This window comes from Uloborus diversus, unplaced genomic scaffold (assembly GCF_026930045.1).
Source record: "Uloborus diversus isolate 005 unplaced genomic scaffold, Udiv.v.3.1 scaffold_1056, whole genome shotgun sequence".
In the NCBI taxonomy this organism is placed as follows: Eukaryota; Metazoa; Arthropoda; class Arachnida; order Araneae; family Uloboridae; genus Uloborus; species Uloborus diversus.
Window position 1 is genome coordinate 1 of NW_026557717.1, and position 67372 is coordinate 67372.

At 32.4% G+C, this 67372-nt stretch overlaps 3 protein-coding genes across 3 annotated transcripts; 2 read left to right on the forward strand and 1 right to left on the reverse strand.

Annotated features, from left to right (window-relative positions):
• Positions 1 to 847: 847 nt before the first annotated feature.
• LOC129232087 (zinc finger protein 271-like) lies at positions 848 to 4167 on the forward strand. Its single transcript, XM_054866325.1, has 2 exons — positions 848 to 1834; positions 4081 to 4167. Exons 1-2 carry the CDS (start codon positions 848 to 850, stop codon positions 4165 to 4167), a joined length of 1074 nt encoding a protein of 357 aa, XP_054722300.1.
• A 4825-nt stretch (positions 4168 to 8992) lies between these two features.
• On the forward strand, positions 8993 to 10483 carry LOC129232085 (uncharacterized). Its single transcript, XM_054866323.1, has 2 exons — positions 8993 to 9095; positions 9555 to 10483. The coding sequence occupies exons 1-2, from the start codon at positions 8993 to 8995 to the stop codon at positions 10481 to 10483; spliced, it is 1032 nt and encodes a 343-aa protein (XP_054722298.1).
• Positions 10484 to 13019: 2536 nt separating this feature from the next.
• On the reverse strand, positions 13020 to 47393 carry LOC129232086 (zinc finger protein 678-like). Its single transcript, XM_054866324.1, has 4 exons — positions 46749 to 47393; positions 20686 to 20782; positions 15372 to 15559; positions 13020 to 13526 (listed from the first exon to the last, which is right to left on the reverse strand). The coding sequence occupies exons 1-4, from the start codon at positions 47391 to 47393 to the stop codon at positions 13200 to 13202; spliced, it is 1257 nt and encodes a 418-aa protein (XP_054722299.1). The 3' UTR covers positions 13020 to 13199.
• Positions 47394 to 67372: the final 19979 nt, after the last annotated feature.

The window sequence follows — 67372 nt, forward strand, 5'->3', positions numbered from 1 at the left end:
ATTCTGGACTCTCTTTTCGTACTGTCGCCAGTAAATGTCTCAAATTTTATGCATTGAAGTTCTTGTAGTAGTAGTTCCTGCTTAGATAAAGAGCATTCACTTCAAAGTTATTTTACAAAAGCTTGTTATGAATGAATGCGTAAATTTCTAGCGATTGTCGTATGCAAAGTTCAATGTCATAAACTCACAATTTTGCAAGAAATAAAGTGTGCTTGATTAAAACTCAAAGAAGGCATTTAATTATATTAATGTTTCGAAATTGTCAGACACTAGAAATAAGTCCATGAAAGAATGCAGCTACTTTGTTTTTAAAATTTGAAAGAGAACTGTAAAACAGTGAGAAGTGTGATGTAGAAATCTTTGTGTATGCAGGAGATGTTATAGGGGACAGCCAATAGATATGTACTTATAAGACATTGTTATTAAAAATTAGGTTGAATCAATTTTATGAAAAGATCGTTCTCATAATGACGCTCTCATAACAAGGTGTGCTAACCGGGACACAATTAAGCTGAAAAAGAATTAAGAACCATTTCTGACTCTTGGTTGAAAAAACTTGACTTCTGCGACAATATCTAAGAACAATTGCAAGTATAAAAAGCTTGATTTGTTTTATGTCTTTCAAAACCCGTTTTGAAATGGAATTGACGAATAACAGTTGGCAGAACAATGTCCCTTAATTTTTTTCCATCTCAAATTTGGGACTAAAAAAAAACTACTATATTTTGATTTCTGGTAAATACGCTTAGTGACTGAAAAAATTTTGAGCATCCATTGTAGCAAAAATAAAGCGTCTGTATTTTTTTTTCTTTTGTTTCATTCATGAACACTTTCTTACTGTAAGACAATGGAATGCCATACGCAGATCCATAATGCTAAAAAATGTTATAACTGTGAACATTGTTCAAAAGTATTTGCTTTTGCTTCACATTTAAAGGTACATGTGAGAGTCCATACTGGTGAGAAGCCTTTTGCCTGTGAACATTGTTCGAAGAAATTTTCTGTCTCTTCAACTTTAAAACAACATCTGAGATCCCATACTGGCGAGAAGCCATTTGCCTGTGAACATTGCCCAAAAGCATTTTTCTCCGCTTCAGATTTACAGAGACATCTGAGAATCCATACTGGCGAGAGGCCATTTGCCTGTGAACATTGCTCGAAGAAATTTTCTGTCTCTTCCACTTTAAAGCAACATCTGAGAACCCATACTGGCGAGAAGCCGTTTGCATGTGAACATTGCTTAAAGCAATTTTCCACCCCTTCAATTTTAAATCAACATCTGACAACCCATACTGGCAAGAAGCCATTTGCCTGTGAACATTGTTCGAAGCAATTTTCCACCCGTTCAGCCTTAAAGCAACATCTGAGAACCTATATTGGCGAGAAGCCATTTGCCTGTGAACATTGCTCAAAGCAATTTCCCAGGGCTTCAAATTTAGAGATACATCTGAGAACTCATACTGGCAACAAACCGTATTCATGTGAACAATGCTCAAAGACATTTTCCGACGCTTCGAATTTAAAGCAGCATCTGAAAACCCATACTGGAGAGAAACCGTATTCCTGTGTACAATGCTCAAAGGCATTTTCCAACTCTTCAGGTTTAAAGAAACATCTGAGAACCCATACTGGTGAGAAACCGTATTCATGTGAACATTGTTCAAAGGCATTTTCCCACCTTTATTACTTAAAATTGCACCTGAGAACCCATACTGGCGAGAAACCGTATTCATGTGAACATTGTTCAAAGGCATTTTCCCACCTTTATTACTTAAAATCACATCTGAGAACCCATACTGGCGAGAAACCATATTCATGTGAACTTTGTTCAAAGGTATTTTCCTGCCTTGAATACTTAAAATCACATCTGAGAACCCATACTGGCAAGAAACCGTATTCATGTGAACATTGTTCAAAAGCATTTTTCCACCTGCAAAGCTTGAAATCACATTTGAGAACCCACACTGGCGAGAAACCGTAAGTTTTTTTCAAAACGAACAAACTGAAAATTTGTTTTGAAAGGTACAGGGCGGTCATTCCAAGCTCCTCAGTTTGCGAGATCGAGATTCTCGCTCGCGTGATTGGTTGCGATGTAGAAATGTCGCAAAGTAGTATTCTAATCTACTTGAACTTAGCTTGCGGCTAGGTTCGAGTAGATTAGAATACTACTTTGCGACACTTCTAGGTCGCAACCGATCACGTGAACGAGAACCTCGATCTAGGAAGCTGACGAGCTTGGAATCAGGGATGAGATTTTTCCGGCTTTTGCCGGAATTCTGGCTTTTTCTGTTGACTTTTAGAACCTTTCCTCATTTTCCTCCTTTTTTTTGCCTCTTTCAGGCCTTATTTTTCTCAAAAATCGGAAAAATACGATTTCTTCAAATTTTCAGTCCCCGATTTCTTATTTTTTCTATTTTCCTCTCTCGAATCTTAATCCTCCGCGATATCTACCAAAAACGTATGTTTTGGAATCATGCCAACGATGTCAAACACGTGCTGCGCTGAAATTTGCATGCTTCGTTTGAGACTTCAATCTTTTTGCATCCCGCAATTATTTCAATTATTTTTAATGTTGGGTGACTTTTCATTATATGCTACCTTTTATCTGCTTATTTTATTCATCATTTCAATAATATTTTTGTTTCTTTAATTTATTTTAGGAAAAATGCAAAAGTCAATCAAAAAATGTGGCATGGCACCCACAGTCTCGAATTTTATTGAAACTTGGCATGGTTACTTTTTTTGTGTATTTAAGAAAGTAAAAAATATTTATGGTGAATCTCAAACCATTTAGGCTTTACAGCCTGTTAAAAGTTTTGAGATTTCATGATTAAATGAGGCGGCTGCAAGTTGTTCTTTTGATTCCGAAATCCTATTAGGATGTTTTTAAAGACAAATTTTGGGTTCCAATGCAAGGAGAAAGATAACCAATCGTTTATATACATATATATTTATTTTCAATTCTTACTATGAAAAGTATGTTCTATTACATAGAGAAATTTTAGATTTTTCTCTCCGTTGTCAATGTTTACTTTACAAACAGACCTAATTTTAAAATTTATGTTCTCACTCGTTTAACACTATAAACTCAAATGTTTTTAATGAAAAAATATATTTTTCTCTAAAAAATATGAAAAGTTGACACTATTGTGTGATGCAGCCAAGATTGACCTCTGACTCCCCTAACCCTTTGTTCAATAACTCAGGGGTTAGAAATTGTTACCTCTTATTCAAATTTTAGATTTATTTATTAATAAACAGTCTTGCAAGAAATGGTACAATGCAGCAAACTGTACAAAATTATTACTTATACTTAATTAAATACGTATTACCATTAAAACTGGTAAATTAGCCATTTTTTATTGAATTTTTGAGTATCATGGCTTCTAGGTTCTATTTTGATGCGGTTTTGGATATCATCCCTTTTACGAAATGTTTTTGGATTTCCTCCTTTTTGCTCTCTGACCACTCTCATCCCTGTGGAATGACCGCCCAGTACATAAATAAAGAACATATTTTGTAATAAAACTTGCGTTGAAACAGTACTTTTTATTTTTGTCAGTGAATTTGAGTCTTCAAAAAAAAGTGGAAAATTTTTCCTTTTTTTTTTCATGGGGTAAAGTGAAAAATAAAATATTTTTTTAATGAAATATTTTTTATTCGATTATAAAACATATTTTTCATCAAAAGAATTAGTGAATAAAAGTAATGAATAAATGAAAATATAATGAAACAAACAGTAAACGAATAATTAAATTTATAAATCAATGAATGTACAATTTATTTAAAATACATATAAGCTTAATATTAACTAATTTATTACTGTAATTAATATTAGGAGGTCTCAATAACTATTTAAAATGTTAAAACCAAGAACTTTGTCATTTTATAATAACAAAAATAATTTTTTACTTAGAACAAAATATTACAATATGAGTATCAATTTTTTTTAATGCCTGAAGTACCAAATGCTTTAATCTTCGACGGTATTTACTTCCTGACTGGAATCGACTACATATGGTACTATATTTGCCCCGCTATTTCACTGTGCCCCATGTTCCCCTGCTTTTGATATTTCAGGCAAGACAAAAAACCGAGGAGGATTTTAAACAAATGTCTGATGATATACTTTGCAACCGAAGCAATGGAACTGTATTTTATTCCTAATTAGTTGGAAGCATTTCATAAACTCACTAACAAAGTTATATTAGAAATTTCAAAGAAGCTATTAAATTATTCCTGACAAGAAAAATTGTTGTGATATTGGCGAAACTTGTTTTCCCACATACAAATGCTGTTCCTCAGAGTTATAAGGACGTCATATTATGGTCATATAAGTCACATTATGGTCATTTTACAGGAGAGAGGAAAAACTTCTTTTTCTGCGCATGCAAAGGATGAGACGCCGCGCTCTTTTAACCCTGGTAGAAAAATTGAAAAGGATTTTTTTTTTTTTTGAGCTATCATGATTGCTTATTGCTTTCATTTGACCGTCCTTGATGTTGTGGTTCCTTTTTCAGTTTGGACCAGCACCACCGGCCTCTGCAGGCGCGGCTGTCCCCCGGTCCTGAGCTATCCGCTTCTCCTGGTCGGAGGCGTCCATGTCCTTCACACACGCACGCTCACACACACACACACGACTTCACACACGCCTAAGTGCATACACACAGGTCCACGCAGACACACAAGCCTACACACACACACACAACTATGCACACGTAACCGCCCAAGGAGGAGGTGCAGGCTTGGGGGGACAGGAGCCATTTCTAGAAACAATAACTCCAATGAGTAGAATCCTGTTGCAGTTCGTGATTTCGAAAAACATAAGTTGAATTCAAAATTTCAGAATTCAAATTAATTTTCTTTTTTTTAAATTTTATTTTTAAGAATTACGTTTACATGGCTCGATGCGGAACAGGCTTCTACACATAATGCACTACTAAACGGAAAATCGCAATTTCAGGACTTACGTCACTCTGGCTCCAAGGTACAGTCATGAGCTAGATACAGAAGTGGCTTATTTAAACCTTTCTCATTCATTGTCTTATAGTCAAGTATGAAGAGCAGAGAAATTATTCATAAAACGTCTTATTCCTCAAGTTGGATTCCATATAAAATCACTGATCATCTTTTTTTTTTCACTTAATCTGCCTTTAAAAGCAAAAATGTGAATGTTGAGGAGTGTATTCTGGGGAAATCTTATTTTCCTTACAAACACTTGACCATGGCCCCACTCAAGGCCGTATCCGGAAATTTTTCCGGAGAAGCCTAGATTCGCACATTGCCTTATCACACACACACACGTATATATATATATTGCGACGCGTTCGGTGCAACTTCTAACTTTCTTTGAATAACAACACAGTTCTTGAGAAAAAACAGGAGATTTATTTACAACTATGTACAAGAAATATCGTTAGCAACTGCTCAATTAACCATAACAATTAGGCAAATATCAATTAACACCATAAACTCAACGGTCACACACGTTGTTACATCGAAATACACAAAAACAGAGTGCAGAGGCAAATACACACTTTCCAGCCCATGGCTCAGACCAGTCTGACTTTGAACTATGGCTATTTATAAACCTCGAAAGAGATATTCTTTTAAATATTCCACGAGATTCCCGAAGTTTCCTTTCATTTTCTTTTTTATTCCTTCACAAATCTTATCATAAAAAAAACTGCACTCGTTCAGCCCTCGACGAAAGGTTTCAAGTCATCAAAGATCACCAGAACAGAACAAGTTGTAATAGCCCGTCTTCGTATTGGTCACACAAGATTCACTCACAAACATCTATTTTGCCGCGAATCTGTTCCAATATGCAACACATGCAATGTCAATCAGACAGTGTTGCATATCCTCTCCGATTGTCCTAAAGGGGATATCACACGATAGAAATTTAAGAGCAATCGTATCGACCATCTCGCTCTATCGTCAACTGTAAGCGCAAATCTCAGTCAGAAGATTGCCTACAGGGTTGCTGCCGTTTGCCAGGAAGGTTTCTGAAACGGGGGTTGCAATATCATTTTGCTTATCCATGTGTGTGCGCTTTTTCATCATCACACTGCTAACTGCTGATTTCACTGATCACTGCAGCTATGGATGAAACCAACAAGCGACGTGCAAATGCGGCTCTCGCAGCCTTAATAGTTGGTAGATTAATTAAAAGAAGACAAAAAAAGAAGATATGGTACAGGAAATGGCTCCTCAGAAGAGTTCAACTGGGGTGTTATGACAATTTAATGCAAGAACTAGCGCTAGAAGTAAGTTTTAATTACTTCTTGTAATAATGACATTTTAAAATTTATTCTGTTAATATTGCATTGTAGTACAAAAATAGAAATAACGTATCCTTATGAAGGCAGTTAAACAATACTTTTATGAATATTTCATTCAGAATATTTTATTATGAAACTGTTTACATGTCAATATTATTAGAGCTTTGCATGGTAGCTCAGCACCTGTACTTTTCAATTTTGTATGAATGTTTACATAATTCAAATAGGTTCTGGTAACTATAGGGCTCTTGTTTTGCTAGACATTAATTCCTAATTATAGTCCTTGGGTTTTTTTTATTTTTTACTATGGACAAATTATGCAGTTTGTTGAACACATTAATTATTAGCTTTTTTAATGCATTTTAGTAACTGAATATATGCCATGAATTGAACCATAACAGGATCCTTAAAACTTCATTAAAAAAGTGTTGTGTAGAGTTAAATACAAAACACAATAATTAAAACAATATAATATGGCAAGCTAGTAAAATAAGTAGTTGTAAAGATAAAGTTCCAACGATACACAATTTATGTATGAAAGATGAAATGAATGTTACTCATAATAATTGAACAAGGAAGTAATTTTGTTCATTAATCAAGGTAGCCCTGAACTTAATTTTTGCTGAGGAGGAAAGTTCTCAATTTCCTGAACAGAACTATAAATTTTCCCAAATGATAAAATAAGACTATGCACTGCACACATATGTGTATATAATAGAAATGGACATTCAGGCATAAAACATTGCAATATTACAATTATCTAAATTTTCCAAATTAAGCTATTTTTGGCAGGTCCAAGTGACTTCCCATGCAGGCGTAATGAAGTGAAAAATATAATACGTTTATAGATACTAGACGAAGATAATGAAATAAAAAAGTAGCTTTAAAAATTTTTTAAAACTAGGTGGATTCCATTGTAAAATGAAAAAAGACTTTACCATAGTGAGAAAACTTTAACTCAATGACTTTACCATAATGAAAACTTTCAATTGGAAGCACTAGTTCAAGCAGCAAGTTGTGGAAGACAATCATGGGGTATGCCAAGGCCCATCTCGGGCTGTTGCACTAAATAAGTAGCAAGACGCAGTCCCTAATAACTCAACTACATAACTGTATTTTATAAAACTAAGTATTTCTGTTCAAATAATGGGTAAATAAAAAGTTTCAATTTCTGAATTTTTTGTACGGATATACACATTAAACTGAAATAGTATTTTAACATTTCCTTGTGCACTAAAATATTTAAAACTCTAGTGTAGATATTAATTTCACCAGAACTAATTTAATGAGTATGTCATGTATACCAAACAATATATTTAATATTATATGAGTAATTTAGTTTTAATTTTTCTTTTGTCATAGGATCATGAAGGTTATCGTAGGTTCTTGAGAATGGACACGGATACCTTCCAGTTTTTACTCCAGAAGATAGAACCCTTGATTTCAAAGCAAGACACGGTGATGCGAAGAGCCATCCCTGCAGGAGAACGCTTAGCGATCACCCTATGTTATTTAGCAACAGGTAAGATAAAATTGTTGCTCTGAATATAACAAGAAAATAGTTTTATTTCCTGTCGGTGTAAGTCGACTGTATCAAAACTGAAGAATTTCTTAGAGTAATTTATATTTAAGTTTATGTAATCAGCTTAAATGATCTGAATTCTTTTAAAACACAGTTATGTTTATAGTAAAACCTAAGCACAGTATTACTGCTCGACTTGGCAGGCATATTTTGAACGTCTACACTATAACGTTACACATTATAATGAAACTTAATTTTTATGAAATGTAAACTGAGGTCTGTCGTCCAACACATTAGGGGAGAGTGTTGTACCTTGGGACCAGTGCGGATTTACTAGCGGGCGGTGGGAGTGACACTCCCCACCATGACTGTCATTTTCTAAAACCAATAATATAGAATTGAAGGAATTACTGGCTATCGCTTCTAATTTCAATCAAGTACATTAAACAAATTTGCTTAAAATTAAGTTTAGTCAGTTAGTGTAGTCGAGAATGTACAGGGTTACCCGCTTTTTCATGTAAACATAAGCTTGCCCCTCTCTCCTTTTTTGAACTTTAATAATTTTTATATTTCTATATGTGTCTTCCAACCTTTTTCTTCCATGGACTACACTGTACTGGTATGATAATACATTTTGCTATGACTTAGTGTGGTTTCTAACCCTGGAGGTGAAGCCCCCAAAGGGGAAATTTAACACTTCAGGAAAGCGATAAGTTTGAAAGGGGCCACAGGGGGAGATTAGTATTTAAAATACAGGATAAAAGGGGGCAATTACCCCCCCCCCACCCTACATGACGGGTTTGAGGGGAGGAATATGGCTTTTATGATTTTCAGCCACCACCCCCTTAACTGTAAATCCGCTAATTTCTCAGAATCTATTTTTAGCAACCTTCCCCATGTTTTTGTAATCTTTAATAGTAACCTTCACCACTAAATGGTGCTGTAGTAAAAATCAACATCAAATGAGTAAAATTGACAATTTTGTGAAAGAAATAAAATTTCATGGCTCCAAAGTAAATATTTTCTTCATTTTTATTTCATTTTCTGTCTTTGTATTTGTAAAACTAATCAATGGAATTTTATTTTGATATAAAAGAGAAGTACTTTAAATGTATATTTTTTTTGTTATGAGAAAATAAAGATAGTGCATCTAGATTAGCCGCTATTTTGGTTTTTTCTAAACCAAATGGCAATTGTACCTTGGGACAGCCAAACATATTGTACCTTAAGACACGTTCCAAGCTACAACATATGCTTGGTTCGTAATACTGTCAGCACCCCTTATTCAGGTAATGGATAAATGAATACCCCGCTTATACGAATAAAACCTCCAGAAACCGAATATTTCCCCATAGACGCAATGTTAAAGATCCCCGCTTGATCGAATAAATTCCCTGGGTTATCGAATAATATTTATCAGCTGTAGCAAATATTTTTGTTGAGAAAAAGTTTGAATAAATTAGAAATAAGTTACCTAAGAGCAATTATTAACGTAAAAATGTTAAACAGTACTTCTTGCCATCAACGGGCAAGAAAAAACATGCATATTCCGTCAAAACTGCAGCTGTAAAACAAATGTAGGTTTTTCTTCAAATTGTACGAATTTCATGTTTACATAGAATATTAAAAGGGTCCACCAAAAGGGATACCATTGAAAATTCTTAACTTTAGTAAGTGCACTCAAGGAATTCAGGAAAACACTGGTTTGTTTCATTATCTCTTTTTAATAATTTTTTTTTCTTCCCCAGGAGAGACCCAATCTTCGATGTCATTTAACTTCCGTGTGGCACTGAACACCATTTCGTTGATAATTCCGGCTGTGTGCACTGCAATGTATGCTGTTCTGCAAGAATACTTACGTGTTCCACAATGCCCAGAAGACTGGAAAGACATTGCAGCTGGGTTCCAGGAGCTATGGAATTTCCCTAATTGCATAGGTGCTTTGGGCGGGAAACATATTAATATAGAACCTCCACCAAACTCAGGTTCTGCATATTGGAACTACAAACATTTCTACAGCATAGTTTTAATGGCATTGGTAGATGCCAATCTCATGTTTGTGTATGTCGATGTGGGGACAAATGGGAGAGTCAGTGATGGTGGCGTGTGGGATAAGTCCAAGTTGAATGCAGCAATGGAAGCTGGTGAGCTTTTCATACCGAAAGCTCAACCATTGCCTAACTCAAATGTACTTGTTCCACAAGTCATTGTAGCGGATGATGCCTTCCCACTTGGCATACACTTAATGAAGCCATTCACTGGAGATTATCTGGAAGAGGACCAGATTATCTTTAATTACAGGTTGTCAAGAGCTCGAAGAGTGTCTGAAAATGCTTTCGGCATCATGGCTTCCCGTTTCCGCATTTTCCAAACCAAAATGCTTACGACACCATCAAATGCCTTCCAAATTGTGATGGCAGCCTGTGCTTTGCACAATTTTCTAAGAGCAAGGTGCACAAATCTTTACACACCTCCATCAAGTATCGATAGAGAAGATACAGAAAAGCACCAACTGTATCCAGGTAGTTGGAGGGAAACTCGCAATAAGTTTATTAATCTACATAAAAACTCTGCACATGGAACAGCGCTGGCAAAGCAAGTTCGCAGTAAATTTAAGGAATATTTTAATGGTCCTGGAGCTGTTCCATGGCAGTGGAAAATGTGTAACCTTCATTAGCCTGCTGGTTTTCTCTCGAAAAAAAGTCATTCTCATAAAGTCATTTTGAACTTCCAAAGTTCAGAAAACTAATATGTATTATGGAGATATATTGTGGCTCTCAAAAGTGTTTGTACACTTGCCATTTTCAATCAAATTGGATGTTATTAATTAAAATTTACATTCAAGATCTATTCTCTATTTTTAATAATAATAAATAAAATATTTTCCAAATATAAAAAATTTGATTTTTAAGAATTTAACAGGATATCAAAAAAGTCTTTATACTCTTAAAAAACTTCCTACGCATAGATAATCTAATTTGTCTTTGATTCTTAAAACAAAGAAAGTAACACATGATCATCAAGTTTTCAAGCATATTTTTATTTTGTTTATTTCTAAAAACGTGTGAGGGAATGACAGATGTAAATAACCTGATTAGGTTTTATGCTTTCAAATTGATTCTAAGAATATATTCTTGTGTTGCCAACTGCAAATTACAAAACTTTCTGTTCAAAAAAGTAATTTATTGTGATTCAGAGAAGGTAATTTACTGTTGAGAGGGAATGTTCTACCCCGATAGAGACAAACTAAATACTTACGTGAACCAATTTTTAAAATATATTTTTTTAATTTATTAAAAGTATTGAGTGACCCACACTCAATGATTGTGATTATACCCACACTAAAATTATTCATATTCTTTGCATGTTATATTCATGCATATTATCTTCATATTCATGCAGTTATCATAGCTTGACATTTACATTATTAGAAATAAAGTTCAAATCAGTTTTTATGAGAATGACTATGTATTGCAAAAAATTGTGCATTTCATTTTGTAAGACTTTTTGTAAACATCTTTGTTCATGCAAGAAAAATAATAAATCTTATTTACTTTTATTCAAAGTCTTATTTAAAGTGGTTACTCTTGTTAAAGAAGATATACAGATTTTATGACTTCTATAAAATTATTCTTTTCTATCATAACTAAAAGATATAGAGCCCACCGATAAGTCTTTCTTAATTATTTTTTCTAATTAATATATTGGACATGTTCTAACACTTTAAATAAAACAACTAGATACATATTGCACACAGGAAAGATGAATGGTTTTGAGTTTATTAAAATAGTACCAGAAATTTAATAAAATGAGATTTTAAAAAAGAATAGGCAAACATATACTTCTGTATACTACTCTATATCGTTACGCAAATTACATTTCTTTTATGATACGAAATAAATATCATTATGTAATTAAAGATAACTAATCCATATACTTTAAAATAGTAAATACTGCATGTGCCTTTGAATTTAAAAAGTTTTTAAAATTAAATTTCACTAAAATTTTATGAGGAAAGGACTCCTGCAATTGTTTAAAAAAAAAATCATATTTTAGTGTTTTTTCTTCTTTTTTGTAATCACTCAATTGGGAAAAAAATTTAGGAGTGAGTAAAAGATGCACTTCTGTTAACTAAGATCCACTAAAGTAAAATAAATAATTTAAATTAAAAATAAATCAATAAATTTTAAAAATCCGCCGCAAAAATTTTGGTGGTGCAATTTGCTCCATAATCCCCCCTTGTGGACAACCCTGAACTCATACCTTCATAAAAGAGATATGTTTTCATATAACAAATGCACTTTTTCTTAAAAAATAAAAGAGTGAACACTTGACACACAAAAGTAATGTTTCCAAAAATGAAATTTGTGTAGTCTGTTTAAGAAAGACTCGATTTTCAAGATATGGTATTGAAAAATAACTACATATTTTAGAAGAATTACTGCCAAAACTACAATTATTATTTTAATGAGCCCATCTCTCATGAGTGTTTCTGCAGCTAAAAAAACTTAGCATTTCTATTAATAAACTTTATCTTGAAATTGGTTGCAATATATAAATTTTTTTATCTGTTCGTGGTAATTGCAATGAAAACATTTGTTTAATGTAATATGTTTTTATCGCAAAAATTACCCTTTATTTAGGAAATAAAGTAACACTCATGAGAAAAGGCTTTTTACAAATACTTAAAAAGTTTCATAAATAATTAAATATTAATACCATTTTTAGTTAAAACTGAGTATTTAATATAGTTTAATCAAGACTTATCAGATTATTTATTTTTAGAAAAAAAATTACATAAGGTAACACTCATGAGTAAAATGGTAACTTGCCAAGATGGTTTTTTTTTTTTTTCTTGACTTTAAAATATTAGCAAATTAACTCACAAATGATCACATTGTTAGAAAGCTGTAAATTGTAAGGAATTTATGCCAAGGCAAGTTTTTACGTCTATAACAATAAAAAATTTTAATTGTGTCGAACCTAATGTGCCGATGCATTTGAAAATGACCCAAGTAGCAAATAAAACTCAAAATCAAATGAAAAAGCTGAGCACAAATTCGTCTGTTATTTATCTTTTAAAGTGTAACTGAAAGTTTTGAACCATAAAATGTAATAAAATCTTCAGAGAAAAACATTTTATTTTTGAAGAATACAGAAAAATTTTTTATGATCAAGCAATTGGGACAGAATTTTCCTCTACTTCTAAATGTTGCATTAACAACCTAATTAGTTCTCTCTCACACCTATTTCTTGCAGTGGGGTGCTTAAACTGCCCCATAGCAGATGCAATGTATTTTCCTAAAGCCTCATCAGCTGGTGGCAAGGTAAAATTTGCCGATGAGCAGGAGGAATTGATGGAGGCGAGTGTTTTGCACGCCTCTGTCAACAGCTTATCCTCCTCCCCATTGTTGGCTGTGCTTTTGGGCTGTTTTCTTTGTTTTTGCGAAGTTAGAGGGGTAGTTGCCACCCTTTTTTTTTGAAGGTGGTGGGGTATTCAGGTTTGATGCCTGCACAGAACACGCAGCACTGGCAGAGGACTCTGCTGCTGGAGCCATGCTGATGTTCGGCAGTGGGTCCAGGTAAACATCTACTACTTCTGCTTCCGGTGCTGGATCGCTCTCATTTTGACTCACTTCCTGCAGAAGCTCATCTATTGCAGGATCCTGCGAATATCCCAGCGAGATATCATCCTCTGCGGTAACAGGTTGACTGCAAACCTAGGAAAAATTCGTAGCATATGAGCTGGGTTAAAAACAGTGTAACTGTTAGTTTTTATTAACTGGTACCTCCTCAACAGCCACATGCTCACATAAATGTTGGTGTACTACACATAAATTCAAATCTCTACAAAAACTTAAAATCTATCTCCTAAAAGCTAACTCAAAGTCAATTCTAAAATGGCATGCTTTGAATTAGCTCATAGTTGGCCAGTTAACAGGTTAATCAGACAAAAAATAAAATTGAAAACTTTATAGCTGAATCAACAATCATTTTAATATAAATTTGTGGTAATCTGTATATATAAAGTAGCTTGTCCTGACTGACAATCAATGCACAGCCAAACCTACTGAGGCTAGAATGCTGAAATTTGGAACATAGGTGATTTTATAACGTAAGCGTGTGCTAACAAAGGATTTTTCGAAATTTCGATTTTAAGGGGGTGAAACAGGATGAGGAATGTTCTATACTCATATGCAAATGATATTTTAATCTGTTGTCAGTTTCTATTCAATAGCAAACAAAATACTTGACATTGATTTTTAATAATATGAGGCTTTTAATTTACGGTATTTATTGTTTTGTAGAATAAATTAATATCTCGCTTTGGCTCTAAAGAACTGTTTTGTCCTTTGCACTTACAACTATTTTAGTTTCACGGGCAGGTACTGAGCCCGATTTGTGAATACGTCAGTGCGATATGTTTTGAGTTATTTCTATTGAGAAAAAAAATTTAAATAGCTATTGTTTCTCATATTTGTAACTGGCCCAGGCAACGCCGGGTATGATTGTTAATTGATAAATGTAATACTTACTTATTTTATAATCAATATTTGGTTTCGAATTTTTATAGATTTAATTTGAATTGCTTCAGCATCAACAGTTATACTCATTTTTTAATTTTTAGCTACATTTACACTATTATATAATTCAGAAGTTAAAAAATATGCATTAGTCGGTGCACGTTTGCCTCTTGTTTTTTACCAACGCTTACTACTGAACTAGGTTCTTTTATCTATAGTAAAATCCTTACATTAATAATAATTTTAAGAACATAAAATAAAAAAGGAATATTACATTACTTCATTATATAAATGATGAATTAAATCATATAAATATAGTATCTTGCTTTTTGGTTATTTTTAATAACAAAAACACAATATGAGCAATATAACTTTTATACTGCAAATATCATCGTCCATAAAATAAATATTGAAAACATTAAATATGATATTTTCAAAATAAATATTGGATGATATATATTGTGATTTTTTTATATCATTGTACATATTGGCAAATCCTGATGTACAGCACATAACATTCAATAACAATTCACTAATAACTCTTTAAAATAAAAAATAAAACACCCATCTCTTTGTTAGGAATTTAAAATTAGGATTTAGTTTTTCTCTTGAGTAGAATCAATAATGTAATAAATTTCACGGAGAAAGTATTTCATAGAACGAATTACAGCAACTAGGGGACGAGGAAGGTACTTAAGCTTCCTATGTTGGTGACTCATGTTTTAATTAACACGACAAAATTATTCAAAAGAAAAATTATGGTTTCAACTTTTTCTCTCTCCTTTTATTTGGCACTACAGTCCCTCTCTAGCCTTGTCTGAACCATATCAAAATTGTGGAGGCCTTAATCCACAACTTTAAGCCTGATGAACTCATAAAATTGGTAGGTGCAGTAGTTGCTAGGGCGACAAGTACTAAAACCAGTTACGAAATGCACTTTTTGGACAGTGGATTGTTTGTATAACTTATTTTTAATGCAATATACCTGAAATGTATTTGAGTATAATAAAGACAATAATGAAAAAGAAAAGAGCTATGTACCACTGTTTGATCCAGATTTGACACACTTTCCGCAGCTGCTTCTGCCCCTTCCAGGAATTCCAGGCTGGAAAAATATGCCCAGGGCACAGAGAAATCATCACAACCAGCCCCACTCTTTACTTTCTTTAATTTTTTCAGGTTTGCCCTGAAAATGGTCCACAGGGATTTAAACTTATTTGCTATAGTCTCTAAAAAGGAATAAGAAACAAACACAGCAATTAAAAGTTTGGAACTTTACTAAATAATCAAACATTAACACTAACATTCACCAATATTTACTATTATGTTGTGGTACAAAATTTACTGCCTTTATTGTATCATTGCTTTGATAGTCTTGACAATACATTAAGTATCATGAGTGCATACATTTTCATATGATAGTAGTAATATATATGTATTGTTAGAACTGTCAAGAAGACATCAAATGTCTTGACAACCAAAATTACATTTTATGACTACTAGTTCGGCATAATTAGTCTAGGTGGTAGTTAAAATAGAAGAAAGGGAGCTGAACCATACTAAGTACAATAGCAGTCAGCTAAGCAAGAAAAATATCTGAGAGTGCCACTTAAAGTTGGAAAGATTGCCTCCAGAAACCAAAATAGAATTAGCATTTTATATCACTGAGGTCCGTCTAGATATCACTTAAAATACAATTACTTCTTGGGATGGTTAATATATGGGTAGAATGAATTACACAATTTTTATTTCTCACGCCCAATCCAAAGTTGCGGGTGTGACATTTACACTAACTAAATTAGTCATCAGCAAAAATATTTTAGAGTATAGGTTTCAATTGTTATATTTTTCAATAAAGATTACTTGCAGGTACATTGATGCCAATTTGCAAGTTGATTGATATTTTATTTATTTTTTAAAAAATTAATTTCTACCCGTTGCGGGTGTGACATAAAAAGGACATGCATTTTCACCTTGCGATCAAAACATTCAAAACTCTGTGAATTATATCAACTGATCGAACTGGTTTTTTTTTATGTTAGATAGTAATACTTAACTAATTATTCTATACAAAAATTTAGATACTCACTCAATTAGTTTCACTGTAAAAAATATTCAAAGTTGACGTTGCGGGTGTGACACCCCGTTGCGGGTGTGACTTGTGTGGCCAATAAAATAACAACATACACAAATAGTTATCAATCAGACATTTTATGATTAGCACAGTAATAAATAAGAGAAATTGCAAATAACTAAGGAAATTTTTTTTACATAAATCTCATTTCCAATCTAGAATTGATGATTTCAGGGGGTGTTAGTTTTCTTATTACAATGTTCTGTTTCTCCCATGATATGTCTGACTGATTGGGCCAGATGTATACATGTTCTGAAGGGGTTTTTTTTTTCAAGTATTCTACTTGTATGTCTTCTCCATCTATTTGCTTGAATTGACTTTTTTTTTTTTTTTTTTGAGGTAGAAAACAAAACTAATTCTACAAAATCTCCAATAGCATTTATATTACCAAGGGAGATCGTTTCCGACTGAGGCAGCAATGAAACTATCTTCAGTGCACTTTCTGCAGTTAGTGCCTGCCACTTGAATTGTACCCATATCGATCGGTACAACATGGTGTACCGATTGTAAGTTTGGTATAGCTTTGTACAAGGCAGCAGCGTGTGTGAAGCATTTTTGCAACATCTTTTTTGATGTCGCTCTCCGCAGAATAAAGTACTCTGATTTTTTTAAGAGCCTTTTCTGCTCAAATGGCAAAATCCGATGCAGAATTGACTGTTGCTCTAAGCTGTAGAACGGCAAGTGACACCATTTTTTTTTTGTTACCGCACCAACACCATCCACAGCTCCTTATCTATGAGTCCTTGCAAAGTATGACCATGCAATTTTAATGTTGTAGTCTTTATGGTTGTATGACATTAACAGAAGATTGTACCTGTCTATGGATTGCAATACCAAAGGTTTGAGCTCTTCAAAAAATTGCCATCGACTCCGTTTCTACAGCTGGAGATGGTGTGGCCCCTTTTGTCGAAGATTTCTTTCTCTCTCTACACTTTCTCTGCCTCTCATTCTGGTTTTGCCTCTACATTTTCTATTTTTTCATGGCCACAGATATAATTTTTTAAAGTAGTTTCTTCGTAATTTCTATTCTTGCTTTGTTTCTTTCCCTTTCTTTTCAAAAATATTCCGAGTATTTAGCCGAGTTTTCTTTCATCTTTTTATGATGATTTCGGAATCTTTCAGTGCTGTTCATTCTTCTGCAAAAACAAAAAAAAGTGTAAAGTGAATAAATATAGCACTACAAGTCCCAGAATATATTGTTGAACATGTTTTTTTTTTTTTTTTTGAAGTTCTTTTAATTTTTTAACCCCAAATGAAATTAAAAACATTAAGTTTTGATTCATTTAAAACTTTAACTGACAGAATTTTATACAAAGTTTTTTTTTAATAAATATTTTAATAAAAGTTTCATTACTATTTTTATTATTTCTCTATATTTATTTTGAATTTGAAGTAAAAAATAATCTGTCCCTAATATTACATTATTTGTTTTAAAAAGTAAAGGGGGAAAAAGTCAAATGCTGAAAGCAAAATCATACACTTTTATGCATATTAAAAAAGATAAAATATTGTTTTGGTTTTTTAAAAATTTATTTAAAAAAAAAACAAATCTTACCTTATTGAATAGTTGCCTTAATTATAAATCAAGAAATACAAAAATGTTTCTTAGGAGAACCAATAATATAGAATACCAAACTAAATAAATCAACTGCACATGCTCTAAAGATACTAATTTTGAATTAACTGGGGTCTAGACAAATAAGTCAAAGGCCAAAGGTTAGGCCAAAGGTTAAAACATTAGTGCTGTCATCTACATGCATTCCAGAATTACATTTGTGTTCAATTTAAAAAGATGTTGCGGGTGTGACTTTAACTAAATGTCACACCCGCAACAGGAACACGTCACACCCGCAACGCTAAATAACTCCAATTAAAACATTAATTAATTTTTTTTCTGTTTGTTATTCAAAGTACTTTAGTAAACTATTTTAGAATAAAGTTTCAAAACTTTTAGGCAAATAAATTTTTCTGTGGAAATATAAATGCATTTTTTTGTTGCGGGTGTGACACAATAATTAAGAATAATTAAATATGCTTACCTTTTGTAGTGAAGATTAGTAGACATTTCTCTTCAGGAAAAAACTGTTGCTAATGAATGTCAGATTATGTGTGAAACTTTATAGATTTCTAGAATTATTTGTTCAGCTGTAATAGACCATGCAACATAAGCAGTTTTGGTGCAGTCTAGTTCGTACTGATATAGTTCCACTTTAGTAATTAAAATAAGAATGTTAATGACATAAATGAAATTTTTTTTCAATAAAATATGAAATAGTATACTTTTAACAGTGTGTATGCAAAATTTCAACCATATTGAATGAAATTTGAATTTTCATCCTCATGTCCACTTTTTTTTGGATTGGGCGCTCAATCTGTATGACTCTTTGAATTAACCAGTTTTGAAATGCATCGAAAATTGAAAATCAAGAACACAAATATAAAATGGAACAGTAATTTTTTTTCCTTGAATCATACAATACAATTTGGCAAGATATTTTGTTAAAAAATATTCTCAAATCGTTTAAAACTCTACACAGAATATGTATGTACTCAACACGAAAAGCAAAAAACACAGCCAACAAAGTAGTAAAATCAAAATTTACATGAAATGAGAATGAAATTAGGCTGCTGAGAAAGGCTCTGCCTCATACTGTTCTATAAGTTTAGTTAAATAAAATTTCCTTGAATAAGCCCCTGGTAAAAAGATATGCTTGACCTTGGTTGTGCAAAAATGACCTATTCAGAACACTGAAGGGGCCGAACAAAAGTGTTCAGATTATGGAGGTGTTCATTATAGACTGGATAATGCATATGTATTCACCGATCCATCAAAATGTGTTCAGAATATTGGGGTGTTCACATTAGAGTGTTCAGATAGAGGGAGTTTACTTTATATACCAAAATGACAACGTTCAAAACAATTGCTGGCCCTCTGGTCCCAGACCAGTAAAACTAATCACATTGGACCACAATTTAAAAAATGTAGTTAGTTACTTAGCGTTAAATTTAATGCGAACAGTGGCTCTCAATGGCCCTGAAGATGGGGTATGATGGTCTGCTTTTTCAACTTTTCATTTTTTGTCTCATCCTAAAAACTTAATGAGACGTTTCTTTTTTCCCTTCCATTTCATGTAATATTTCTCATCACCTCAGATTTTTTTGAAAATGCTCAATTGATTTGCTTTATTTTTTTAACAGGGCTCTGTGAAGCATACCAATATGCACAGAGCACAGGGTACATTGGTCCGCATTGCGAAAACAACTGCTAAACAATTTTAATGACACATATTTTCCAATATTGTTACTAATTTAAGCTCTTTTGTGTTGAGCGCAAAAAAAAAAATTTTAAAGATCAATATAACATAGCAAAATATTAAGTTGACAAACTTCTACTTTTGCACCATTTATGCCATAACCATCTACACTGTTTCAAGAATCCACAGCTTGGGGTCTTCATCAACCTCACAGTTGCTATTAATAGAAACAGTGCTTTTCTAATATTTTTCAGTCTTTGGGTTATTCAAGAGTGGATTTTGCTGTTGTATATTTTTTTTCTTCATAATGAAAATTAAAAGAATCAGCAAATAATTATGAACTAAAAGAACTTACTTTAGAGGAAGAGTTTAATTTATGACTCGATTCTTAAAAACCGATGAAAAATAAAAGTGAAGACTTATAAAAGTTATTCAGAACCGAAAATATAGAAATCAAAACTTGTTTCTGAGATAAAAGTAGTTCAATATAACTGTACCATGTGATTTTGTAAAGGGTTTGTACGACTGTTGGGGATAACTGTTGGACACATACTGAAATAAAAATATTCATAGTATTAAAATTATTGAATCCGGTCCAACGACCCCTGACAAACATGCCAAATATCAATTTAGAATTAAAATCTGACTAGCTTCACTTCCATTTTTTATTCAAGTCGAGTTCTAAGAAGTAGTATGAAATGTAAAAATGTATTTAAAAAAAAACAGAAACACATGAAGCTGAATTTTTGGAACATCAAAAAAAAAAAACCTAGAACAATACGAAATTTGGCGAGTTTCTTGGTATTCTAGGCTTCATTCCGATATTAAAAATTGATGAAAATTTGAAACAATGACAGAATTACAAAATAAATGGCTGCAAAAGCTACTAGTTATAAAGTTACAACAGTAATTGCGTTAAAATAATATAAGACAATTTCAAAACAAAATTTTTTAAAAGTTTACTTACTTCCGGTGAACAGGGATGCATGTGCCGGGAATTCCACTTTCATTTTCCCGGCTATTTCCTCGAACGAAATACGCTTTAGCGTATGGATTTTGTACGCCTGGGAATTTATGTTCCATAGATGATTTTTTTCTCTAATTTCACTAATTAAAAATTCGATTATTTCCGAACTCCAATTGCCGCCATCCATGGTGGTGCTGGTCACCATGTTTGAAATGAGCTTCAGTGTTGGCGCGTGACGTCAGGAAATCCCAGGACCCTGATTGGTTCCTTGGTAACTTGAATTTAAGGCAATTTTTTTCTAGCGGAGGAAAAAATTTGCCCCTATACGAGCAACTGCGAATTTCAATAGCACACGAGTATTTTGGAGCAATCGTTTGTGGAAGTGAGTGGAAAAACCAGTTCCGGATAGCGTTACGGTTGCTATTGCGGTTACGATGTCCCGTAATTTCTCTCGTGTGATATCCCCTTTAGGAAAATGCCTTTAGACAGTACGTACTTGATTACTGCTTTTTGTGGGTATTGTTTCTTCATAATTTGTAAGTTCTGAAGAACTTTCTGATTTTACTGACTCGCATTTTAAATTTGAAGCCAGATAAAATACTTTTAAACAACATTGACACGATACGGATTTCTTGCCATAATGGACTTTCATATGCGACTCCAAAATTAAAGCTTGAGAAAATGTCTTTGAGCAGAGCTCACATCTTTTCGCCAGTATGGGTTTTATTATGTTTTTTCAAATGTGAACGGTCCGAAAATGTACTCGGACAGTATTTGCACGGAAATGGTCTCTCACCAGTATGGATTCGCAAATGATTCCTTAAGTTAGAAGAATCGGCGAATGCTTTTGAACAATGTTCACACAAATAGGGTTTTTCCCCAGTATGGGTTCGAAGATGATTCTTCAAAATTGAAGTAGTGGAAAAAGACTTTAAACAAGTTACACACGAATAGGGTTTTTCGCCAGTGTGGACTCCCATATGTATCTTCAATTCTGCAGTTCTAGGAAAAGCTTTCAAACAATACGGACAAGAGCAAGGCTTATCATCCCCATGGACTTTCGCATGCTCTGCCAGATCTGATGCTTCAGAAAAAAGCATTGGGCAATCATCACACGCATACTGTTTTATAAAGTTTCGGATCTCATTAGAATGTGCCATTTTTGAAGAATTTTAACGTGTGTTTACAAAATTCTCAAGATTATGGAGTTCAGTAAAAATAGATTTTGTTTTAATCAAATTCTTCGGATGACTACATATTGACAGGGTAAAATGACTAAGATTGTACTTGTTAAAATCGTCATCATGAAGTCCAGATTTAGTTCTGTAAAGATACAATAAAATTATTAGTATGACTTTAATGAGGGATAGAATGTGTGTGTGTATATATATATATATATATATATATATATATATATATATATATATATATATATATATATATATATATACGGACAAGATTTGTAAAACTTAAAATGCGAAATGCTCACGTCTTTCCAGCAGTAATCTAATAATCTTTAAGTAATTCTTATCCCACCGAGAAGTAATACCATATTTTACCACCCCACCAAACCCACCTGCCGTGCGTTCACTCAATTTTTCGTGATGACTAAAAATAGAATGTGACTTCCCCATTCGCTTACAAAGCATTTATATCAGTTTCCCAAACTGTGTCCGCGGACCCCTGGGGGTCTGCAGTGCTATCCAGCTTAAATGCGGAAACAGAAAAATAGCTTGAAGGACGAGTAACGATATTTTAATTCAAAAAGAAAGCACTTTTATGAGGCTAAAAAAGTTCTTGCAAAAGTACTTGCAGGACGCAAGAGCCCCCCCCCCCCCCTTAACGGAAGTAACCACACTACACATTAATTAATTTTGTGCACATGATGAAGTTCATATTGTTACAAAACTATATTACAAGTAAAATGCAAGTCACATTTTTAGAGCTGGGATATTATACTTTAAATAAAACTTTTGCTCCAAAATTTTCAAGATTAAATTTAATAGTCAACATTCAAAATTTCAAGCAAAGGCTAAATTGATCAAATGCTATGGTTTATAGTGGATTTTAATAATTTATGGAGTACCACTGTTTTATAAATTTGTTGCACAATATGCTTGCGTTTATTCAGCAAAACATTTGAAGTGAAACTAAATGCTTGATGTTTGAGACTTTCATACAGTCACCAAATTTTGGTCAATCATCCCTTCATTCTCGCCCAATTGTCAAGGCCTAAAATATTTAGTGCTCAGAATATTTCATAGACTAAGACCGAGCTTTCCCAGACTTGCTGATGAAAAAATTGGTTCATGGATACATCATATGACTGGTGGGAGGCTTGGCGAAAACTTTGGCAGCATGGTTGCTAGATGGCAACATTATCTATAGTTTGGCACTTTGACATGTATTTTAAGACGTAATGTGTTTTCATTATATTTTTTTTCCAGGTGCAGAGATTGAACAATTTTTCTTTTAGTTATGCATTATTTTGACATTAGTAATTAGTTTTTGATCACAGTTTTCAATTACTTTTATTTCATTCGGAACTGCTACGTCAGCGTTGGCGTGAACGTAATGGCGTAAACGTTTTGCGTTAACGCAAAAATGTACTAATGGGTATCTTAAATTGAAATTGTAGGTAAAAATCTTACCGTTTGCTGATTCTTTTTGGGCGCTTGCATCTTTAATTGCTTGGAGAGCCATTGAAATTGACTAAAGAAAATGCACAATACTATCTAAACGAAAAACTCACTATATTAACAAACTATTTACAACTTAGAATAACAAATTTACAAATCGGACTCCATAAAAGATCATTCTTCCGTGTTCCATCAATTCTATTTATTTTAATTTCTCGCGGGCGTTGATCGTCAGCTACGATCAACGCCCGCTGTTGCTAGGATATCCACCAGTCACATGGTTTGGTTTATGAGTAGCAAAAGGGTTACCATAGCTCGGTCTATTCTTATTATTAGTCTATGAAATATTTAGATATTATTAGCATACTTCATGCTAAATTGAACCAGCACCTGCTGGACTGTGTTGAAGTAGTTTGTATGTGGTGAACTGATGAACAAGAGCGGTGAGCAAAGTTGTAGCACTGGTGCTAGTGGAATTAGTTGATTTTTTTTTCTGTATAAGCAGTAAGCATATTTTCTTAGTATTATAATTACAATTAAAGCATTAATAATGCATTGATTGCAATGAATGACTGGTGACCAGTCATTCGGGGACTGGTGACCAACATTGAGAAGAGATAAAATGGAGTGAATGAAGATTTTCTTACGTGAACCACAGATCCCAAGTCACGTGATAGATTTTAAAGCAAAGCATTGGAAGAAATCAAGTTTCTTTCGCTAGTTTCACTCAAGACGTGTCAACCATTCGTCGTTGTTCAGTCACGTGACTTGGAGTCGTAGCTTTAGCTTTTGCTAAGCCAATGATTGGACTTGCACCCTCCATTTATATTGGGTGCTAAGGTGACCAATAGCGAGCGGAGGGCGGTGGCTCCTCATTATTGAAGCAAACTTAAGCAAACAGCATTGTGAATGCTACGCAGATTCTAATCACAGCATTACGACGCTGCCAGGGTAGGTTTGCCCAAACCATAGTCAATCATTCAAATCCTAATACGCCATAAAAATACCACTCATATGAAAAATTAAGACACTTAAACTAGGCTAACAGTGTTTTGTTCACTAACTTCAAAAGTTCTTTTTTATTAGTAAGCTTGTTGAAGAAATTAAGTGATATCATTTTTATTCCAAACTAGTGGCACCCGCACAGCTTTACCCGTAGTAGAAAATCAAAAGGTCATTTGGTTCGCCTGTATATCAAAAAATAATGGATGATGAAGTTCTCGCCAATTGGCTATGTTAAATGAATCTCCCATGTTACGGATCCACGTTATGATGATTTCGTAATTTACTATTCCACGTTGTGATAATTTGCTCGGAAATTTTTTTCTTAAAATTGGAATAGAAAAAGAACAAAATCGAATTTTCGAAAAATCGCTTCAAGGTGCACACCCCCATGCTATAAACTAACTTTGTGCCAAATTTCATGAAAATCGGCCGAACGGTCTAGGCGCTATGCGTCTCACAGAGATCCTGACAGACTTTCTACTTTATTATTAGTAAAGATTGAATTGCAAATAGTATTTTACTTCCATAACTCAAAATAATAGTGTGAGAAACGACAAGAACTCTGCAAAATATACAGAACAATGAATAAATAAATTTAAAGGGAAAAAAAGCTTAAAAATATATTAGAAAACAATAGATTTAACTGTGTCAAATCATTTTTTTTTTTTTTTGTGCACGCCAGGGTGGGGTGGGGTGGGCTGTGGGAGCGAAGTTTGTGATTTTTCCGGAGAGGGTTCGGGGAGGTCTGAAGTTTGGGAACGTCTGATTTATATCGTTATGTAACACAGTTCGCAGAACAAAACACATTCAAATTTTGCTTTTTAGAACACACAAATCTAATTGTTCTTATAATTTTGTCAATACCCCACGGATGTCCAAACCCAAACTTTCTTCTAGGAATAAGATATTCCTTTGTGTTTCCAATAAAAGTTATAAAAAAAAGTTTACAATTAGTTATTAGTCATAAAATTTGCATAACTTACCCACCAAAGGCAGCGAAGATTTGGTGGTTTTTCCTTTTGTCCTTATCATTTTGACCACCACTGTATATTTTAATATTTGTGCGTGGAAAAATACAACAGTCAACTCTTTTTTAAAAAGAAACTGGAGGAGATTTTTTTTCAGGGCTGTGGAGGAAAATGGTCGACTTCGACTTTTTTTCTTTTCAATTTATTCCGCTTCATTGGAAAGAGGAAAAATTGTAAACAGTGATAGAAAAATTAGTTCTTTTTTTTATGAAATTTTCGCCTCGTGTTTTATTGCAAATCTAAGATGCATACAACGGTAGTAATTCAATTTGAAAATCAAATTTTTAAACAGCTGCGATTTTTAAAGTAAAATTACTCAAAAACACCATTTTTTTTTTTAATGAGAAGGATTAATTTGCTCTACTTTTAATGCTTAACAAATAAATGTTGATCAAATCGAGTGTGAATTCAATTTCTGTAAGCTGTAACTTTAGAGAAAGAAGCTTTCTAGCAAAACCCTCGGGTGACACTCGCCTGGGGGAGAGGGGGGTGACCCCATGTTAATTTAAGAGTTTAAAAAACATAAACACTTCAATTCTAAAATATTTGCACAATAAATCTTAAATTTTATTTCCTCTATAAAATATCAATGAAAATATGTTGCTGGGAGTGGATGGGTACTATGTGTCTGGTGCAAATTTTACACAAAAATGCAGCGGTTGTATACAGCTTTGTACGAATAGCTTGGAAATCATACCTATATTTCTTCTTCTCCCAATTTTGAACTTAATTTTATTGGCTGCTTTAGAATTAAATTTAATTTAAAGATTTTAAGATTAACTTCTACTGAGCATTGTAATCAAGAAATCACATTTCACATATTGATTTTATTTCTTATCTTTTAATGAGAGCCAAGTTTATAGAACAGCCTTTAAATTAAAAAAAAAAAAAAACTGTAAAAAATTTAAAATTTAATTGGATCCTTTAGATTAGCCCCAAAACAAATATCAATCCTATAAAAAATTTAAATTGTTAAGATTTTTTTTTCCAGATTTCATTCAGATTTTCAAGCTATTTGACTTTAACAGAAAGTTGTTGAATAATATAGAAAATAATTAAGTTTCTCTATTTTTTTCTCTAAAAAAAAATACATTTTTTCTCTTTAACTGGAGACATCCAAGAAAAGTAATTGAGAAATACAGAAAAACTACCTGCGCATCTCCAGATTTATAAGATAATCATCTTTACAAAAAAATTATCAATTATTTTCCTTTCGAAAATAAATTGTTTATGCTACTTGGACATTTAAAAATTTGTAAACTAAAATTTTTTTGAATTTTTTATCTCTTTAAAGCAAGCGAAATATTATATTTATTTTAAGCTAGAAAGCTAATACAACGAAAATTCGAATTTTATCAAAGCTTCTTTAAGGTTTTTTATTAATTTCTGAGCAAAAGAAAATTTTAAAAAACTGTAGGTACATAAGTCGTTCGTGCAAATTCCATTTTTGCAGGGTGAAAAAAACCATGGGTTTTCCCATGGTTTTTTCCACTCTGAGATATATTGAACAAATTCTATTCCGGAAAGTATTATTTCAGTTGTCTTGAGTAGTTTTCAGAAAACTACAGTCGAGCTTGCTTATTAGGATATCCGATAAAAGAATATCCCGCTCAATAGAATATACATTTGCAACGTACCAGACCAATGTAATGCGTTAGTTTAATCCCTGGTTAAATGAATATCTCGCTTATTACAATTTTTTTTGTAGCAAAATGGCTATTTCATTAAGCGGATTTGACTGTATGATTTCATTTATTTTTAATGGTTTTCATAATTAAAAATTTGGAGATAACCAGTACACATGGTAGGGGAACCTCTCCCCTGTGTTGGGGCAAGAGATGGTACTAGTAGTCCTGGTAGATGTTGCTGTACAGCATGATTTAGAAAAAAATTTCAATGAAAGCCTACCTAGGATCTGATCTTTAAATCAGGGTTGGCCGGATTGCACCCAGTTGGGTCGGACCCAATGGGGTTTTTTGAAAAAACCCATTATTTAGCCCACTTTTGGGTTTTTAAAATTTTCTGAGAAGTTTTTTAAAAATTAATTTATATACTTTCACAATTTAAACTTCTTTTTCGTTTCTTCTTCACCACAGACATTGGACATAAGTTTAATATTTCTTAGTTTGTACACAGAAATAGAAAAACTGGCAACATAAAATTGAAAGAAATATCTTGATTAAGCTGGAATTCAGTAAAAAGGGAGTAAAAACTACTTGAGGTTCTACAGTAGTTTTGCATAACAAAATGAAATACAGGAAAGTAAAATGCAAAAAAAAAAAAAAAAGTAGTAGCAATTGAATACAAACAATAGATTTTCTCACTCGAGAAGTAACTTTGCCTTAACTGTTGGTAATAATGAAAACTAAAAAATCTGAAACTTCACCATTCTTGGGTTTTGTCGTCTTTTATACTTTCCTTCAGAAAACGCTGAATTTTAACTAGTTTTCCAGCTTTTTTACCCCAAGACAATTTTTGCACTTTGTCCATATACTTATGCTACAATATGCTACAAGTACCCCACATTTTCCCTAAAAAAAGACAAAAAAAACCCACATTTCTTTTAAAAAACCCAGCTTCAGTTGGGTTTTTTTGGGTTTTATTTAAAAAACCCAAAAAACCCTGGGTCCATGGGCTTTTAAAAAAACCCCAGGTTTTTGCCAACCCTGCTTTAAATGCGTTTTGCTTGAAACTTAAAATAGTCTACTTGCACCCCTTTGCTTCTCACTGCCTCATATATGACTTTTCTAAGGAATGTGTGCCCGAAATAAAAAAAGAAGTTGAGAAACAGACATATGTAGAAAAAATTTAAGAACTATGAGCTGGCATTTACTTATAGGATTAAAATATTTTGAAAAACTGAATAATTATAAAACAGAATTTATTCAAAAAAATTTAATTTAATGTTGTCTAAATTTAACAATAGTTTTTAGTTTTATGCATTTAAGGTTGTTTTTGAGTTTCGAGGTATCTTATTTTTATTGTTTATTATTAATTTATTTATTCATTACCATTTACAATTGAAAAGTATTTTGCTTTTAAACTTAGCTTAAAAGTTTAGTTCTTCAAAGTATTTTGTTTGTTATTAATATTGGGATTGATTTCCTTTCTTTCATCAAAATAACTGGAAGACAGTTTAAACAGTGTCGAAACATAAAGCTCAGGAATGTTCTCATGAAGTGACGTGGATCGGAAAGCATGTTACGTGAAAATTAAAACTTACTCGTTTTGATGAATATGTAAAGATGTGGAAAAACTGAAAGTTCACCGCCAGCATCTGATTCCGGCAATAAATATAATTCCCGGACGGAATCAAGCTGCATGCATATATTAGTTCGGATTCCGAGATTGAATTAATGAAACTTTAAACTTTTTACGGCAGCACTTATTTATTATTGAACTCACAAAGTTTCAAAAATTGACGTCGACGATAAAATTATGATTCGATAAACAAACAAAAGCAAGCCAGCAACAAGATTCGGTTTACGGTTGCAGGTAAACTACAGCAATAATTCGATTTCGATTCCGAGTCACAAACTGACTACAACTGTATTTATGTCGAGGACTGCATACTAAGTGCTTTGCCTCCATTATTGTTTTTTATACCGATAGATAGCAGCACCATCACCGGATCGAACTAGAGTCCCTATATGAAAACGTAGTTTTCAGAGTTGCGACAACAGCTACGCTCGGAAAACGCAACCGGTTACAAGGGGAAGATAGGGTTGCCGCCGAGCTGCAAGATTGGCTCCTTGTTCGCTTTCGAGTTTCGTTACAAAAAAAAGTCACACACGGGAGCGGGAAGAGTGGCTGAAACGGGTTCTGAAGGATGTAAAAGCACGCGGATTCGAAAATGCATGCAGTCAATAAATGAAACGCTCGATTTTGATTCAAACATTAAAAAAAGACAAAATGGCCCTGTGTTAGCAAAATTAAGAGCAGATTTTTTTTCTTAAACCTTATTCTCTTAATACGATCAATTTTAAATTAATCAAAAGATTCCGAGACAACGAAAATTATATTATAATTTTAATTGATTCAAAATGAATGAAAGAACAAAAACTGATTAAGAAAATTAAAATAAATAAATAAGCAACAAATAACGAACATAAAAAATTGCTTGTTTTTGCTACATTAAATTAAGCTTTATAAAGATTTTTGAACATAGAAATATTTCTAGTATTGATATCAAAAGCATTACTTATTTTTTTTCTATAAAAGGAAAAATATACACTTTTCTGATTTAAATGGAACAAAGTTTAGCATTAGCTTAAAAATTCCGAAATATGCCTAGGATGCCCACCTACGGGGGGGGGGGGGGTGCTGTTAGGGGTGTGGCACCCATGTATATGCAAAGGAAAGCAGTGGCGTAGCTAGACCCGACTTTCGGGGGGGGGGGGTTACTTCTTTTATATATATAATATATATATATATATATATATATATATATGTATATATATATATATATATATATATATATATATATATATATATATATATATATATATATATATATATATATATATATATATATATATATATAATATATATATATATATACATATAAATATATATATATATAATCGCTTGGAATTTTTTCCTTTTCTTTTTTTTTCTTTCTCTTCTCTTTTCTTTTTTTTGAGACTAACTTTTCGGGGGGGGGGTTGTCCCCAACCCCCCCCCCCCCCTTAGCTACGCCCCTGAAGGAAAGTTTGAAAGAGTAATAAAAGAAATATGTAGAAGCTTAAAACAAGGTATCATATCCAGGCCAGGATCTATACATTTTAGGCCTCCCTGCAACAAAATCTGTATAGCCCCTCCCCAGAGGCCATCAGTGTATATTTGTAACGTTAAATAAGTCTTAGTGCTAGGTTTTTTCAATTTTTTTCTTTAATTTCATAGGCCGTTGGACCCCTTAAGACGTGGGGCAACCCACACTGCGGGGATCCTATCTCGCCCCAACCCACTCCAAAAAAAAAAAAGAGATTAAGAACCTCTGAATATTTTAATGGTTTAGTGGGCACACCTAGTTAATAGATTAATTTGTATAAAGTTGAAAACTGAAATTATATTAATCAGAGGTCATTTTTATTTGAAACTAGATGCAGATAGAAATATTCAGAAATAAATTGGGAAGTTAAGGAGGGGGGGGGGTGTATTTTGACATATTTTTTCAACATTCTTATATGCATAAGAAACAGATGTCTCCATTATTTTATATTTATTTCTTGAAAGTACACTATCTATTATTTAAAATTTTCAACAACATTTTTATACCAAAACAATACTAGAATGAAAGGTAGTTAGATAGTAGACATTTTTTTAATGAAACAAAATTAAAACAATTCAGAGCACCGAAAAAGGACTTGTACTTATTTTGAATTTTTATGACAAAGCAAAAACTAAAAATTGAAAACAATTTAGCATGAGGAAAACTCGTTTATTTCATGCAAGTTTTCAGATCAATAGCATGATCTTATTGTTGTTGTAAACAACATAGATCTCTGTTGTTCAATTTACTTTTTGGTGTTATTGTATCTATAAACTTTATTTAAAACACAAAATTTTCAGCATTTTCATTCGAAAAAGAAAACATTAGTTTAATTAAAAACTTCAGTCACTAATGGGCTAATCTTCAAAAAGTGCAACTTTGCTGTCACATGCCTTTTACAGTTAAAACAAAGGAATAATTTATTATTTTTTAATTTCAGCAAAAATATATCCATTTAAATCTGCCGACAGTTTTTTTTTTTTTTTTTTGTAATAATTTTTCTTTCTTTCTTTTTTTTTTTTGGTTCGCAGCATGTGAATTCTCACCTCCATGTGTTAGAATTTAATTGATTCAAAATAAATAGAGATAAAAAAAAGGTAAGAAAATGAAAATAAATAAATGAACGACACATAATGCACATTAGAAATTGCTTGTTTTTGTTTCGGAAAGGCAAACGTTGTAAAGAGTTTTAAATCTAAAAATATTTCCTGTAACCATCTAAAAAGCAATATCAAATTAAAATGGTCTGCTATTAAAAAAAATGCTAATTAAAATTGCATGTTTAAGTTTACGCTGTACAATTTTCTGAATTAAATGTGATTAAGTTAAACATTAAATTAAAAATTTGAAAGAAAAATATGCAAAGGAAAACTTGAAAGTTCAATACTAGAAATAGGTAGATGGTCAAAACGAGGTAACAGCTCCCCCCCCCCCCAAAAAAAAAGAATACCAAGAACTTCTAAATATTTTAGTGGTTCAGTAGGCACTCTTGGTTAAAATATTAATTTGAATAAAGTTGAAAATTATTACTTTAATTTGATGTAGATAGAAATATTCAGAAATAAATTAAGGAGTTGAGGGGGGTGTAATTTGAAACATGACTTATTTTCAACTCATATGAATAAGAAACAAATGCATCTATTGTTATTTATTTCTCAGCATCACATCATGCATCTATTACTTACATTTTGAACAATATTTTCAAATCAAAACAATGTTATAAAGAAAAGAAAGTAGACAGTTTCTTAGTGAAACAAAGAAAAAAATCATTCCCAGCACCAGTAGAGGACTTGTACTTATTTTCAATGTTTGTGGAAAAGCAATGTTTACATTTAATTTTGACAGAGATTTTAAATACAACTTAGCATGAAGAAAACTCATTCATTCCATACTAACAGTTCAGGTCATTACCACATAAAGATTACAACAAAAGTCTAATGCTCAATTTATTTTTTGATGTGGTTACATCTGTAAACTTTATTACAAATATAGAATTTCTAACATTTTTACACACACACACACACACAAAAAAAAGAGAAAACAAAGACATTTTTCTCAATGAGGCAATTAAAATCAAATTCAGGGTACCAAAACAGAATTTGTAGTTTTTATAGATTTTGGGGCAAACTATTATTGTCAATAACTGCTTAAGTAACAAAATAAGCAAAGATTAATCTTTGTGTTTTCTGAAATGCAACGTAACTTTAAAATATTCACATGTTCAAAATGTGGTTATTATTATCAATTTTTTTAAAATTCTTTACTCCAAAGTATCATTTCCTAAAACTAATAACTATGGACAAAACACAAGTTTAATCAAAAATTTCAGTCACTTATAAGCATAAAGAAAATAAATTTTGTTATAGGCTTTACTCCCATTTACTCAATTAGGGAGTTTCGATTAGACAGGGCAAAATATACTGATGCTTGTAATTTATTTTCTTTTACACTATTTGTGAAGTGAATGTTTGTGTGTGTGTGTGTGGGGGGGGAACCCTTGATTGAAATAAATTGAATTTTTTGTTCAGATTTTTTCATAGATTGCAATTTCATTCATTACCCTGTATCATGGATGGATGAACATGACCTATATTCCAGCATCCTGAAAAATGCTTCCAGAATTTAGTCAGAAACAGAGAAGGTGCATTGACAGTCGGAAGTGGACTAAGATAACAGTTGCTACCTATCCCTTCCAAAATTGGAGTTATTTGCAGTTATTCAAATCCTGTCCTGTAGTTTAAGTGGGGAGAAAAATCTCTTCCTGAGGGGGGGGGGGATTTCTGGATAACTACACTAAGAGAATAAGCATCAATGAACTGTTCATTTAATGCTGAAATAAACGAACCTAAATATATCTTTCATAATTTTATGTATACCTAAATTTTTTAGCCTTGCATTGAATACCGAAAAAATTATTAAAAATCTAAATTGAAAACAATATTTTTACATGACAAACAAGCATAAACCTTAAAGCATTTGTTTTACAAAACAAAATTCAAAACTCTAAATTTAGAGAATCAAAACAGAATTCCAGCTATTTCTCAATTTCTGTTGCAAAATTATTGTTTGTTTTACCTCTTTACATTTCAATATTAATATACAAATGAATGATAATAAATATGATAATAAGCGTGACAAATCAGAAATACAGCACTGTTTGTATGAAGAAGATCAAAATTTCATTTAATTACACTATTTAGCATTTAAACACAGAATTTTTGTTGGTTTGTATGTCATTGTTGAAAGTCCAAAGACCATTTCGGCAACAAATTTCCTGAAGTCATCAGCATAATAAGAAGCATAACAAACATGAATGGCATATTATGTATGGAAGTTTATTATTTTTTTAAACAACTTCATTAGTTTTGATAAAGCTATCAAGCTAAGAAAACTTGGAAAATGTTTTCTGGACATCCTTGTAAACTAAATATTGGAGATCATTCTATTATACAATTCTTTAAGCGAACAGTACAATACTATCATGAGTTTTCTAGAACATCTGCATCAGGGAAATACTTCAGCAAGTAGTTGAGCTTTCTTCAAGTTGCAGAATATCTGGAAAAAACTTAAAAAACATTAAGCGCAAATAAATTTAAAAGCAGAAGTCAAACTCTTCAAATGTGCTAAATCATCAATACGGCTGAACACAATTGGCAGGAATGTTTTTTTTTTAAACTAGTTCATAAAACTATAAATGGAAAATAAATAAACACACTCTAATTGAAATAGAGCTGTATTTCAACTACTTTGCATTAAGTGTGTTGTAAAATTTAATTTCAAATAACAGGGTGTGTTTTAAAAACACTTGAAAAAGTAAAACACATATTACAGGGGAATATTTTACCTAATTCATCAATCTCTTTTGACTAGCATAGATTGTTTTTCATTAAATTATGTACATAAAATTATGTACATGTTTGTTACTGTGCATCATCTTTGCTCTTAAGAAGAGAAATCATCAGTTTATGATGACTAAAATAAGTAATGAACGTTCGTGATTCTAAATTTTTTAGGAACCATGAGAAAACTTGCTTGTTTTTTCTGCACCTCACTTAGGAATATCTACAACAAAATTGTAGGGGGAGGTGGGGCACGTTGGACAGTAGGGCATGTTGTACGGGTTCCAATTATTTGAATAATATTAATATTTTTTATTTTATTTTTTGACCAACAAATAGCTCCTATGGTCCTGCAAATCCTATAATGAAATCACATGGTACAGTTATATTGAACAAATTTTATTCCAGAAAGTTACTTCAGCAGTCCTGAGTACTTTTCAGAAAACTATGAATTAATTTTTTTAATGGTTTAAGTCAAGATTGCGGAAAAAAAAAATTGAACTCCTGTCTTAAACTTTTACATAAATGCTACTACCTCATCAAAGTGCTTACTTGTGATTGTGATTGACAAAATTTGAGTGCATACTAAAGAAATTAATTATAAACTGTTTTTGTTTGTTTTTAATATATAAATTTAAGTGAAGTAAAAATATAGAGAATGCAATATACTGATGCTTGAATTTAAATTCATTAAAATAAAGTCACATTTTTTTGTAAATTCATTTATCTATACCTGATATTTCAGCTGGCCACATGAATCAGTTTTGAAAGCCGTATGTTTGGCACCACCGTTTTAGAGCATTTGAATTCCCCTTTATTTCAATGTTCTATTTCCTGACAAAAGTATTGATTTTCTAAAGACTTCAACAAATTAAGATAAGCTCTGATAAATTGAACATTTATTTATTTATATATTTATTTTTATGAGTGGCTGAAATGAACTCGGATGCAATTGAACTACTTTTTGAGTGGGTGAGGCAAAATCATGAACATGTAATAAATGAATATAAATAAGGAAAGAAAAATTACTTTTAAAGTTGATGCATTATAATAATAATATAAGAAAATAAATAACACTGATTTAAGGAAGCAGTTACTAAACACTTTATTTTGCATTGGTTGAAAACATCGGATAAATTTTAAAATATCCAATATACAGTCGACTCCCGCTACAAAGCGATCCGACTTACGCGAAATGGCTATAACGCGATTTTTTCAACAGTAAAGAATTTTTGAGCTAGAGCGAATTCCTCACCCGCAACATGAAAATTTTCGGAAAGGAATCGCAATGTGTAAGTTGTTTTCGTGAACGGACCTTCATCCCTTCAGAATCACTGAGAGCAGAAGTACCCACACTGTACTAGTCTTTTATCGCTTATATAAATAACTACTTCTCATTTTCCATTATTTTTTTTTTTCATTCTAAATGCGAAAGTTAACGAAATATAACAACACCTAGGAGTGCTGCTTTATCTAAAGTTGGTGAAGATAGAAAGAAAAAGAGAACGTGTCTGACAATTAAAGAAAAGGTAAAGCTTCTTGAAAAGCTGAAGCTGAACCAAAAAAATGCTTCGAAGGGTAGCACAACAATTAGGTATGACGGTATGAGTGAATCTTCCATTCGTACAATTAAAAGTCAAGAAAAGGAAATCCATAAAAGTTCACCGAGTAATAGTATCCAAGCAAAATGCAAAAATTATGAAAATGAAAGCTGTTTTTTATTGTAAATTAAAGAAACCAGGAAGAGGGATAATGCCATAGATGGAACCTTTATAAAAGAACCAATGAAGCAACTGTATTTAAAAATATATTAGAATAACTGCAGTATAAATCATCATTTTCACTTTTTCAAGTTACAAATATCATTACTGAATCAACTGTACAGTACAACTATAGGGCATTTGTTCTCTTTACTACATGCCGTACATACAGTACTGGTTTATTTTATGTTTTTCTTTCCCATTGATCATTGTTTTTGTGCATCATAGCATTTTATGTTGAATAAAACGGCTTTTTTTTAAATACAAATAAAAATTCAGTTCTTTATGTAAGAAACAGTAAGGTATGGTTAGGAAAAGGTTTTTAACTGTTTAAGGTTGTGTTTACACGTGTCTAAAATGATTGGTTATGTTTATAAAAGTTTTTACACATACCTTTTTCCACAATGCGAAATTTCGACTTACGCGAGGGGTCTTGGAACGCATCCCTCGCGTAAGTCGGGACTCGACTGTATATCAAAATATCGGATATTTTCGAACCTTGATCTTTATAGATAATCTCAAAACCCTTGGATGACAGCCTTTAGTTTAAAATGCAATTCCACACTAGTTAAAATTTAACTCCACATTAATCGAGATCGGATTATTTAAAAATCATTTTCCCGCCAAATATCGAAATTTTGATGTGAGGTGAGAGCTTCATGTACTTTATTTTTCTGCTGATCTAGAAGGGTAGAATTCTTCTAAAGTTTGATTCCAAGAAACAGGTTGTGTCATAATGACACACGATAGACTTGAAACATTTTAACTATTCATCAAACACTTTTGATCAAATAGATTGTGTTTCTTATTCATATTTTTACATAAAATTATATACATGTGTCCACTGATAATGATCATCTTCTTCCTTCTTAAGAACAGAAATGATCTGTTTACGATAACTAAAGTAAGTAATTACAAATGTACATATTGATCTCCGCGCTGCCTGAACGCAGTACATGCAACCATACAGAATGAGAAAGGAAGCGAGAAGAGTGTAATGTCTCACTTTTCTCCAATACCTGAAGGCAAGCAAGCCACTGCTTTCCTTCTAACCGACATTGCTTATCCCCACCACTTTTCGTCACACAAAAAGGTTGGATCATAACTTCAAAGCCCTCGCATAAAAAGTTTCACTGAAAAAAATCTTTGATTCAGCATTTTATCATAAAAGTATTGATATTTCAACCCGCAAAACTTTAAATGTACCTAATTTCTGACAAACAAGAGTTGTGGCTGGGAGGACTTTTACAATCTCAAAAACCCATGATAACGGTCCTGATCTCAAAGGTAATTCAACACTTGTGAAAACTTAATTATGTATCAATCATGGCCATAATTATTAAAAATCATTTTCTCAATAAAAAGAGAAATTTTTACTAACCTGAAGTGGGGTGATAGCATGCACTTTATTCTTCAGGTGATAAAGAAAGAGTAGCATATAAAGGAAATAACTAGGCAACCTAAAAATTAGTAAACCCTAATTAGAGCATAATAAAAAGTACCAACACACTACTTTAAATGAACTTAGAACATCTCAGTTTTCTGTTTATGATGGAACACACAGCGACTGACATGCTTGTTGAATAAAAAAAAGAGTAAATTACCAAAAAAAAAAAAAAAAAAAATACCTACAGTTCATTAAATTTTTAATAAAATAGTACATTTTAAATTGGCTCGCTCAACCTAAAAAATTTATAAAAACTGTACCGTGTGTCAAGCAAGTGTTGTACTTCATATCCACCTCAAACGCTTTGGCAAATTCATGTGGTTACATTAATTTCATAATCGAATTGACATTTCTTTTACAAATTTCAACTACAGTAGACCATTATAACGCACACCTTGGGACCAAAGCTTTTGCATTATACAGGTTTTGGCGTTATATGGGTCGTTTCACAAATTTTGGAACTAATATTCAGAATATATCTATATTAGCATTTCAGAATGGGTGTTTATCTGCAATGAGTAGTAAAGCACTAATTATAGAATTAGTTATTCACAAATAAATATGTTTCACAATCAAAAGAAAGTGAATTATCTTGCATTTCTTGCAGCTTCATGGTTTGAATAACAGCTGCATTTTCAAGAGCCATCTGGTATTTTCTTTTTACTGTGAATAATAGCTTACATTTAAATGCTTTGAATTATGATGGGAAGATGAAAAACTGTTTCAAAATTTAATTTACCTAACAATTTTTATGTGTACAAAGCAAAACAGAGGGATTTTTTAAACTTTAAAACCTATTGTTTACTTCTGAAAAGTTGTGCGGTGGTTCATAGAGAATTGCGTTATATAGGTCGGTGTAATAAATATTTGGCAGAAAATCATAACAAATCGTTTTTCCTTAAATCTAAATGGTATTAAAAAATACTGCCAGCTAGCATTGAAAGTTCTATAATTTATAAGCATTTTATTTCCTCAGCATCTCCTTTCAAAAAACAAAAATTTGACACTGTAAATACTTACGTTGCATAAAGAGAAGATTTGACTTGGAGTTTAATAGCTTGAAGGAACATTAAAAACGATACATAAGTCAATTATTGTCGAAGAAATGATCAGGAAAAATAAAAATCTTAACATTAAAACATAAGTTAAAATGGGTTTTAATATCAAGTCACATTCATTTAAAATAAAAATTTCTGCAACATACAGCATTTATAATACAAATCACAAGTTAAGATCTCCTCGCATCACAAGTGCGAAATGTTTTGTTTACTTCCACTCGTCGCCAAGCACGAAATTGATCGCGCCAAACCGAATACAGAGATCTATCGTTAAAAAAATTTAATTTACACAATTTAAACTTTTGCCTTGTCTTAAAGTGTTGTTTTTCAATAACGTTGTGATTGGAATAATTGATTTAACAGGAAAACTAACTACAAAAGACCCAAATAGTGTATCAGAATGGAATTTTAGCACACCGGAACACATGTTCTTGATATAATTACGCGATAGTTAAAGAAATAGGAATGGACTCACTCAAGTAAAGCTACCCAAACAGCACAAATCGTCCCAAAATCGTAGAAGTAATGTAACATCAACGTGATCACATGTACCGAAATCCTCTTAAATTCGTAGAGAACTGGTTGATAAAACAGCAAAATGTCCGCCCAGCACATCGATTTTACGTGAAATCGCTGTAGATATGATATGACTTTCAACATTTTTGGGAGCAATTATCAACGTTTTTTGGATGCTTACAAAATATCAACGATATTTCTATTTTGGTTATATTGTTCTCTGGAGGAGTTTTCAACGGATTTTAGAGGTTAAATAGATTTATCTACCAATATTAGATGAACTAACAACCTGTTTCAGATGATTTATCAACGATTTTCTCATGTGTTTGTGTCACGAAATATCTACATAAATTGCATCTTGGTAAGTTACCAATAATTTATAGCCTGTTTGCACACTTTTTGAAAGTCTTAAAATCTTTTTTACCCTCAAAATTTTTAAAATATACTTAAGATTTTTTAAAAAATCATTTGAATGAAATTTAAATTTTTTAATATAACTCAATAAAATAATTAAGAAAGACAAGAAAATGAAATAATTTTTAAATTAATTTCAAATATAAATAAATATGTATATTTTATTTAACTAATTTAAGAAAATAACTATTTCTAGCGTTTTAAAAAAGTAATTTTAAAGATTTAAGACTTCCAAGAAACATGTAAGTAATTTATGAATCATTGATAACCTATTTTGTGTTCATATTTAAGTAGACAATCAACCATTTCTTTTGTATGCACAATTCACAAATTTTATTCCAGCAACAATCTGAACAAACAAACAAAATAATAATAGTAATAACATGAGAACTTTTAATTCAGAGCTATCTCTACGTCGTTTCTACGATCAGAACATTGTTTCTTGAATTTAGAAAATATAATTTTAAAAAACTTAAAAAGCAGGCAATTACTTACTTCACGTTAATACAAGAAATCGCTAATTCTTTTACACACTCACGCTCGCAACAATACACAACTCGACAACTAACAACGTGGAAACATACTACAGTCAGTAAATAGCCATTTTTCTAAACTGAAATTGTTGCGCATGAGCAGATTAAACAGTTTTCAGGCATGTAAAAACTCGTCAAAATGATTACAAAAATTAGAGATACGCTATATACTATAAATGTAAACTTTCAAACATATTTTGGATTTATTTTGAAACCTGTGCCAATTTCGTACTTTTGTCAACCATATTTGGAAAAGCCCAACTACGTGCGGAAATCGACATCGCGTCGATATCCGTTTGTGATATGTCATGAGTTTTGCACCAGTTCAACGACATAACAACGAAAATTGGAAGGTCTGTGCTGTCTGGGTACACACGTATAATTTGAACATTGTAGAACAGTAATATGAGCATTAAAATCTTGGACTCACCTTTAATTTTCCAGATTCTGGGTTTTTCCACAGCACTGTCATACGCTCCATGTTAATCCTACGGGAGAAGAAGAAACACTGCCTCAGGCGGTCTTCGACCAATAGGAAAATGATGCCGCGTTGTCGCAACTCTGAAAACTACGTTTTCATATAGGGACTCTAGTTGCCTCTTATCGTTTTCAAAGCCAAGAATTTCTTTAGCCACAAAAAATAAAGTCAATCAAACAATGAATGATTTTTGACATGAATAAAAATAAAGAGTGGATGAAATTTGCCGTTCTGTATTGTATTTCATTTCTGTAAATGTTCTTTTCATAGCTCATTCGATTTTTGCATGCCATAGCTAATTGTGATTTTACTTTTAAAAATCAGTATTTTCGTTCGTGCATACAGTACCGATACAGCAACATCGTTGATTTTACTGGGAAAATTTTGTTTTGCTATTATTCTGGTCTTTAATTGTTTCCAGAAACAATGAAAAATAATAGTAATTACAAAGTTAAAATGCTTCCACTTTTTAATTGCTGCCAAAAACAATGAAAGAATGAAGTTACAAATTGTTAATAACTTAAAAATGTAACTTCAAAGCTGAACTTAAGCATATATTTGTACTACGTTTTAACATTTGTCAGACAAGAGTGGGGTGCCCAGTGCTCCATTTTGTGTGACGAAGAATCACATTTAAATCATCTTAGATTTTCTTTAAGAAAATCCAAGCGTCCATAAGAATAAATTCTCATAGGAATTCACGAAAGAGGATAAAAAGAAAAAATGGGTCGAACTCGCCCATCTGTTAAATGAAGTGCCCATCTGTCGTGTTTAATGAAGTGCAGAGTGCGAAAGGTTTAGATGCACCCAAAAGTCTTCATGAAAAAACCTGCCATTCAAATTGAATATATAAAAGACTAAAATGCAGGGGTGTGCGCACCAAGGAGGAGGGGGGTTAAGTCATTTCGCTGACTGCAAAATTGAAATTTTTAGGGGTGTTTTTTCATTTTGGGGGCTCTTGCTTTTGGAGAGGGGAGTCTTCGTGATATTTGGGGGGCCCTTGCTCTTGGGGGGGGGGGCACCCCATGTAAAATGTAAAAGACTTGTTGGGCTAATTGAGCTTTTGGGGATGAGAGCAAACCATAACAGAGTATATAATCTTCCATATTATGATTGGTTATGTAAAAACCAAGACTGTTGGGGATACCCTCCCTTCCCCCCTGTCAGTTGTAATTATAACAACAATCTCAGTTTCGAAGACATATTTCAGAGTTTTTTCTCTCTTATCTTTAAAAGTCATAATTTAATAAGTATATGCTAAATAAAAAATTTTATTTCTTCATTATTCCTGTTTTCAAGATCCAATTTCTTCTAAGTGTTGCTTTTCAATTGTTCTTCAAAAAAGTACTTTTCTAAATTTCTTTTTTTAAAACAAACAACTTTTACATATGATTACATAATTCCATCTTTATTTTCAAGATTAAAAAGTTAAACCAGCAATCTTGGTTACAAGAGCAGTTTAAAATAAATAAAAACTTCGCTTCTGTAAATAAATTGAAAAATATTGGCAAAGGAAATAATTTTTTTAATCATAGTTTCACTTCAGCTGATAAAGAACTTTAAAGTAAGTTCAATCAAAGGGAAAGATTCTAAATTGAAGAAGAAATGAAAAGGAGCGTTTTGATGTATTCTCTTTTCTTTCAAATGCATCATATTATACAGCAGCCAATTTACAAATGCTTACAGTATAATCAAATACAGTATTTGTACAATATTGCTAATTTTGATGTCAGCGAAATGGAAAATCAAATTTTGGAATCAATTCCCCAGAATTACCAGCCTCGGTACTGTTTTGTAATTCGTTAATCAATATCAAATTTCAATGAAGAAAAATACATTTTCTTACAAATTGAATTCAATTGAAATCTTATGAAAAGAACTCTACACCCTCTTTTGAAATAACAGTGGGTATTTTAAAAAATTTAGGGGAAAAAGGGGAAGGTCATTTTACAACAAAAGAACGCAAAAAAAAAAACCTTCGTCAGTGGCGTGCCTAGCATGGGTCACATCCGGGGGGGGGGCAGTAATTTGTGGTGTCATCCTTCCCCCCCCCTAAAAACGCAAAAACAGGGGATTGTAATATTCTGTGTAAACATGAAATTCATACAATTTTCAGGAACAATTACTAGTACTTTTGTGTTATAACTAAATTTTAAGTGGGAGAATGTATAGAAAATAAATAAAATTATGAACGCTTTTTATATAATTTGCCCTAGACGCATTTGTGCTGGCCGTCGAGCTGTCAAAAAAAAATAATAAGACGGCATAGGAAATTTATAGCCCCTTAATTTTTTCAAATGCATTATCTCTCGAAAATAGGGGACCCCCGATCCTTCCCCCCCCCCATCTTATTTCCTAAGTGATGGATTTGGTTAAAAGAAAATGAAATCAATGGAAATAATCAACCTTAGCCGAGAATTCATTTTTATTCATAAACTCACTTCTTTTACATTGAAAAAGGAGCTCTTAATATCTCCGAAACACGAGTCTGCAATTTAATTCGGATGTTTGTGCATTATAATGTTGTTATTAGTTGGTTTAAGCCTTTTAAGCTTTGAAAACTTGTTGTAAAGCTAGAAATGTTGCATATATACATATTTTATGTTTGCAGTTATACCCCCCCCCCCCCTCCTCTGCAGCCTGCACCATTTTTAGGGTTGGCCACATCCTAATTCGATTTCCTCGTGCAAATACCCTTCAAAAAAACTAACTCCCGTTTTTGCGTCACGAAAATGGGACAGAAAACTACTCCCCCCGGCACAGTTATGACCCCCCCCCCCCCTTGCCACCTGCACCATTTTCGGCGTCGGCAAAATCCTAATTCCTAATTTGTTATCCTCCTGCAAATAAATACCTGTCAGAAAACTTACTCCCGCCCCCCCCCCGTGCATTTTTCGCCCCCCCCCCCGCTCCTTGAACTATTTCCAGGATTGGCAACAACCAAATTCGCTTTCCCCCCGAGTCAATACCTTTCAGAAAAACCAACTCCCATAATTGTATCACAAAAATCGCATAATCTCACCTGCTTTGGGGCAGTCGAGATTTCGCTCGCAAGCAAACGCGCGAAAAGTCGCTTTTTCCCCTTCTTTTGGCGATTGGAATTGGAACTTGCGAGATTCATTCTGCGAGACTGCGATTTTCCCTAAAACGCCATCTAGTGAGACGATCAGAACTAATCTCGCAAGGTGAATTTCGAGCTTGGAATAAGCACGCAGCGCCTTACACCGCTCAGTTACGAATGCTCATAAAGTTGTGGAAGGTACTAACAGTAATAAGCCACTAGCTCTTAGTCCAGAGGAAAGTTACCCACAAACATACTAGTGAAGCTAATAAAAGCGTTTAAAAAATTTTTTTCCTCCCTTGCAAATATTGATGTAACTTTGCAGAAAAGTAACATATGACTTAATCCTTACAAAACCCAGTCCAATAAAAAAGTTAATTTCAAAGCTGTATAGAAGTAGCACTTTTATATCCCCAGATATCATTTTTACACATCTTTAGTTCACATCAATATTGTCTCATAAATATTCAATAATTTACTTTTCTTTTAACTGTTAAAAAATAATTGTGTACTAATGCAGAATGCTTATTGCTGTTTTTTTTTAATAAAGATGATTTATCAATTTAATATATCATATTGATCTTTAAACTTAATATTTTTCACTCGACACACAAAAGAGAATATAGTCACAAAGTTTGATAGTATTTATCACTAAAATTATAACAAATGTTGTTTGAGTTATGTAGTCCAACGTGCCCCACCAAGTGGACCAATGTACCCCACCCATGGGGCATGTTGGTCCACTTTACAAGGTTCCATTAAAAAATTTATATAAAAAAAGTTTATCAATTCAACAATTCCAAAAAAATCTGTGGTGTTGAGAAGTGTTTAGTGAAACTTACTGTAGAAAATCGAACAGTTCTTTAAATTTTTTAATGAGATAAAAAATGATAGTAGAAAGGAGACCAATGTGCCTCACCTCCCCTTACTGTCATTGCAGATAGACTTCACTAGAGTTCTACTAAAAATGCCTTTAAAAAATTAACATGATCAGCACGGTTTCTACTGTGTATGAATTTTCCTAGGCACTCTTAGGATTGGATGTACAGATAATGGTTTTCAGCAACATTTACAAGAAAATTCTTTTAACCGAAATATCGACTTTCAGGAATTATTTCAAATGCAAAAATTGGCGAAATGTTATAATGTAAAATTACCCCAAATAGGTTTTTTTTGAGCAATCACGATTGCTTATTGTTCTCAATTGACTGTTTTGATGTCCTTTGATTTTATTTTCCCACCGCCACCCTCCGCACCATCACCGTCGACCGGGTCCCCCACGATGCTGCTCCAATAGCGAATGACGTCTCCAGGTTGCATCCATGTCCTACATACACGCGCATACATACACAACAACACACACACGCGTACACAAACACATACACAAACACATATAGACACTTCATGCATACATACAGACGCAAACACATATGCCTACACACACATACACATACCCCCCCTCCCACACACACACATTCATATACACAACTACCCACACACTTATGCCAGCACACAGACACAAAGACACATGCCTACACACACATACACATACCCCCTGCACACAAACACGCATACCCCCCCCCCACACACACAAACACACACGCCTACATACACACACTCGTGATTGCGAAATACATAATTTGAGTTCAAGATGTCAAAATTCAATTTTTTTTGTTGATCCACTCTGTAGTGAATTTACTCATTTTTATTAAAGAAATGTCGAAACTTAAAATTAAAAACATTTTCGGAGTTTTAATTCATTAATTTCATTTGTTATTAGTTAATTGTTAATAGTTATCTACTATTTTTAATTTGCTGTGTACATTTTTTGCAGTTTATCTACAGATTTTCTGCAGAATATTTAAGTATATTTGTAACATGCTTTCTTCACAAAACCTGCAGAAAAAATTTGCAGAAAATTTGAGCATATTTGGAACATGCTTTCCGCAAAAAATCTACAGATAAAATCTGCAGATTTTCTTTAGAAAGCATGTTCCAAATATGCTTAAATTTTCTGAAGATTTTTTTTAGCTGGGGTCCATCTTGATGTGAGTCAAGGTTTCAAATGAAAGAAAATGTTTTTGAGGAACTCTCAGGAAAAAATCCTGATTCACCAATGTAGACTCAGATGTTTCTTTGATTGGTTGGTTCTGTCGTTTTTTTAAATGGCACGAGAGCCTTAACAGAATATCCAAGATGCTTCATTAAGGTGAAGCTTAGGAAAATGCCTTTAGTCAGTACTTACTTGATTACTGCTTTTTGTGGGTATTGTTTCTTCATAATTTATAAGTTCTGAAAAACTTTCTGATTTTACTGACTCGCATTTTAAATTTGAAGCAAGATAAAATACTCTTAAACAACATTGGCACGATACGGATTTCTTGCCATTATGGACTTTCATATGCGACTCCAAAATTAAAGCTTGAGAAAATGTCTTTGAACAGAGCTCACATCTTTTCGCCAGTATGGGTTTTATTATGTTTTTTCAAATGTGAACGGTTCGAAAATGTACTCGGACCATAGACTAATAATAAGAGTAGACCGAGCTTTCTCAGACTTTCTGATGAAAAAAATTGGTTCATGGATACATCACGTGACTAGTGGAAAGGCTTGGCGAAAACTTTGGCAGCATGGTTGCTAGATGGCAACATTATCTATAGTTTGGCACTCGACATGTATTTTAAGACGTAATGTGTTTTCATTATATATATATATTTTTTTTTCCATGTGCAGAGATTGAACTGTTTTTCTTTTAGTTATGTATTATTTTGACATTCGTAATTAGTTTTTGATCACGGTTTTCAGTAACTTTTATTTCATTTGGAAATCTTACGTCAGCGTTGGCGTGAACGGAATGGCGTAAACGTTTCGCGTTAACGCAAAAATGTACTAATCGGTATCTTAAATTGAAATTGTATGTAAGAATCTTACCGTTTGCCGATTCTTTTTGGGCGTTTGCATCTTTAATTGCTTAGAGAGTTATTGAAAAATTGACTAAAGAAAATGCACAGTACCATCTAAACGAAAAACTCACTATATTAACAAAATATTTACAACTTAGAATAACAAATTTACAAATAGGATTTCATAAAAGCTCATTCTTCCGTATTCCATCAATTCTATTTATTTTATTCCTCGCTCGCGTTGATCGTCTGCTTCGATCAACGCCCGCTGTTGCTAGGATATCCACCAGTCACATGGTTTGGTTTATGAGCAGCAAAAGGGTTGCCATAGCTCGGTCTACTCTTATTATTAGTCTATGACTCGGACAGTATTTGCACGGAAATGGTCTGTCACCAGTATGGATTCGCAAATGATTCCTTAAGTTAGAAGAATCGGCGAATGCTTTTGAACAATGTTCACACAAATAGGGTTTTTCCCCAGTATGGGTTCGAAGATGATTCTTCAAAATTGAAGTAGTGGAAAAAGACTTTAAACAAGTTACACACGAATAGGGTTTTTCGCCAGTGTGGACTCTCAGGTGTTCTTTTAGCTGTGAAGCGCGGGAAAATACCTTGGAACAATGTTCACACAAATACGGCTTTTCGCCAGTGTGCACCCTTAGATGCTTCTTTAATGTTGAAGAGTCGTTAAATGTTTGTAAACAATATTCACATGAATAAGGTTTTTCGCCAGTGTGAATCCTCAGGTGCTTCTTCAAGCTTGAAACTTTTGAAAATGGCTTCAAACAATGTTCACACAAATAGGGGTTTTCGCCAGTATGGACTCTCATATGTTCTTTTAATTGTGAGTTGTTGGAAAATATCTTCGAACAATGTTCACACAAATACGGCTTTTTGTGTACACTCAGATGCTTCTTCAAGCTTGAAGCCTCGCAGTATACTTTTGAACAATATTCACATAAATACGGTTTTTCGCCAGTGTGAATTCTCAGATGCTTCTTCAAGCTTGTAACTTCTGAAAATGGCTTCAAACAATGTTCACACAAATAGGGTTTTTCGCCAGTATGGACTCCCATATGTATCTTCAATTCTGCAGTTCTAGGAAAAGCTTTTAAACAATATGGACAAGAGCAAGGCTTATCATCCCCATGGACTTTCGCATGCTCTGCCAGATCTGATGCTTCAGAAAAAAGCATTGGGCAATCATCACACGCATACTGTTTTATAAAGTTTTGGATCTCATTAGAATGCGCCATTTTTGAAGAACTTTAAAGTGTGTTTACAAAATTCTCAAGATTATGGATTTCAGTAAAGATAGATTAGTTTTAATCAAATTCTTCGGATGACTGTACATACTGACAGGGTAAAATGTCTAAGATTGTACTTGTTAAAATCGTCATCATGAAGTTCTGAAAAGATACAATAGAATTATTAGTATGACTTTAATGAGGAACAGAATATATATATATATATATATATATATATATATATATATATATATATATATATATATATATATATATATATATATATATATATATATATATATATATATATATATCATTTAAAGTCTCACTCGTAAGTGGCACACTAGCAAGTGTATGAAACAAAAACAAGAGATATATATAATATACATTTAACACTTTAGCTGCATTTGCGCTGTCTAAATGTAGAATATTTATATATATATATATATATATATATATATATATCTTACTACTATTATATATGCGAAAGTTTGTCTGTATGGATGTATGGATGTTTGTTACTCTTTCACGCAAAAACTACTGAACGGATTTTGATAAAACTTTACAATAATATAGCTTATGCATCAGAATAACACATAGGGTAGTTTTCTTCCCGTTATGGGGCGCAAAGCCCCCTTAGGGGAGCAATAAAATACAATTTTCGTATAAATTCTCTAATATAGGGATGAAAAAATACTTGCACATATTTACATTATATGTCCATCGAAAGCTCTGATTTTTCTGCTGAAGATGGCACCTATTCGAAATTTTTAAGTAGAATAAAAAACGAGTTATGAGCTTTTTAGTTCCATGTTCGAAGGCTTTCCTAAACTCAATACAGTATTTAGTGTATCACCTCAACTCCCTGTCGATAGCGACAATTATTGTATTGTTTACTATCTTTGCTTTTCGTGACTGTTCAAGGCTTTTCTCAAGTCAAATCTTGAAGTAAGTTTTTTGCACATTATTGGCAAATAATATATGATTTGGCTGATCATTTTCCATTTCAACGGAACTTTAATGTAATTAATGATTTTTATTATTATTTATGCTGATTGAACACTTACTCATTATCCAATCAACCAGCAGATCGCCAAAATTTTTGCAGAAAGATTTACGTAGCTGATGCATTTGGCAGTTTTTTTCAACGTCGCTGTTTTTGAAGCCGAAGACTACGTCATTATGTTTCTCAGCTTTCACCATGTAAACAAAATATCGCCAATCAAAGAATCTTTAAAAAACTTTCTTTACTGTGTTAAATAATCCAGCAACTAAATTAAGCAAATCCATAAACAGCACAAAAACTTCCATTAATTTTCCTTTTTGCACAATTTCAAACAATCGTCAAATTTTACTACTTTTTTTGGAAACATTTCGAATGAAACTCTTCAGCACCATTTTATGGTGACCAAAAGTATCTCAGCAACTGGCGATAATATCTTTGTAACGAAAATTAATATCATATCGTTTTACATAGTAAGGAAAGAAGGAGGGAACATCATCGAAGGTATCCCAAAACGATTCCCGCAAATTCAGTAAAATCGCACCAAGGGCCCACAATGATTGAAATTTCCCAAAATAACTAAAGCAAGTATAAGGGGATTACGAGCAACTTCAATAGCAATACAGAAAAGGTTTTAGACTTCATGTAAAAAAAAAAGTATCAACAGATTAATCTTTTTAAACATGAGAAGAATAATTTCATGTTTTGGAAATTTGTATATGCTTAAATATAGTGCTTTCGTTTCAAAATCAATACTATTTTGTTCTTTATACTTATTGCTATTTTACTTTTATGGGTAAGGAAGAAACTCTATTTTTAATCACGTCAAAAAGATGTGTTTTAAATTCTTTCACTTAAACCAGAAAACAAAAGCAAGTAACGATTTTTTCTCATAATTATTACTGACCCAGGCAACGCCGGGTATTTTTGCTAGTATATATATATATATATATATATATATATATATATATATATATATATATATATATATATATATATATATATATATATATATATATATATATATATATATATATATATATATATATATACGGACAAGATTTGTAAAATTTAAAAAGACCCTGGATGACCGTAAAAATAGAATATGACTTCCCCATTCGCTTACAAAGCATTTATATCAGAGTTTCCCAAACTGTGGTCTGCGGACCCCTGGGGGTCTGCACTGCTATCCAGCTAAAATGCGGAAACAGAAAAACAGCTTGAAGGACGAGTAACGATATTTTAATTAAAAAAGAAAGCTCTTTTATGAGATAAATAAATACCTTTGTGCTGAACAGTAAAGTAACAACGTCTAAAAAGCACAAATTCACAGATTACTGTAGACATATGTTTCGGTGTCTCAGAGAACGCCTTTTCAATGCAAAACGTAGTGAGCTTATGGATAAAAAGACATCCGACAAAAGCTAAGGTTTTTGTAAGCTCACTACATTTTGCATTGAAAAAGGCATTCCCTAAAATGCCGAAACATATGTCTGCAGTAATCTGCGAATTTGTGCTTTTTAGACGTTGTTATTTTACGTTACTTTACTTTTATGAGGTTAAAAAAGTTCTTACAAAAGTACATGCAGAACGCAAGAGCCCCCCCCCCCCCCCGCCTCAACGGAAGTAAACACACTACACATTAATTTTGTGCACATGATGAAGTCCATATTGTTAAAAACTATATTACAAGTAAAATGCGAGTCACATTTTTACAGCTATTATACTTTAAATAGAACTTTTGCTCCAAAATTTTCACGACTAAATTTAATAGTCAACATTCAAAATTTCAAGCAAAAGCTAAATTGATCAAATGCTATAGTTTACAGTCGATTTTAATAATTTATGGAGTACCACTGTTTTATAAATTTGTTGCATAATATGCTTGCGTTTATTCAGCAAAACATTTGAAGTGAAACTAAATGCTTGACGCTTGAGACTTTCATACTGTCACCAAATTTTGGTCAATCATCCCTTCATTTTCGCCCAATTGTAAAGGCCTAAAATATTTAGTGCTCAAAATATTTAGATATTATTAGCATACCTACTTCATGCTAAATTGAACCAGCAGCTGCTGAACTGTGTTGAAGTAGTTTGTATGTGGTGAACTGATGAACAAGAGCGGTGAGCAAGGTTTTAGCACTGTTGCTAGTGGAATTAGTTGATATTTTTTTTTCTATAAAAGCAGTAAGCATATTTTTTTAGTATTAAAATTACAATTAAAGCATTAAGAATGCATTGATTGCAATGAATGAAACTGCTTGCAGTTTCCGGGGACTGGTGACCAACATTGAGAAGAGATAAAATGGAGTGAGTGAAGATTTTCTTACGTGAACCACAGATCCCAAGTCACGTGATAGATTTTAAAGCAAAGCATTGGAAGAAATCAAGTTCCTTTCGCTAGTTTCACTCAAAACGTGTCAACCATTCGGCGTTGTTCAGTCACGTGACATGGAGTCGTAGCTTTAGCTTTTGCTAAGTCAATGATTGGACTTGCACCCTCCATTTATATTGGGTGCTAAGGTGACCAATAGGCGAGCGGAGGGCGGTGGTTCCTCATTATTGAAGCAAACAGCATTGTGAATGCTACGCAGATCCTAATCACAGCAATACGACGCTGCCAGGGTAGGTTTGCCCAAACCATAGTTAATCATTCAAATCCTAATACGCCATAAAAATACCACTCATATGAAAAATTAAGACACTTAAACTAGGCTAACAGTGTTTTGTTCACTAACTTCAAAAGTTCTTTTTTATTAGTAAGCTTGTTGAAGAAATTTAGTGATAACATTTTTATTCCAAATTGAATTGCAAATAGTATTTTACTTCCATAACTCAAAATAATAATGTGAGAAACGACAAGAAATCTGCAAAATATACAGAACAATGAATAAATAAATTTAAAGGGAAAAAAAGCTTAAAAATATATTAGAAAACAATAGATTTAACTGTGTCAAATCATTTTTTTTTTTTTTTTTTTTTTTTTTTGTGCACGCCAGGGTGGGCTGTGGGAGCGAAGTTTGATTTTTCCGGAGAGGGTTCGGGGAGGTCTGAAGTTTGGGAACGTCTGATTTATATCGTTATGTAACACAGTTTGCAGAACAAAACACATTCAAATTTTGCTTTTTAGAACACACAAATCTAATTGTCCTTATAATTTTGTCAATACCCCACGGATGTCCAAACCCAAACTTTCTTCTAGGAATAAGATATTCCTTTGTGTTTCCAATAAAAGTTATAAAAAAAAGTTTACAATTAGTTATTATTCATAAAATTTGCATAACTTACCCACCAAAGGCAGCGAAGATTTGGTGGTTTTTCCTTTTGTCCTTATCATTTTGACCACCACTGTATATTTTAATATTTGTGCGTGGAAAAATACAACAGTCAACTCTTTTTTAAAAAGAAACTGGAGGAGATTTTTTTTTCACGGCTGTGGAATCGGAAGGAAAATGGTCGACTTCGACTTTTTTTTCTTTTCAATTTATTCCGCTTCATTGGAAAGAGGAAAAACTGTAAACAGTGATAGAAAAATTAGTTCTTTTTCGGGGGAGAGGGGGGTGACCCCATGTTAATTTAAGAGTTTAAAAAACATAAACACTTCAATTCTAAAATATTTGCACAATAAATCTTAAATTTTATTTCCTCAATGGAAATATGTTGCTGGGAGTGGATGGGTACTATGTGTCTGGTGCAAATTTTACACAAAAATGCAGCGGTTGTATACAGCTTTGTACGAATAGCTTGGAAACCGTACCTATATTTCTTCTTCTCCCAATTTTGAACTTAATTTTATTGGCTGCTTTAGAATTAAATTTCATATAAAGATTTTAAGATTAACTTCTACTGAGCATTGTAATCAAGAAATCACATATTGATTTTATTTCTTATCTTTTAATGAGAGCCAAGTTTATAGAACAGCCTTTAAATTAAAAAAAAACCTGTAAAAAATTCAAAATTTAATTGGATCCTTTAGATTAGCCCCAAAACAAACATCAATGCTATCAAAAATTTAAATTGTTAAGATTTTTTTTTCCAGATTTCATTCAGATTTTCAAGCTATTTGACTCTAACAGAAAGTTGTTGAATAATATAGAAAATAATTAAGTTTCTCTATTTTTTTCTCTAAAAAAATAATACATTTTTTCTCTTTAACTGGAGACATCCAAGAAAAATAATTGAGAAATACAGAAAAACTACCTGTGCATCTCCAGATCTATAAGATAATCATCTTTACAAAAAAATTATCAATTATTTTCCTTTCGAAAATACAAATTGTTTATGCTACTTGGACATTTAAAAATTTGTAAACTAAAATTTTTCTTGAATTTTTTATCTCTTTAAAGCAAGCGAAATATTATATTTATTTTAAGCTGGAAAGCTAATACAACGAAAATTTGAATTTTATTAAAGCTTCTTTAAGGTTTTTTATTAATTTCTGAGCAAAAGAAAATTTTAAAAAACTGTAGGTACATAAGTCGTTCGTGCAAATTCCATTTTTGCAGGGCGGAAAAAACCATGGGTTTTCCCATGGTTTTTTCCACCCTGAGATATATTGAACAAATTCTATTCCGGAAAGTGTTATTTCAGTTGTCTTGAGTAGTTTTCAGAAAACTACAGTCGAGCTTGCTTATTAGGATATCCGATAAAAGAATATCCCGCTCAATAGAATACATTTGCAACGTACCAGACCAATGTAACGCGTTAGTTTAATCCCTGGTTAAATGAATATCTCGCTTATTACAATTTTTTTTTTTTTTGTATCAAATTGGCTATTTCATTAATCGGATTTGACTGTATGATTTTATTTATTTTTAATGGTTTTCATAATTAAAAATTTGGAGATAACCAGTACACATGGTAGGGGAACCTCTCCCCTGTCTTGGGGCAAGAGATGGTACTAGTAGTCCTGGTAGATGTTGCTGTACAGCATGATTTCGAAAAAAATTTCAATGAAAGCCTACCTAGGATCTGATCTTTAAATTCGTTTTGCTTGAAACTTAAAATAGTCTACTTGCACCCCTTTGCTTCTCCAGGGTTCATACCCTTTAGGCAGAAAAAAATTCAAGCACTTTTCAAGTACTTTTCAAGGTAAAAAATTTTGTTTTCAAGGCAATATCTTAAATTTGTACTAAAACTATTGTATGCAGATTTCATTTACTACAAACACATAGAAATAAGGCACTAATACAAAAAAGTATAGGAAAACTTTCTACAACGAGAGACACTTTGAAAAATCTACTGCGTTGAAAGTTTTTCTGAAAATGTTTGAAAAGTTTGGTCATAAAGAGAAGCAGATACCAAGAGGTTTAATTTTGAGGTTTTTCAAAGGTTGCAGCAGTCAGAGGTTTGTATATTTTCTAGAATAAACAAATTCATACTTAAAAAAAAAAACCTTTCATAAGTCCTTTTAACTTTTATGGGAAGAAACTAAAATACCCAAGTTCAATGGCATTGCCAGAGAGGAGTTTTTGAAGTCACTCCCCCCCCCCCCTCCAACCCGGATTCAACATTTATTTCCAATATCTATACAGTGGTTTATTACAATATAAGGGCGGTTAGGACAAAAACACTACCCAGAAAGTTATTTCAATTTGCACTATTAAGTTCTAAAAATATTAGGTTTGCAAATCATTTATAAGTATGCAAATCAATTATTCGTATATATTTATTAGCTGTTCAGCCAATAAGGCATTTCAACTGTCCTCGAGTAAATTTAAAAAATAGGAAGTAAGAAAAGTTTATAAAAGTCCACAGTACAGTCTCTACACCTCAAAATATACAAAAGCAGCTTAAGCAGTGATCAATACTCTGAATGCAAACTTGAGCCTATTCAGCTTTCATTGATTAACTTGCAATAGACAATAAATGTGCAAGTTCAGATTTATAGAGCCATATTTCGAAATTGAAAAGATTCACAAGAAGTTGACATATATTATGACAAAAGTAGTTTTATTTTGGGAAAAAATGGGTTATTGTTGAAATTAGAATTTAAATTTAGAAAGGCAATAATATTCAGGTGTAATTGTCATTTCTGAGTTCATAAAAAATTACCTGAAAGTTTCAAAGAGCAAAATAGGGCAAGGGGGGGGGGGAATAATTTTTAAAACTAAGACCCCTATTACTTGAATATACATATGTACAACAATAGCTTTTGCTATGCATACAATTCATAAAATAGTTTATTAAGTCAAAATATTCTGCATAGAAATACCATGCCCAGTGCCTGTTGATAACCAGCAACAGGCACTGGGCCTAGCTAGGCTGGTACGGGTCAATTTATTAGATCCAAATGAAGATGAATTACCCTCCTTAAGCTATCTACCCCTTTGCTGATTAAAGCCTCTTTCAGTAAGCTCCAAGTACCCACAACCTTAATAAAGTAGTAATTTTTTGAGGAAAAGGGGAAAATTGGAGATATAGGGAGGTAAAAGCATAAAAACGAACACTACTGGATTTCAAGTGAATAATCATAACACAACCACCCCTGTTATACACCTTATTTATTTTAGCAGACATAAAAAATGATGTACTTATGAATAAAATTATATAAATCAACTTTATGTTTAAAATACAAACTTTAAGTTAATTTGTTAGGTGTTCAACTGCTGAAATTTAAATTTTTTTTAAAAAAATCTGTTATGACCAAAAATTAGGTAAAGATAATCATTCAAAATTGCAAAAATAAACAAGCGAATAATTAAACAAGCCCAAGGTAATAAATTCTTTAACTCTTTAGTTATTAAAATAAAAAATAAAATAAGCTAATCTGATGTAGCAGTGTCAAAATAACTACTAATTGCCAAAAATATAAAAATATTTACAAAATGCAAACGGATTGAAATCTCAAACAAGGGAAGCAAATTTTCGCGAATTAAGTTTAATGTTGTCATGTTTCCCATAAAATAAACTTATATTTTACTGAAATTAAACATAAAATATACTAATCTACGGTAGCAAATATGAAAATAACATCCGATTAGTGAATATATTTAAATATTTGCCAGATGCAAAAAGATTGAAATTTCAAACACGAGAAGCAATTTTTCGCAAAGTCTGAGTTCGTTCGACGTGGCATGTTTCCCATGAAATAAATTTATTTGTTTTTTATTAAAATTAAACACAAAATATACTAATCTAAGGTAGCATATGCAAAACTAACATTTGATTAGCCAAAATATTTAAATATTTGCAGGATGCAAAAAGATTAAAATTTCAAACACAAGAGCAATTTTCCGCGAAACCCGAGTAAGTTCAATGTTGTCATGGTTTCCAAATTAATTTCTTTGTTAATTAATGAAATCAAACAAAAAATAAACTAATCTAAGGTACCATATGTCAAAATATCTTTCGGTTGTAAAAAACATCAAAATATTTACAAGATGCAAAAGGATTGAAATCCCAAACACGGAAGCAATTTTTCGCGATGTTGCATACTGAACACATGTTCAGAAAATTGCATTGGTGAAATACCTTTTTAAAACTTCTAAGCACAATTCGTTGATTTTTGAGAGAATTTAAGCACTAAGAAACTTTTTCAAGGTTTTAAAACTTTTTCAAGGTTTTCAAGCACTTGAAAATGAACTTTTTTTTTCAAGCACTTTTCAAGGTTTTTCAAGGGCGTACGAACCCTGTTCTCACTGCCTCATATATGACTTTTCGAAGGAATGTGTGCCGAAATAAAAAAAAAAGTTGAGAAACAGACATATGTAGAAAAAATTTAAGAACTATGAGCTGGCATTTACTTATAGGATTAAAATATTTTGAAAAACTAAATAATTATAAAACAGAATTTATTCAAAAAAATTTAATTTAATGTTGTCTAAATTTAACAATAATTTTTAGTTTATGCATTAAAGGTTGTTTTTGAGTTTCGAGGTATCTTATTTTGATTGTTTATTATTAATTTATTTATTCATTACCATTTACAATTGAAGAGTATTTTGCTTTTAAACTTAGCTTAAAAGTTTAGTTCTTCAAAGTATTTTGTTTCTTATTAATATTGGGATTGATTTTCTTTCTTTCATCAAAATAACTGGAAGACAGTTTAAACAGTGTCGAAGCATAAAGCTCAGGAATGTTCTCATGAAGTGACGTGGATCGGAAAGCATGTTACGTGAAAATTAAAACTTACTCGTTTTGATGAATATGTAAAGATGTGGAAAAACTGAAAGTTCACCGCCAGCATCTGATTCCGGCAATAAATATAATTCCCGGACGGAATCAAGCTGCATGCATATATTACTTCAGATTCCGAAATTTAATTAATGAAACTTTAAACTTTTTAACGGCAGCTCTTATTTATTATCGAACTCAAAAATCGACGTCGACGATAAAATTATGATGCGATAAACAAAACAAAACGTTCGGTTAGAGACCGAAAGATTCTGAGAGCGTCAGGGTGAAATAGTGCAATATCATCGCTTTTCTGTACGATTTTATTTTCTTATCGTTTATGCTGCCATCTAGTGGATAAATGTACGAGTATCGATAAAAAATTATTATAAAAATAAGGTTGCAAAGCCCTATTAATGGAGGTTCTCCTTCTTTCTTTTTTTTAGTATTCATTTGTTCTTTATAATTAGCAAAAATATAAATATTCGAATAATTAAAATGGCTAATAATTTTGTTTACGGTGGAAAAAAAATGAAAAAATACTTTTCCATTTACGTGCAAGATTATTTAAATAAGATAGTGCAATCTTATAAAGGAAAGAGAAGAAGAATGCATTATTTTTGGTTACTCTTGGTATAAATGGGTGAATAAATAAATTTTCAAATTCAGTAATATTTTAACATGATAAAATTCAAATTGCCTGCAATTGTTAGTAATAGTAAAAATATTCACATAGACAAGAATAAGGTAGCATTATTAAAGGTTTTTTTCATTTGTGTTATTCTGAATAAGTACATTGCGCATTCACATGAAATAGACTTAATATATTTAACAGCTACGATTCATGAAAACAGTAATTTAAAGTTGGACGAAAAAAATTACAAACATTGAACGTTCTTGGGAATTATGGTATTTGTTACATTTGGAGGATGTAAAATTAATCCTCTGAACAAAAAAGTTCATGTAACCTCAACTGATGAAAGTATTCAGTCAACTTCGCAAAAAAGAATTTTAGAAATGGAAAAAAAAGCATTAAAATAGAATTATTTACTTTCCATTCATTTACTTTTTACAATTAGCATACATATGAATTAATGCCAGGTGGAAAATAACTATTTACAATAGAATAAAAGTTATTAAACTACTTTGTTGATAATCATATTTTTAAAAAATAAAAATGGTGCTGAAAAATGTCTGTTAATTAAAAGTGAACAACGAAAATTTTTGAATGGAAAAAATAAATAAATAAAAATAAAATTAATTTGAATTTTGACCTCTTGAATTCAAATTATGTTTTTCGCAGTCACGAGTGTGTGTGTATGTAGGCGTGTGTGTTTATGTGTATGTGGGGGGGGGGTATGTGTGGTTGTGTGTAGGGGGGTATGTGTATGTGTATGTAAGCATGTGTGTATGTGTAGGTATCTGTAATGTATGTGTACGTGTCTGTATATATGCGTGTGTGTGTGTGTGTGTATGTAGGCGTGTGTGTTTATGTGTATGTGGGGGGGTATGTGTGTTTGTGTGTAGGGGGTATGTGTATGTGTGTGTAAGCATGTGTGTATGTGCAGGTATCTGTAATGTATGTGTACGTGTCTGTATATATGCGTGTGTGTATGTGTTTGAGTGTGTGTATGTGTGTGTAGGTGTAGGTATGTGTGTGTTGTGTGTATATGTTTGTGTGTGTGTATGTGCGTGTATGCATGCGTGTAAGTGTAGGATATTGAAGCAACCTGGAGACGGTTTTCGCTAGAGGAGCAGCATCGTGAGGCGACCGCCGGTCCCAGTTCCTATGATTTTATTTTCCCACCAGCACCCTCTGGGGGGAAGGGGGTGCTGGTGGGAAAATAAAATCGTAGGAACGCCAAAAAAACAGTTAAATAAAAGCAATAAGCAGTCGTGATTGCTCAAAAAAAAAAAAAAAAAAAAATTCAAAATTCGTTTACAACAAATTTGATGATGATCATATCAGTTAAAAATATGAGTTTCAGTTTTACATCAACACAGACAAAAACCCTCAAATATTTTACTCTACAAGACTCTCATATGTTAAACACATTTCCTATGATAAGATTCTATATGAAAATAGTTTTATTGTAATAATGATAAAGGTTAGAAATGACTACTTAACATCAGGGAATGTGATTTTTTAATTTTTTTAGTCAAAAAATTCGAATTTTTTTTATTCAATTTTTTTTTTTTAGTCTTGAAACATTTGTAGATATCAATTATCATTATTGATCTTTCAGTGCAAGTTCAGAGGTATAGTTCATAGCAAACTTTTATCATATTATACATATTTGTTCATAGCAATCTAGAACTTTTCCCCCAGTCCCTTCTCTCCCTTTTTTTCACGCAGTTTTCAAACAGAATTTTCTCTTTTTATTAAAAGAAAACTGTCACACATGATTTTCATACATATGATACATATGATAGAAGTTTTACAATGACAATTAGAAATCCTTGCGTACAAATTTCGTCACCACTAGGCTTCAAGTCTAGCTGGTCCCCCCCCCCCTTTTCCCCAGCTACTACCACCAATCATTCAACTATACTTCTAGGAAACATTGGTACTACTATATTTCCTAGAATTATAACTTTTATACTTTTTTCAAGATAAATTCTTAAAATTTGGCAATTTTCTATGTTTATCAGTTCAGAGTCGACTAAAGTTCTGAAATAAAATCAATTGGGGGTGAATAAGGCAATTGTTGATTAATTAGGAAATTAATACTTAAAATGGTTGAATAAGTAAGCGAAATGAACTATGTCACTTTGTCCAGCACGCACTTGACTAATTTAAGAAAACGTTTAAAAAAAAGTTCGTGACTGACAACAAAATGTTAAAATATGAGCAACATTTTTTTAATCATAATTGTTATCATTTTTTAATACTCAATGTGTTCATAATTTGGAACCGTACACGCTTTCAATTTTGTTAATACTTATTGTTAACTGCTTGACGATCTTACTTAATGTTAAGCAGTGTTCATTGATTTAAAGCAGCTTGATTTAAGTTATGATTAAAATCAGGATTTAAATTAAGTAATTTAGGAAAAAAAAAACCGTTGATTTGAATCAAGAAATTTTTTTAAACAAAATCATTGATTAAAATCAGTTGATTTTATTTTTATTAATTAAAATAATTTTTAGAATGTATTGCTCTCAATGTAATTGCACTACATTATACAATATTAACTTCAACTTGCTAAACTACATCTCTTGCAATATTGCTTTTATTCCAAAATTACACTTCGGAAAAAAGTGTATATAAAAAATTGCATTTTTTCTTATTACACCATGGCTTTAAGTAAAGTAATTAAGTAAACTTATTAAGTAAAGTAATTGTTTAACACATTATTTTACACTAAAAATGTACAAAATGATGGAAACCTTATCATTTAGCCAGGGGTGCCCACCAAGGAAAGGGAAGGGGTCATGCCGCAGACTAATCCATTGAAATTTTTAGGGGGGTTGTTTTTAGGAGTATTTTTCTCAATTTTGGGGAGCTCTTGATCAGGGGGGGGAGACTTTGTGACATTTAGGGGGGGGGGGGGTGCTCTTTCCCTTTAGGATGAGGGGCACCCCTTATTAAGCAAAGCGTAAAACAAAATCGCATCTTGTCTAAACGTTATAACGTTTTTATGAATCTTCAGAATTTATTAAATATTTAGAGAACTAATGCTAATTTTAAGAGTAAGGTGAAAGGTTCATCAGTTCAGACTGTTTTATAATCAAGTTTTAACAATAGCCTTATTTACCCCAATTTTTCAGAACTTTTGTCGACTCTAAGCTGATAAACATAGAAAACTGGCAAATTTTAAGATTTTTTTCTTCCAAAAGGTATGAAATATATAATAATAGGAAATAGTGATACCACTGTTTCTTAGAAGTATAGTTGCAGGATTGGTGGTAGTAGCTGCGGGAAGGGAGGGGGGGCAGCGCAGCTAGAGTTGAAACGTAGTGGTTGAATCAAAATTTGTTCTGAAGGATTTCTAATTGTCGCTGTAAAACTTCTATCATCATGTGTGACAGTTTTCGGTTTAAAAAAAAAAAGAAAATTTTTCTTGAAAACTGCTTGAAAAAAGGGGTGAAGAGACTGGAGGAAAAATTATAGATTACTATGCACAATGTACATGTACAGACATTTTATGATAAAAATTTATTGTGGGCTATTCCTCTGGACTTGCACCAAAAGATCAAAATTAAAATTCTATGAACCTTTTTTTTAAATTTTAAACGCTAAATTTATTTTGAATCATACATTATTTGTGTTAAAACTAGTCTACTTATGCCTATTATTCAAACACAGCTACTGCCATGAAATGAAAATAGCTAAAAAGTTGCTGTTTCACCTATTGTGTGGGAAATATATTGTAACGGATCCGGCGAGACTTCCACTTTCTTGAAATGAAGACACAGTTCTTGATAAAAACACAGGAAATTTATTTGCACTATGTACAGGAAAGATCGTCAACAACTGCTAAATTATTCATCAGCAATTAAGCAATTATCACACAACACCGTAAACTCAACGTTTACACACGTATTTACTTCCAAATACGAAAACAACACAGCGAAATGCCTCGCAATAAACAGAGCAAATACGCTCTCAGTTCGAAATCTCAATCGAAACTAAACTTTTAATCACGCGGAACGCCTTTATAAACATCTAAGAAGTTTCTACAACATTCTTACTGCTTCCCGAAATGCGTAGACCGTTATCAAATTTTATCAATGAAAAGAAAAGGAAATAGGGGATCGTATACTTCAGCCGAATGAAAAGGGGTTGTATATTCATTACGGGAAACTATTTACAGGTTACGTTACTACAACAATTACTATTTACAGAATTTGTAACAATATTATGTTTTTAAATGTAAAGTATGGTTGGTTGGGGTAAGTGGGATCCCTTTTGAGAATAGTTCGTTTTTGAAACCTTATGCATAAAGTTTCGAAGCAAAAAATTTTAAACTTATTGTCTTATTTTATCTTACATATTATTAATAAACCAAAATTCTTCATTATTTTCTAAAATAATGCTTTAAATATTCTTAACGATTATATTTTTTAAAATATCGGATGGGGCTCCCACTTACCCCATAGTAAGGGCAGGGCCGGCTCTAGTAGTTCTTCCGCCCGAGGAGATATTGACTAGTGCCGCACCCCAATCACCCCCATTGAATAATAATAATCATAATATAAAATAATAACATGGGTTTTGCATATCCAAGCTGTGGTACACACTTTAAGTTGTCTTTAATAAAGTAGTGCATCTTATATCACTGAAATGGATGTTAATATTTTCAAAATGCTCCCTTTTTTGCCTGCTTGCTCCCTTTTTTGCCTTATTTCTTTTTAAAAGTGACCTTCTTTTTTTTTTGGGGGGGGGGGGGGGCGGGCGACAAGGCTAATAAATGGACTTTCCTACTTAGATTATGATTCCAGGCTTAGAAGGCTAAAAATGTACAGTCTTGAGCAAAGAAGAGACCGAGGGGACATGATTCAGTTGTTTAAATTTATTAAAATGAAAGATGTTACGGGGCTGAAGTTTAGCACTGAAAACAGGACAAGGGGTCATTGTTTTAAGCTATTTAAATCTCAGGCTAACATGGATATTAGGAAAAATTATTATTTTAGCAGGGTAGTGGAACCTTGGAACAGCTTACCGGAAGAAGTGATAATGAGCAAGGGAGTAGATAGTTTTAAGAGGGTCATTGATCTTCACTGGGGATTGTAAATTGACCAGGAACCAGTCTAGCTGGGCCCAGAGCCTGTTGCTGGTCGTCACTTTTGTATTTGTATTTGTATTTGTAAAAGACTTTTAAACCACGCAATTTGCCGCCCCTAAAACTAAATTGAATTTTTAGTTATATTCCGAACTATGCTTTGCATGTCCAAGCACTGATACACACTCTAAATTATTTGTACTTTTAGCCTTGAAGCAGTGAATCTTATGGCACTGAAACAGATTTTCATATTTCGAAATTTGCCGCCCCTAAAATCTGCCACCCTAGGCGGCCGCCTACCCCCGGAGCCGGGCGTGAGTAAGGGGTAAGTGGGTCACCCCCTTTAATTTAAATTTAAATAAAGCATATCTAAAAATGCGGTCTTGCATGATAAAGTATGTACATTTTTAGTGTGAATCTTTTTTTTTTTAATGCATCCATTTATTTAAGATATTTACTGTCTTTTAAATCTGTACCACGGAAAAGTTTAAAACGAAAAACAAAGCAATTTCATTTGTGAATTCTATTGAAAGTCTATCGGGACATACATTTTACTTTTACAAATAAAGGTGTGTTTATGAAAGGAATACAGTTGATTAAGATCAATTTGAGTAAATTGCCAAAACTATATAAGTTTAAAAAAAAAAAAAAATGGAAACACTAAGTGACTGCGTCTTTGTAAAGTTGGGGCTAAGGAAAAAAAGAACCATCATCGTTTCATCCTCAGTAATTATCCCAACATCATCTGCACAATGCCAATAAAAAGTGTCACTATTTCTATTCGTTCTTGAAAATTCATCACCTTTTTTTTAATTTGTATCATCAACTTCCAACATTAGACCTATTTAAATCAAAATGATTTTCTGTCATGTTCGTTTCACAAATACATAATCACCAGCTTTAGCAGTTTTTAGCTCAACTATCAATTCCTATACTAACTCGTCATAGTTGTCTTGTATTTCACCAATACAAATACTTAATCAGAATTACCCTTTATTTTGAAATCCCCATTATTATAGGGGCCCCCAATTACCCCATTGTGAGGGGGTAGGTATAATACCCACTTACTTAATAGATGGGTATAATACCCACTTACCACGTATAGCAAAAATGTACGGAGTAAGTGGGACCCCTCCTCTTAAACACTTATTAATAATATTTTATTCAAAAATTCTTGTTGCTGTATGAACTTTAAGTTATACTATAGGTAAAAAATTAATTATCATAAAAAAAAAATAAAAACTAACCTGGAAACACTTTTTTGAAAAATGTTGCTTGAACTCGCAAAAAAAAAAAAAAAAAAAAAAAAAATCAGATTTTTTTTTTTTTTTTTTGACTAAGTGCTATGATTTAGAAAAATTTCATGAATCCCAAATATGTGTTAAACCAATTACTGTGATGAAATTTAACATGATCTGTGCAAAAGAGTTTGAAAGAGTTGAAGAGAGTTTGAAGAGTTGTTTATCCCTATTTCAGTTTTAGGGGGTTGATCCACTTACCGTAGTGACCCACTACCCCCAACCAACCCAAATATACGAATGTTTCAAGGTTTAAAAAAAATCTGAATGAAAAAATCCGAGTTTTTTGGTTCAAAAAGAAAATTAAAAAATGTTAAATGATGTCACGTAGTCATTTCTAATAACCTTTAGCATTATTACAATAAAACTATTTTCATATAGAATTTTAACGTTTAAAATGTGTTTCACATATGAGCGTCTTGCAGACTAAAATGTTTGATTGATTTTTTTTTTTTTTTTTTTGTATTTGATGTAAAACTGAAACTCATATTTTTAACTGATTATGTTATTCATCAAATGAAATTTGTTGTAAACGAATTTGATTTTTTTTCCAATTAATAATTTTTGTTGCTCACTTTTAATTAACTGACATTTTTTCAGCACCTTTTTCACTTTTTAAATATATGATTATCAACAAACTAGTTTAATAACTTTTATTCTATTGTACATAGGTTTTTTTCCCCTGGCATTAATTAATAATGAATACTAATTGTAAAAAGTAAATGAAAAGGTAGAAAATAATTCCATCAAAACTTTTTTTTATTCATTTCTAAAATATTTTTTACCGAAGTTTATTGAGTACTTTCATCAGTTGAGGTGACATTATTCTTTTTGTTCAGAGGATTAATTTTACATCCTCCAAACGCAACAAATGCCAATTCCCAAGAACGTCCAATGTTTGTCGTCCAATTTTGAATTTAATCTCTTTTTATGAATCGTAGCTCTTACACATCCTACGTCTATTTCGTGCAAATGCGCAATGTATTTATTCAGAACAACCCAAATAAAAAAACGTTTAATAATGCTACTTTATTCCTTTCTCTTTGAATAATTTTATTACTACTAACAATTATAGGCAATTTGAATTTTATCATGTTTATATATTACTAAATTTGAAAATTTATTTATTCACCCATTTACACCAAGTGTAACCAAAAATAATACATTCTTCTTCTCTTTTCTTATAAGATTGCACTAAAGTAAATAATTATGTATGTGAATGAAAAAGTCTATTTTTCATTTTTTTCCACCATAAACGGTAAATGAACCTTTTTAATTCTTCAAATATTCATATTTTGGCTAATTATAAAGAATAAGTGAATACGGAAAAAAAAAAGAAACAGACAACCTTCATTAAGAGGGCTTTGCAACCTTATTTTATAATTAATATTGATTAATAGTCATACATCTGTTCGCTAGATGGCAGCATGAACGATAAGAAAATCAAGCAGAGAAGCGAAGATATTGCACTATTTCACCCTGACGCTTTCAGAATCTTTCGGTCCCTAACCGAACGTCAAAACAAAAGCAAGCCAGCAACCAGATTCGACTCACGGTTGCAGGTAAACTACAGCAATAATTCGATTCCGATTCCGAGCACAACTGACTACAACTGTATTCATGTCGAGGACTGCATACTAAGAGCCTTGCCTCCATTATTTTTTTTTATACCGATAGAAAGCAGCACCATCACCGGATCGAACAGTTAATGAAAATTTAGAACTAGACCAGGAGCTAATAGCTACCTGGTGCTAGCACCCCCAGAGATATCGTTTCACTTGGAGGACATTGAGACCACGAGCATATTTAACGTCGCCCAGTCCCCTTTAATGACGACGGTGAGTCTTCGACCATCGAGGTTCGAGCTCAGGACCCTCCGGCCCCGAATCCGACAGGCTACAGATCGGGCTACCACGGTCCCTACAGCAATAATTAAAAGAGCAGATTTTGGACTCACTTTAAAGAAAAAAATATATACACCATTTAAAAGCACGAATTTTTTGAATCATTGCAAATACTTGTTTCAAGATCTCAATACTACGCTATTTTAATTTAAAAATTGAGATTATGGATTTAAAAGTGCCCGACAGAAACAGAAAACGACGATTGCTTCCTCCAGGTTTGTCTCCTTCTTTTTTGATTTACCTTTAAACTGCAACCGCGGGCTAATCACTTCATTGTTTACTTTATCCGGCATCAAGACGTACGGTTCACGATTGTTTTTGAAGTGTTGCAAATATCCCAAAGTGAAGAAGATTGTTTCTGTAAGTTATACCGTGTAAGATTTTCAATACTCAATAACTCATAGTTAAAAGAACAGGGACAATCTGAACCAGTAAATGAATAATTTACTGGCATTTGAGGACGCTAAAGTAATTTTATTTAAGACTAGCGAATAGCTTCATGAGCTAAGTGACTGGTTACTTGTTCAGTATGTTTTTGATTATTTTATTATTGTTATTGCTATAATTATTTGTAGGCTACCCCTCTTTTTGAATACTAACCCCCAAAATCCTGCAACTACAATATTTCATTTTTGTTTTTCATCATCTAATGTGTCGGGTGCTGATAGGTATGCGGGAATTAACTAACATATTAAAATGTCACACTGACGAAAACTATGCATTAGTGAAGTTGCTGCAGCTATTTTTTTGTCCTCATGCTTTAATTTGGCATTTTATGGATCAGACCCAGCGTTTGAAGGGGGGGGGGGGGGGAGGCCATGCATTCAAAATTTTTGTTTTTACCTGATACTTAACGATTTTGTTGCTTTTCGACAAAAATTGTTTTCGTGTATAACCGTTGCTGCCCCCCCCCCCCCCCCCCCCACCCCCCCTGCTGAAAAGCTTGAAATAAAACACCTGCTAGTATTATTTTTTGTTAATGAATTAATTTATTTCACTGACAAATTTTATTTCATTTTAATGGATCTAAATCTTGTTCAATGACCAGTGTGGTTAAAAAACAGAACGTTTAATTAAATCTCTGATACACTGTTTTTTAGTAACATTTGATAAGCAATTAAGTGATATATTTCCAGTGGCAGATTAACAGGTTTGGGAGCCCTTCTGAAATGAATTGAATGATGTAAAATATTTTTCATGTGCCTTTGTGTATACCATCAGGGCTCCTTTGTCATGGCACGGGGCCCTTGGCAATGACGGGCCCAGAAATGTTTTGGAGGGGGACCGAGACGTGGCATTCGAGATGTCAAAAAAATAAAAAAGAGAGAGGGGGGGATTTATATTAATTTTTTTTCAAACTCATATATCAGGGATTTTCGAACTTTTTCAACTTACGGCACCCTTTGATGAATTAAAACTTTCTTACGGCACCCCTTGTCTATTCTCAACTATTTAGGTAAGTGCGCCAAATTAGGCAACTCTAACGTTCAAATCCAAAAATCTTTCTCCGTTATGATTGAATTGCTCCTGTTTTTGTATATTCATCAGATGACTTATAAAAACTGGAGAGGGGGGAAAAAAAGAACAGGTTGAAATTTACATTTTTCCACAGTTGTAGCTAAGAAAAGCGATTAACACCTATTGCAAACATGGCCTCAATAAAGAAGGCTCCGGGCAACGAAAACTGTACACAAAGTTAAAGACAAAAATGCCAAAAAGTACTTGAAAAAAAAATTGAAAAGTTTGAAAAGCCAAGATATAATAAACCATATTTGATAACCTCAAAAACATTAGCAAAATTCCATGTTTACTTCGATGGAAAGGAGAAAGATCAATTGTCATATCATGTCAATTAATTTTTTGTGATTTTCTGTTTTTTTTTTTTGTCACAAATGGGCACAATTTGTGCATATATCTGCAGCAATGTAACACATGATCCTAT

Coding starts and splice junctions, on each gene's coding strand:
- LOC129232087 (XM_054866325.1), top strand. CDS start 848: ATGGAATGCCATACGCAGATCCATAATGCTAAAAAATGTTATAACTGT. Junction 1,835..4,080: donor CATGTGAACTTTGTTCAAAG/GTATTTTCCTGC, acceptor TTGATATTTCAG/GCAAGACAAAAAACCGAGGA.
- LOC129232085 (XM_054866323.1), top strand. CDS start 8,993: ATGGCAATTGTACCTTGGGACAGCCAAACATATTGTACCTTAAGACAC. Junction 9,096..9,554: donor TGTCAGCACCCCTTATTCAG/GTAATGGATAAA, acceptor TTTCTTCCCCAG/GAGAGACCCAATCTTCGATG.
- LOC129232086 (XM_054866324.1), bottom strand. CDS start 47,393: ATGGCGCATTCTAATGAGATCCAAAACTTTATAAAACAGTATGCGTGT. Junction 20,783..46,748: donor TGTGTGAACATTGTTCCAAG/GTATTTTCCCGC, acceptor ATAAATTCCCAG/GCGTACAAAATCCATACGCT. Junction 15,560..20,685: donor TGCATCCCTGTTCACCGGAA/GTAAGTAAACTT, acceptor ATTCCTTTTTAG/AGACTATAGCAAATAAGTTT.